The 72,089-nt window shown below is 32.4% G+C and overlaps 3 protein-coding genes across 3 annotated transcripts; 2 read left to right on the top strand and 1 right to left on the bottom strand.

Moving 5' to 3' along the window:
- Positions 1-21,278: 21,278 nt before the first annotated feature.
- Positions 21,279-46,180, bottom strand: LOC124363335 (SWI/SNF-related matrix-associated actin-dependent regulator of chromatin subfamily A-like protein 1). Its single transcript, XM_046818583.1, has 8 exons — positions 45,902-46,180; positions 37,424-38,037; positions 36,220-36,335; positions 33,473-33,585; positions 32,436-32,570; positions 31,148-31,328; positions 30,324-30,345; positions 21,279-21,370 (listed from the first exon to the last, which is right to left on the bottom strand). The coding sequence occupies exons 2-8, from the start codon at positions 38,001-38,003 to the stop codon at positions 21,279-21,281; spliced, it is 1,239 nt and encodes a 412-aa protein (XP_046674539.1). The 5' UTR covers positions 38,004-38,037; positions 45,902-46,180.
- On the top strand, positions 40,064-41,020 carry LOC124363334. The gene has a single exon (XM_046818582.1). The coding sequence runs from the start codon at positions 40,064-40,066 to the stop codon at positions 41,018-41,020; it is 957 nt and encodes a 318-aa protein (XP_046674538.1).
- Positions 46,181-52,398: 6,218 nt separating the features above from the next.
- LOC124361711 lies at positions 52,399-68,322 on the top strand. Its single transcript, XM_046815632.1, has 2 exons — positions 52,399-52,581; positions 66,054-68,322. Exon 2 carries the CDS (start codon positions 66,065-66,067, stop codon positions 67,460-67,462), a length of 1,398 nt encoding a protein of 465 aa, XP_046671588.1. The 5' UTR covers positions 52,399-52,581; positions 66,054-66,064; the 3' UTR covers positions 67,463-68,322.
- The last annotated feature ends 3,767 nt before the right edge of the window (positions 68,323-72,089 follow it).

Below are 72,089 nucleotides of genomic sequence, written 5' to 3'. Positions count from 1 at the left end.
TTGATTAAAATTTTTACGATTTAGAAAATTAAAAAATTCTTAAAACATGTTTAAAATTTTTCCATTTGGATTTAACCAAATATGTAATTTGGTAAAAAAATTAAAAAAATAAATGTGTTTTTTTTTGTTTTCGACGGGGGTTTAAAAGGGGGGGGAAAGCCGTTAGAGAAACCCAAGTTAAAACTTTGGTTATTTAAAGGGCACCCAACAAATTGAAAAAAAATTTTTTTTTAAATATATTTGTACTTTTTTGACCCCCCCTTTTCAGTTTTAAGGGAGGGCCATGAGACAAAAAATGGTTTTAAAAAAAAGGGGAAGGCCCCCCTCTTTTTTTAAAAGAAAATGGTTAAAAAATTGGGAAAAGGGAAAACCTCCTATTTAAAAATTATTGGTTTTTAAACAATGAAATAAAAATTTTAAAAGGAAAATCCTTTTGAGTCCTTATTAAAAAAAGCTGAAGGAAACCCCAATTTTTTTTAAAAAAAAGTTTTTTAAAAAAAAAAAATTTTTTTGGGTTTTTTTAAAAAATTTTTTTTTTCCCCCCTTTTTAAATTTTTTAAAAGGCGGGTGAAACTTTTTTATTTTTTTAAAAATGAAAGATTTTGTGTGTAAAAAATTTAAAATTTTTTTTTTATTTAGCTTGGGATAACAATTCTTTTTTGCCCGGGAAAAACCCCCTTTTTTGAGGTTTAAAAAATATTTTTAAAAAATTAATTTTTTTTAAATGGTTAACTTTTTACCCATTTTTGGTTAAGTTTGGGTTTTTGTTTAAACCCCGGGTTTTTTAAATTGGGGGAAATTTTTTATGGTGTTTTTCCCCAATTTTTTAAAGATTTTTAAATTTTTATTATAGGGGGAATTTCACCCAAAGTCAGATCTGAATTTTTAAAAAGGTTTTTTGGGGATCAACAGGGACTTTTTTTTAATTTTTTTTTTGCTTTTGATTTTTTTTTGGGGTTTTTTTTTTTTTTAAAAATAATTTGGGGTATTTTAATTCTTATGTTTTTTTTTAAAAAAAAATTTTTTAAAAATTCTTTTATGAACGGTTTTTAAAAAAATTAAAATATTTGTGGCAAAAAAAGGGGGAAAAAAAAAACCCCCTTAAAAAAAATTCCCTTTTATTTATTTTCCCCCAAATTTTTTTTTTCCCCAAAAAATCAAAATAAATTTTGTTTTTCAAAACCAATATTATTATTTTAATTTAAAACATAAAAATTTTCCCAGTTTTGAAATGTTAAAAATTTTTTTAATTTTGGTTTTGTATGTTTAAGTTCAAAATAATTGTAATCCTGCTTTCAGTGTCAATTAATTAAAAAAAAAAACTGCCAAAATAAATACCCAAATCACTTTGTCGTACGAACTTTATTTTAAATAAATATAGATTAAAGTGGTACTATTAAATCCAAAAATATATATTTTTAGAGGTATTAAAAACTTTGTGCTTGTGCCGTACTAAATTATAAAAGTAGTCTGTAATCATTTTTTTTGATAACATTAATCTAATTTTTCTCTGACTGTTTAGAAATTTGCACAAGTCTTAAAATAGTGCAAATATTTTTTTGTGTACTCCAAGAAATACATGTGTATATGAAATAAATTTACTGTAATACAGATAGTAAAACAAAATCTAGATAATATTTAATTAATTAATTTTGTTATCAACAATCACTTTCCAAAATAATGAACTTATTTTCATTAATATTTTGAAACAACTTATAGAAAAGCGTGTTAGTTCACATACTAACAAAATTATGTGTAAATGTTTCAATAGCAACTGTGAAATATTTAAAAATCTCAAACAATAATATAGCTTTAGTTTTATATCAAATAAATGATCTCACAAAAACTAGATAAGTAGTAAAATAGTATGATTATTTCATGTTTCAATCCAGTAATAAAATGCTAGCAAACGATGTGTATATATTTTACAGTATCAAATATTTATGTTACTATTTCTTATTTAGTAGAATGTTATTTGGTTAAAAGGAAAATACCTCACAGTTTTAAATAATAATAGTAATAATTTTTACACCAAAGGTTATTTTAATTGCAATACATTGTAGACCCGATATTTGAGTCCGTTCAATCTCTGCTCTTTGTAGGTAACTTTTTATATAACACCTCAGAATTAATCTCAGCTTTTGAATGTTGGAAAAATTTGATGTATAATGATTAAATCTTACTAAATTTATTTGTTTATTTAATATATCAAGTTCAATTTACACATTTGAAATACATTTTCAGCTGAAGATTAATTTACCTTTGTTACTTTTGGAAAAAATACATTTCATTCAGCGCAATATTGCACACAGATTTTTTTAAATTTAATTTGTGTGGATATGTGTCCCACTGGAGAACTGAGTCCTTAACTTTTACGGTTTTTTAAGAGTGTTTGCCTGTACGGTACTCTTACGTCAACTCTCCAGCACAGCTCAGAGAAGACTGTCTGTATGTCTCATTCCATCACCCCCACTTGTTTACAACATGAACCACTCAGAAGCGAAAATGCATTCTATGGGACTTGTTTTTCTATCTTTCTCTGGAGATGACTCAGATCCATAGTCGCATGCTGCCAATGTTTATGACCATGTACACCAATCAGAGTTGAGATTACCTCAAAGAGTTGTTTAGAAGTTTCCAACTCGTGGAACTGCATAGTAGATTCTATTTTTATATGGCTATAAAAACCAATACAATATGTTTATTAGTTTTTGGCCCATTAAAAATGGAAAAAGGTCTGAAAAGAAATCAAATAAATGAAGTGTAAACAATAATAATGTAAGTTTCATTCACCGTACTTACATTTTACCACATCTCCTAGTTTTGATGTCAAAAATATTCTACTAAATATAATTAGTGTTGAAAAATTGTACTTTGTTTGCTTAACAGGATTTACAGTAAAACCTCGTTTATCCAGACTTCAGTTATCTGGATTGTTTTTACTGAGTGAAAAAAGTCCAATTTTATTGAATTTCCAGTATAATTTTGTATTTCTGTTAACATGTGTTCAACGTTCGGAATTATGTGTAAAAACATAATATAAAAACAAAAGTAGGCCTAGGAGAGAGGTTTATAATTGTAAATTTGAAAGATGTAAATAATAATTGGCTTCAGGACCGGCAATAAAAATTGGTGCGATGTTTAGGTCATAGACCCTATATACGAGAGCTATCCGGAAAGTAGATTAAGTTTTGCTCTGTTGCCGTTAGGGGCAGGACTATCGCGGCCATTTTGATGTCAGGGCATTTCTCCAATCAGTGGCTATCCAGCCGTACTAGTGAGAGGTTACTGTTGCTCCTTGTTTTACAATAGCAGTTTAAAATGTGTGACACAATTTAAAATCCGGCAAGTTGTGAGGTGCGGTCGATAATACGGTTTTGTTGGCTAAACGTAATAAACCAATTAAGATTTATCGCTAACTCTGTGAAGTTTATAGGAATGATGTGATTACTGATGGTGGGTACCGTACTGCAAATCGGACTTGAGAATTCCTAGAAGTTTTTAAGTGAGAGGTGTTTCCACATCCGCCGTACAGTCTGGACCTTGCTCCCAGTGACTACCACCTGTTTCCTGCAATGAAGAACTGGCCTGCGAAGCAGCGCTTTAATAACATGGAAACTGCAGGAGGGTGTGACTACCTGGTTGAAGTTTCAGGTGGCAGACGCTGGAATTTCTAAACTAGTTCACCGCTATGAAAAGTGCCTAAATTTGTATGGTGACTGACTATGTTGAAAAATAGTATTTTTAGTGTCTCTTTCAAATGTTATAAAGCAATTTTTTTTCCTTGTATTTTGTTTTTTGTTTATATAAAAATGTAATCTACTTTCTGGATAGCCCTCGTATCATATGACATGTGTATGAGTTTTGTTGGTTGAGGTTTTTTTGAATGTTAGTCTTTTTAGGTTTTGTAGTTAGTACTTATTTTAAATATTAGTACCCAAAGTGGACTAACCTCAACTGAAAAATGACTAAGCAGTTGGTCTGTTAATTTAATGTATGAAGCCTTAATAGGTTTATGTATAAACAAATTTCTCATTGTGTATTATGTTGGCTTCAAACCCATTTAATGAGATGATTTTTCAAACCAGTAATGTTGAGCAATTTTAGACTTTTCCACTAGCCCTTTTTTCATATTTTCTTTATGTTAACCCATTTTCTTTCTTTAATTTTTCTTTTGTAATGTACTATATGTCTTCCCAACTTATGAAGAGGGTTTTCAATCCTCTAAATGTTGTGTTTTACATTTTGTAACATGTAACAATGGCAAAAATGGCAAAAATGTCCAAAATCCTATTATCTGTTATGTATTGTGTTTTTTTTGCATTCCTGATTCATCTGGATTTTTGTTAATCTGCATCATGTGAGATCCTAAATAACTTCGATAAAAAAAGGTTGTATTGTACCTTCATCCTGCAAGAAGCAAGAATAAAAATGGTTTGGCTTTAACTTCTATTGATATTTCCAAAGAGATTTCTTCATTGATGTATAGATAATTAGTAACTATGTCAATCTTAAGTTTCAAAATTAGACTTAGCAATACTTCACGGAACTGTGAGTGACAACATAATAAAATAAAATAGGTTACAATTTGTTATAACATTTATTATTGTGAATCATATATATCCCTTACCCAGCGATTGAATAGATTGTGACAACTAATATATGTAGTACTGTAACAGTAAAAGAAGAATCATGTCTCATTTCTCTCCATGTCTATTTTATTATTTTGGGGATGTCACTGATCATCAGACGTTCTTTGTTTAAAGTTTGGTACTGATGATAGAAGGTTTGAATAGATAATTGGATTTTGGACATTTGCAGTCATTATACTGTGTATTGCTTTGTCTCTTTGAAGGCTAGTTCAGTTTATGTGGTGTATACCTGAATAATTTGGCAGAAAAGTGGTTATTATTAAATTGGTTTTGGTTTATAGTGAATTGAATATTATTTTGTTTTATTCTTTTCTGTTGTACCACTGCTATTCCAAACAAAAATTCTGTCAAAATTTGTGTGAAACAAGAAATTTTAATTGCTAAGTTAAAATGACCACTACACTGCTGCAAAATGTGTAAAATACTCGTATGTTGTTTGAAATATTTATTGTGTGTTTTCTATACATTGAATGATTACTTGCAGTTTCACATAATATTTATGTATTTCCTTTATCTACACTATAAAGAGGTTTTAGTTTATTTATTAGTATTTGTAAATAAAGTGAATAAATGCAGGATTAATAAAAGTAGAAAGTCGGTTTAAAAAGTCAAATGCATAAAATTAACAAGGACGTTCCAGAACATCGAAAATTTGTACAATATTGCCAAAAGATTAAAATAAGATTATTGACGAATATAGTCTAGTAACATTTCTCTATATTTTTAAGTTTTATATTTTTTAGAAAAAACTTTTTTTGTTGAGTACAAACATATTCAACTCATAGCAATCAAGTTACTTTATAAAATATTGTAATTTGGTAGGGTTAAACAGCTTGCATAATATCTAGTGAAGAGCAGGAGATTTTTTTACTTCTATTTACATTTTTTTTCTGCAGTTTACCTTAGAATCATCTCCTACCACTTAACACTCTGGAGGATATTTAGTACATATCGAGTGTTAAAGAAGTTATTTATATTGACTTCCTGTCAAAAGAGTGTAGATTTTTTTTTGGAGGAAATGTAACTTGTGATAACTTATTCTTAAGTTATTTTCATGTAAAATATTTTCCTGACCAGTTTTATATATATATATATATATATATATATATATATATATATATATATATATAAATATCATTGCTCATTTAATAATGTATTTAAAGACTAAATGATAGCAGCTATTCGTCCCAGGATTATCCAAATTTATCTGTTACATCATTGTCTTTGTACAACCTGTACTAATGTACAGTTTGACCTATTTTTACATCATAAGATATCCCAATGTAAGTGTTTTAGACTAAATGTGATTTTAGCATTGCACATATATAATATGAATTGTCGAAGAATTGTCATCTTCTTGACATTTGAGACACATGTTAATCAAATATGCATATAGTCAGCATTCATTCAAAATAAAATACATTTGTTTAAATCAGAGAAAATTTGTAATGCTCAGGACACATATTACTAGCTAATATAGAGAAAAGCTCAGTCATGTATATTTATTGTTAGCAATTCATTTTGAACAATTCAGTGCAGTGATAAAATATTTTTAATAAAAATACTTTTTTAAAGAAAGTTTTTCCTTTGATTCCTGGTTCCAGCTCATATAAACTGGAGAGAATTAGGAGTTGTATGTCTAATAATAGAAGTGGATTTATTGCCGAATTTAACGAACCTGGAGGACGTAGTTTCTGGCATTTCTATTGAAAATTAAGCTGATAGGTTGTAAATCAAACAGTGGTGTATTTAGCAATAGTGGAATGCTATTTTGAAGAGTATTTGTGTCAACTTTGTGGAATTGCTAGCTATGAATCTTCAGCATTAGGGTAAGAATAAAAGACAATGACGCAATACCATTAAATACAGGCTAACATATAAAGAACACAACGCAACATGATCTGAGTATTTTATTCCATTTCAGATATGTATGAAGGTTTTAAGTTGATTTGCTTCCCTTACTATCATGCATTTTAGAGTTTGAACCCCCTGATCATCCCCACCCTACTGGCTACAGTGTTTTCATCAGTTAGTCTCCAACTTTTTCAAAATTTTTGATTCTCTCAGTTCCTGTAATAATGTTTTACTTTGTAGCAGACTATAATATTGTAATTATAAATAATAGATCTCCCACATGTAAATTATCTTTTTTTAAAAAATAAAATATAAAAACAAATTCTTGATCAAATTTACGTATATGTAATTATGTACATATAAGTATGTATAGGTTTTATTACCTAAATATCAAATTATCCAAAATTAATACAAAATAAAATGATACAAATAATTTAAATATCTTAATACTTAATTGGATGAATTGTGTTTTAACGAAAATACTACAATATACACATTTAAGGCTTGGTCTTTTTTGCAATACCTAACCTGATAATACTGATAACAAAATTCATATCCTTAATTGTGGTAAATTTGTTGGTCCTATGCCTTGGCTGTTATGGATTCTTATTAGCCAGCTTAGAGATTGTCATTAATTATAAATGCAATTTAATTACAAAACAATTCAACCAAAAAAATCAATCTAAGTAATAATGTTTTATTAAATTTCTTATTGTATGTTACTCCTAACTAAAACCTAATGACTTTATTCAACGTAACTAATAATAAATACATAATTAGATTCCAATATGAATTTATATTTTGTGAGAAGCCAATGAGGGATTTTATAGTTTGAGGATGATTGAATAATCAAGACAGTATTGAACATGAATGGTGGATTTTGCTAGTTTAGCAAGGACGCCTGAGTAATCAAGACAGTAATAAACACCAAATGGCAGACTTTGCAATTTAGCAAGGATGATTGATCACGACAGTATTGAATACCAATCGGAATTTTAGTAGTCTAGTGAGGGTGATTGAATAATCAAGAAAGTACTAAATCACCACTCTGAAGTATCAATGCTCTCAAGTATTGTTACAATTTCAAAAGACCAAAAACAATAATTAAACAAATGTTTTTCAGTCAGGAAACATTTTAAGAAGTCTTATCTATATAAAACTATTGTTTTATTTATTTTGTGCATGTTCATAGTGTTCTAAAATATGCGCAAACAATGCAAAACAAATAAAACTAGACTTACAAAGGCTAGTTTGTCATACTAATTTCAAACTGACTACTTGAAAAGTTATGTGATTTAAGACGATTTGAATCAATCAAAACTGGTATCGGAATAATGACGTTTTTAAAAATTTGTCAAGATGAGTGTGTTAATTATTAATGAAACAATCCAGAGACTGCCCGTATGAGTTTCCATGTTTATTGGGAGCTCTAGAGCCATGCTTCTGATTATATTTCTCCCATTGTAAACTAGACATAATGTTTTGGTTTGAATTAGAAACGGCAATTAGAATGAATGGCTGATAAAATACAAAATATTTGTTGTTAGAAAGTTTTATTGTTTAGAAATGAATTTACAACTTTAGATAGTAATACATTAAATAACTTAATTTTTACGTCTCTTTCATATTTACAATGGAAAAATACATTTTTCCATTTTAATTCTGTTTGTTAGAATTTAAAATTAAATATGACATAACAACAATCACTTATATATTGTTTATAATTGGTAAAAAAACAATAAATTATTATTGTTAGTAAATAGTATTTAACTTTTAACGCTATTTTGAAAAAATGTTGTCTAAGCTATATTGCAAGTGTAAATTTAATATTAATTTAGACACAGACAACAGTACTTTATTCACAAGATAACTCTCATTGTAAAGTCAGTTTTAGAGCAAATATAACGGTGAGATCTGAAAATCAGTTAATGTCAATGAAAAACATCACATTGAATATAAAAATAACCACAAAGTAATATAGAGTTATAGATTTATTTAACCTAACTTGGCGAATAGGTTAAATAACATGCATTTTTACTTCTTTAATAATTGCTAACAGTTATTTAGGTTGGTATGGAACATAACAATGTATTTTAATCTTGTTAGTCACAGCATGTAATCTAATCTTGAAGCTAGGTATCGTTACAGAACATTGCCAAATCTATTGTCAATGAATGGACGAGCTGGCAATTGTCTCTGTCCTTGTACAACTGAGAAAATGTTTGTTCTAAAAATAAAAAAGAGGGGGTAATAATGTATATAATTTTTCTTTTAGCCCATATAAGTGTTGAAAATTATCAAAAATACATGAGTAATACATTAGCTCTATTTTATTAAATCTCTTGTTAGAACAAATACACTATTTGATTTGATTGAAATTTTAAAGGTATAATTTGTACCTTATAAGAACATCCACTCCACATTCTCAACAGTAGTATTGGCTAAGGCCTACATAAAAATGTGAAGAGAGTTTCATTAATGTGAAATTTTTAACATGTAGAGGTCTAAAATATGTTTTTGTAATTTTGACTGTTCACATGTTCTTGTACTCTTGTAGAACAATGCTAATCGTGAATCCCTGAATAACTGATAAGTTTTCAACTTTAGACAGAAAATTAAGCTTAAATTTAAAAATACGCGTAACAATTATTGTTGATAGAGACAAAATCACAACAACAAAAAAACGTTCATAGTAAAGCACATATAAAAAACATAACACTACAGCGTTGATAATTGTAACCCTTTGAGTACCACAGTGGCAAAAATAGGTTTGTAAGAAACGTTTAACCCTACTCTGTGATAAATGCTACTTAAGACATGTCAGAAATGCGTCACGATAATTAATTGTGTGTAAAACAGTTAAATAAATAGTTGAAAATTAAAAACCACAAGATTGGTAGTAATTGTATAATAAAATGTATCAAACTTATAAAATATGAAAATAATATACAACCAATAAAACAAAAAAAAGAATAAATGTAATCAAGCCATATCATAATGTTAAGACGCACCAAAAGGTTGTTATTTCTAAATTAAACAAAAATCTTACCGCAGAAGCAAATATTTATTATTTTAAATGCAAATAAAATTAATTCTAACAGCTTTTGAAGAAATATGTTAAATATATACTATTTTAAAGTCGTATATATTAATATCAAAATAAGCTGCAGCACCAGTCAACTTCACAACTCAAAAACTAAGAGTCTGTAAAAGAGGAACTGTCATCCATATTTCTCTTGCTTCCAAGCCTGCCTTACTTTGATAATAGATGTCTACAGACAATGTGTTGAAGTAGAACAGGCTAGCCAATAGGCAGCAAGTTTGTTTATGCACAAACTCGCAAGTGCCATCTGATGTTACAACTTTTGTTCCGTGTATAACGTTGAATTATAATGAACCATATTTTTTATTAAACAAAATGTTATAAACCACATTTTATATTTCATATCCCGACATACTTTTTAATTAATGCAACTATACAAAAACAATATGAATGTAAGAGGGTCAATAAATAGTACTTTTTACAAAGAAAAACGTGACAACGGATTGCCACCCTGGTATTTTAGCACAATACTTTAGCAGTGAAAAATTGTTTCTGTGATACTGAAAGGGTTACCTGATTGAAACCAATTGGGAATTAATGCAGGAGGTAAAAAAACTACAAGCATAAATTCTTACAGATTGTATGTAGTTATACGAAACATTATTTCAAACAATCAAAAAGTTGAAGAAATAAAACAAAACTTACCCTACATTCTTGATGTGTAATGTAACATGTCAACAACAAACACTAAGATTTAACATCAGTAAATTGAAATAAGCAAAGAAAAATATTCAACATTATAGAGGATATAAATATAAAAAATACAAACAACATAGTTTTCATAAGATTACTATTAATATTATTATTTTCTAAAAATAAAACTCAAGGCTTTGGCCACTGTGTGTTTAAGTTTTGTTACTTTATCAGAGTCCTTCTCATCTGTTAAATGTTTCTTCTCAGTACTATCCATATTTTTACGATCAGTTGTTTTTATTATCTAGTCTTTCATTTTCATGAGGAGGAACTGTTTGAAGGTTATCAGCAAAACTTGCATTTGTATTCAAATTTGGAGTGTAAACGTCAGAAATTTTTGTTAGTTTTATAATCACGAGACAGCATCACTTCTTCACTGTCAGTTTTTTCTGGACCTTTTCTTGCATTTAAATTATCTCTTGATTCATGAGCATTTTCTTCAATGCATGTCTGCAGATTAGATGTTCGTTCACTTGCAGCTGACTTGAAATCGTGTACTGATTGTGGTGTATCCTCCGTGCCCCGGTCCACTGGCAACTCATTTCTCGAACTTGTCGTCAGATCTGAACCAGGACACGCCTCATCCTACGGAAAGTTATTTAAAATAACAAAAGAATAATAAATTAAAGTTTCAGATCATTTTAATTGAGTTTTCAAACTGAATTTAAACAAATGATACTAATACAAATTTATTATCCAATAGTAAAAAGCCAGTAAACAAGTTCAACTTTTTTAGGATGCAATCTTTATTGCCTTTACAACAATACTGTTGGTAGAAATCTTACAAACACTTAGAACTTTGAATGTTTTATAATAGTTAATAGTATATTATTATAATGTAAAATTAACAAAATAAAGTTTAGTTTCTTGTAACAATATGGCCTACAGAAGTTTTAATTAATTTTTAACAAATTTATAGTGCAAATAAAAAAAATCGATGAATTAATTTAAATTAAAAATTAAATTGAAGTTCAATTTGAATTTTTGAAATAGTCCATAAATTCATCCACATTATAAAACACATTTTTGGTTAAAATTAATTTTAATTTAGAATTAAACAATCCTGAATTTAGTTTATTCTTAATGGTTTCTGGCAAAAAAATTGAAAAGTCATCCCCCAGAATAAGAGGGAAGATTTTCATATATATTTTGATATTCCTAAGAATTTAATATCATTGATTTTCATAATTTCATCATTTAACATTATTGTCGGTCCTATTTCATCTTTAGGGTGACTACAGAAAGTTATACAGTTAGATTTTAATAAGTTTACTTTTAAGCCACTTTCATAAAAAAAATTGTGTACAGGAACTGACATGCCCAAACATCTTTTTCCAAATCAGATTTATTTTTTTTTGAACTGATACACAAAGTAGTATCATCTGCATACTATATTAATTTACTGAATTTGACAGTTGATTCAGAATTATTGATATATTTACAAAATAACAAAGCACCAAGTAATGATCCTTGAGAGACACCACACTTTATATCCAAATAATTAGATAACAACTCTGAGATATCTACTTGTTTTCTATTTTGAGATAAGATTCAAGCCCATCCATGTGGCATTCCTCTTATTCCATAATCAAATAATTTTTGCAACAGTATTTTGTGATCCACACAGTCAAAGGCTTTGAAAGGTCCAGAAATTACCCCAACTGTGATTATTGCTTACTAAGCCATCAAAAAATAGCATCTACAAGTTCTACTATTGTGTCAATAATATAGATACCTTCACGAAATCCAAATTGATTATTTGAGATAATGTTTTCTTTATTAAGATAGCTGTTTAATCTAATCAAAGAAACCTTTTTTATAAGATTTGCTAAATAATATAGCAACAGGTAAATGCACAATGGGTCATAATAACACATACAATAAGGCATCACTAATAATTGTTGTTTCAATACACAACATGGACTCTTGAATTACTTGTGGATGAAATCAAGAATGCAAGTGGAGGACTATTTACTTTCCCGTTACTACACCCTAGGACAGCCGTTGGATATTGTTAATGGATGGGAAAGAGCCCTGGCCTCTGGGGCTGGATATGTTCACAGAATGGACAATATAAAAAAGATACTTCAAGCCCTAAAATAAATATTATAAGTTTTTTTTAAGGATGGTATACATCCAAAACGGTGTGAAAGATAATTCAGCTGTCTTGACAGACGTAACAATGTTTCCGTACACAAGCCGTAAACATAATTAACTGTGTTCTCTTAGCTTCATTTTTTGTAACTAATTTAGATTACTTCTTACACAGTATTTAAATGTCAATTTAATTTAAAATAGTTATAAAAAGGTTAAATAAATTAAAATTAAATATTTAAACTGTTGCTGTATAAAAATAACATGAAAATATTAAAAATATTGTTATATTTTGACAAAATGTGATTTTTCACAACTTTCCTACATAAAAAAGTTAGACAGTGATTTTATACAATATTATGCTATCAGCTCTGTTAGGAATAGATTAAATCCTAAGGTTATAAATAGTGAACACTGACCCTCACAGTATAGCACAAGTGCGTGTGCGTGTGTGTGTGTGTGTGTGATGCCACTGCTGAGATTTTTACAAACAAATACCAAACCAGAGACAAAATTTTAATAGTGGTCTGCCTAATTAGAAATTTAGATTATTTAAAATAAGTTTAAGCTTGCGACCTTCGGTTATTTGCATACCTTGTGTATTTTGATCAGAGACCATATACATTATAATTAGTTTATTTTTTTGTACATATGTGATATAAGTTTATAGAGTTGTTAATAAATGTACTGCAAATCATCATCAAAAATCTATATATAAATGTATTTTGAGAAATTTTGTGTAATTTTTTAGGAATCATACAAATAAAGACTATGAGTAGCAACAGCTCAAGCTATGTATAGTAATGCAGAATTTGATTTTTCAACTGTAAAAAAGTGAATCCTTCAACTGTTAGGATTTCTTGTGTTGCCAGACTTGTTTTTTTAAGCAATAATCAATTTTGCACAGTTTTGTTTTCAAATTTGATATAAAACCATTCATTGATAAATTGATGTATTATAATATGTAAAAAAGCTGTTTGTGTGTACATGTTATAATAATGTAAATTATGAGCATATGAATTGGACAAGTTACAAAATAACAGAAAGCAGCAAAAGCATTGTCAAGTCTCATGTTTAACCATTATAACACAAAACCCATTAAGTGCAACTTTCAAATGAAATGAATAGTCAAATGGAATAAAATGCTGGTAAGCATACTCCATAAATGTTCTATACTGCAATAACAACATTGCAGAAATACAAAAGCACTATTGTTTGATAATTTATGGTCTACATAAAACGTTGTTTCACACCAGGACCATGTAATATTTGCAAATGAGATGAATATTATTCATACACACCAAAACGAAACAACATAGATGATACAAAATACATAATCTGGCTATTAACAGTTACAATATAAAGGGAATATTCTTATTTCACAATCATGTGGTATATTCAACTTTGGTTATTTTACTGTTTTTTACATATACATACAATTCTTTTTCTGGAGGCATAACAGAATTAATTTAATTAGTTAAGGTAAGATTTTTCATTGGGTTATGGTGTCACAATCAGCTAGTAACAAGAAGTATATTTTCCTTATTATATTTGTGCTAATATACAGAATAACATAACTAGCTAAGTTACACCAAGGAATATATAAAAAGTTTAAATAAAATATACATCAAAGGTGGAGCCCCAAAGACACTAAAACAATTCTGTAAAGATTACATATTACATTAAAAAAAAAAAAAAAAAAAAAAAAAAAAAAAAACTATACTCTCTTCAAAATATGCTCCATTAAACTTGATATATTTGTACACTTGGTGATTCTATTGTTTTAAATAACTTTTTATGTTCATCTTCAATAATGGTCAAACAGCTACTATCTTGATTTTTTTCCTGACAATATTGCAAAATCTGAATCCTTTCGTGAAAAAATAAAACATAGATAGGTCAGGTGAGGCAGCTATATTATCTTTTAGCAAAAACTGGCTAACAGAGAGATGGGTCAGAACTTGCCTTAGGACTTTCAAATAAAAAACTTGATGAAAATGCCTGGTGGAATAAACTTTGAATGGATTCCATCTAAATAAAAAAAGCAAATAATGAGTACCACTCTGATGTTTGATTTGACAACATATTTTTGAAAGAGGAACAATTAAATCTTCATTAACTGTTCCTTTGTCTAAGAATCAAAATCATAACCATGACCCATTATCAATAATGATCTTCAAGAGGAAGAGTGGATAATTTTGAAACTGTTATTTTTAAGTACGATGTGCTTTAAGTAGACATTCCTTTTTGTCAACTAGAACTTAAGATACACGTTAGGCTGCAAACCTTTCCATCCCAAAATATCCAGTTAAAATTTACAAAATAGAGCTCCAACTTATTCTATTTATTGTTGACAATATAAGCACAATATCTCAAATTTTCATTGTTTGAACATTTGACGTTCATAATGAGAATTATCATCACTTTTTTAAATCAAAAAGCGGACAAAAACAATCACTACAGACTGACAGAGCAAGCCAGGTCGCTGACACGGGCAGTGCTAAACTGCCAATAAGCTGTGTGATGTAAACATCTACCAGGAGAATTATATAATATGCAAGTCACACCTCTAGTATATATCCTATATGTAGACATATATTTTATAGAGGTTACGGAAAGACATTGACCTCTTCTACAAGCTAGGTGCTTGTGTGTGTGTCTATTCTTAAAGTAAGGGCTGTTTGCTCACATTTAAATATTAGCACTTTTGGACACAGTTTTACTCCTGCAGCACCATCTACTGATTCATTGCGTAGCTATAGCGGCATTTTTTTATTTCAGAAGTCGTCTGCTTGTCCGCGCATGCAAAAAACGTCTGTGACAATTTGTCGATCCCACCAGCTGTGAAGTGTGTTCTGTGGTACGATTCTTGTGTGCAAAAGGATCGTCAGCTGCCGAAATTCATCGAGAGTTATGCCTAGTTTAAGGACCTACAGTTATAAGTGAAGGAAAGATTAAACAATGGTTCCGTGATTTTTACAATGGACCACAGACAACCAAACCATTTGTTTTTCTTTCAAATGTCCATGACATAGAGCGGAGTGGCAGGTCTAGTCTCCTGACTCATGAAGTCGTTTTGCAAGTGGACCAAAACTGTGATCTGCCTTGCTGAACAATTACCTCAACTTTGGTGAACTACTGTCTACAATATTGTCATGGAAAACCTCGGATACCACACATTGTGTGCAAGGTGGGTACTGAAAATGATGACTGACCATCACAAAGAACAAAGAGTTTCTGGACCATTACCAAGAAGATGGAGAGGATTTGTTTTCTTGCATTGTTACAGGGGACAAGACGTGGATATTCTACATAAATCCAGAAACAAAACAGCAATCAATGCAGTGGTGACACTCATCCTCACCAAAACCGAAAACGTTTAAACAAAATCTGTACACAAGTCAGCTAGACACTTTGGAAGTGGGGTGTGGTCTTGGACCTCTGAAGGCAAAAATAGAATAAAGGACATTTTGGAAGTAAAGATACCTTGTAAATTAAATTTTAACAAATAAACTGGACATTTATGAACTAAAAACATGTTGTTTTTTAATAGAGAAATATTGAGAATAAAAATCTAAATTTTGAAACAAAGTGGATAAAGGACACTTTGGTTCTGGGTGCCTCGTATGTAGAACGTTTACATGCTGTACATGCATATCGCCTGTCTCAGCCTAGTTTAGATCAGTTTGGGTGATTAGTTGATTCATAAATGTACATATTACACTATGAATTTACTGTTTATTTTAACTACAAAGTGTTAATTACGTTCGTAATTCTTCAAATGTGTACTATGCTATATTGTACTGTTAAACACATATGATTGATGAACACAGATATCAGTCGTATATATTTGTGCTGTTCTCTAAACCAACTAAATCAAGTGTGCAGAAATCCTGACTTTGTGATTAATTATTTACTTAAAACCTTTCAAAACATTATAACAGAAATATAATTATTGCTACAAAGTCTTGTAGTTTACTAGCTTGCAATGATTTTGTAGCAAATAATTCTATTTTCTGACATTAAAATAAAGTTTCAATGTACTTCTTTGTTTGAAGGTTTATTTTTGACGATGGAAGGATTGTGAAGGAAACAGGATTTTTCCGGACATTTGCCATCGTTCAGTGAATACTGTTTTCTTGTTTCAATGTATTCATGAATAAACACTGTCACTAAAAATATACTTGTTGATTCTACCAATAAAGATTTGTTCACTTGAGACTAATAGCCACATGAATTGCTTCTGAAAAAGGTAAGAATATTACAAGCCTTAATACAATGTAGTGATTGCTAAACAAGTTTCAAAATGCATAATTGAAAAAAGTCAGAAGAAGCTGAGTTGCAAAAGAATTTACCACACAAGCGAGTACAACAAGCTGGGATTATTCCATGAAACAGTAAGTATAATAAGTATAATTGTATGCATATATAACAAAAGGAATGTGCTTCTTTTGCACTTTCAGTGCTCTGAATATTTCTCTCATGAATGAAACATTTTCTCTCAATATACACGTTTTTAATCATTTTATATATAATGTTAAATTAAAGGACAAGTAAAATAAAAATGGACTATAAATACTAATCAATATATTTTACAAGTTATTTTCAATAACAGTAAAAAACCAAACCTATTGTTTTAACTTCGTCTTGGATAACGGAGGCAAAGAACTACTTCGAACAACATCTACATTTCCTTCTTTGATCATCTTCTCCTCCCACTTTTTTAATTCATGATTCCAACTTTCAAAGTCTTGTTTTGTTTCGGTCTCTAATTTGGCTTTAATTTGTGGATTGAGGGTTTTCCATTCTTGTGATACACTTCTTACCCATTCCTAGAGAACAAAAATAACACAATTTCCATATAAAAAATAACCCTTGAAATGTGCAAGACAGAAATTATATTTGCAGCTCAAGTTTCTTACGATTAGTAAAGTCATGGCTTATGTGAATGTAACTGACTATGGCATATGACTAGTTGAGCATTAGGCTGAGAAGAATAGTTTATTTAAGTAAGTAGCTTTAAACTAAGAACTATTTTTGTGCGTTTTACCTTTTAAATTTGTTGTTACTTTTCCATTTTATAATTTCCTGAGAGGAGTGAAGAAAGAAAAACTAAACCTAAGCCGTTACATACAGGAACACATAAATACACATAGGTACACATTACAACACTAAATACTTTTAACAATAATAACCAGAAAAATTAGTAACAAACTCATATAAAAATCTTAACAATCACCAAATATAATAAATTAAAATAATAATAAAATCTAAAAATGTACAGTTATGGTATTACAACCTAAAAAACTCGTAAACATAATAAAATACATTTATTTTAAACTATCTTACTAAACAAATTTATTTTGATAAATAGGTCGATGTGTTTGGTTCATAATAATTTAACTGATTGAAGTTGTAACATATGATTTGTTCTTGCAGGATAATTATGAATTTTATGACTAGGGGAAAAGTTAACATTTTGTTCTTTAACACTTACAAGGTAGCAGAAAGAAACATTCATAATACTAGAAAAGCCTTTTTTAGCCATCTAGATGCTTTTATTGCGCTACTAATACCGTTACCCCATAGAGTAATGTCATAGAGGAAATGAGAATGGAAAAAGCATAGTAAGAGCAGCTATGATGGGAAGGGCTGATTTGATGCAAATGATGACTTTTACTCCAGTTGTAAAATCTGTTGCTGTTTCAGACTTGACTCCTGAAATCTGGAGTCATGTTCGTCTGAAGGGATCCAAAAAATAGTCAGTTACGAAGAACAAAGTAATTCAAACGAACCCCCTCACATAGTTTCGACATCAGAATGATGGTTTCAGATGCTGCACGTAAGAGGAAAGGTGAACTGGAGCTAAATTCAACATTTGCATCATAATAAGAAGTTATACGCATGTCCATAGTTACACTGTGTTTTAATTTTCATAAGAGATAAATTACTCGAGAATACTTAAAAACATTCTATTAGTTCTATATGGTGATCCCAACTCAGTTTCTTATCAACGTAAATTCCTAATAATTTTACTGGTTTAACTACTTTTATAAATGTTGTTAGTTAACGAAAAACACAATTTCGTCATTCACTGCTAAATAGTTTTGTTTCAAACACACGTTCCTATAGCACATTTATTGACATATTAATAGTGCTTGATTTTTGTTCAATAACAAGACTGTCTACCTTCTATTTAAATTTAAAAGCATGGTATCTTCTGCATACAATACCAACAAACAAGGCATACTAAACGCAAAATCATTTATTACAACAACAAAGAGAAAAGTTCAGAGAACAGTCCCTGTGGAACTCCAATGTTATTACTTATAAGCCATGTTATCTTCTAAAGTTTATATCAACCACAACCAGAACTTTTTACTCATAAAAGAATACATACAAATATACTAATACTTAATTTTTTAATATTTTAGGACTAGATTGGTAGTGTGCAGGGCTAGAGCCTTTACTTTAGGGTAAAACCATTCCTACACTCAGTATTAATCGATTTGTTCTAGCGGGCAGTATGTATCTCTCTAACTTTTCTCACTGCAACTAATTAAAATGTGCACTGCAATTAAACATCTTAACACTTGTGAAATGCTTAGACGACGAAAAAAATGATAAGATTTTTTGTTAGGAAAATCTACAAACCGATTGAAATCAATCGTCAACTTTGTGATGTTCCTAGAAATGGAATAATAAGCAAAAGCAGAGTGAAGGCAGTGGTGTATTGATTTTTAAATGGCTGCACAAATATTCACACCTAGGGTCACAGTTGTAGGCCTAGCCTGGTTACTGTGAAGACTTGTTGACGAAAATCAATGAAAAAAATTAGTGAAAATCGCTAGTTCCCAATCACTAAGTTGTCACATTTCCTAAAAATTAGGGGGAAAATGTACAGGTCGTAAAATTTAACAAATGAGATTAATCAGCTCCCAATCCAAAAAGAAGTTTTTATTATTATTTCCTTTTGATGAGTTTATTTCTGGACAACAATTATTTTTCTTGGTACTGTAATAGGACTGCTGGCCTGTTCTCAGTATGACTACCCTTCTACACTTAGGGGCTCTTGAAATAACAATCATCATGGAGATGCAATTTGGATTTTGGTTCATTCACACTTCAGGGACTGGATCTGAGCGTACTCAGACTGACAATCATCCACCACCACTGGGATAAATATGTTTCTAGAATAATTTAAAGTTGCCATGAAGTTTCATCCTAGAACTTGCTTTAATCATACCTATTCTTAGAACCCACAGTAGACCTTATCCTAAAAATTACAGGAATGTACAACAGAAACGGTCAATAATCCTTCATAGTTATTAAATATATATATGTAACTACACCTACCTACTTGCCCACCTGTAAGTATTTTTACAAGTGTATTTTGGCCAAAGAGAGTAACAATATTAGAAAAAACTATCCAAAAAGAAGGATAGGATAAAAAGCAAGAAGGCTTATGTTAAAGCTTAAAAACAATAAATCACTTAATATACTTACTTTGTGTTCAGTATACTTATTTCTCTCACTAACTCTACTTGTTAAATACTTCATAAATGCTGTCATTGGTCTCTTTGGTTTCCCCAGTTCTTTGGATTTCTGTAAGAAAAAAAAAAACTTAAAATGTATTTAATAAACTAAATCAATTTTATGAACAGTTTAACTGAAGACAATGTTATACACAATTAAAGGATTTTCAGTTCAGTTGTAGCTTCAGAAAGTATCAATCAATCAATCAATCAATCAAAATGCTTTATTTACAATTTCATCAAGAAAATGTAATGGCGTCAAAATACAGAATTGTCTTCATGCTTCTTGCTTTAACAAAATTAGTAGGTTTTGTGTCATGGTGAAGAATTCCTCCAATGTGTATAGCGGTCGTTTCCACCAGCCAGTCCTGTAGTTGTCTCTTCAGTTGTTGGGTGTTCAGGTTCTTCAGTGATTCTGGTAGTGCATTATACAGTTTACGTCCGATGTACGACGGCTTCTTGCTGTACTGTGTAGTGTGGTGTAGTGGAAGTATGTAGTCTTTTGCTCGTCTCGTGTTGTAGTGGTGGATATTCTCCCCTCGTCTGTAGTCCTGCTGGTGTGTGTGGGTAACAACAGTGTGGATATAGTGACTTATCACTGTTAGAATTCCTAGTGCTTTGAAAGATTCTCTACAACTCTCTGTTGGTTTTAGATCAGCAAGTGTTCTTATTGCTTTCTTTTGTAGGACTAGGATTCTATTTAGGTTTTGTTTGGTTGTGCCACCCCACACTATCAAACCATACCTAATGTGGGATTCAATCAAGGCGTAGTAGGCTGCTTTCGCTATATCGAGTCCTCCAATCCACTTCATTCTTCTCACAACAAAAACTCCTGATGCCAGCTTCTTGCTCAAATTATTGACATGAGTAGTCCAGGAAAGATCAGAGTCTATGGTAACTCCCAGTAATTTGGCTTCTTTTTCTACCAAGAGATCAGGAATTTTTGGTATCTCGTCCAGTCGCCTACTAAAGTTTATGCAGGTTGTCTTTTTTGGATTTATTACCAGGTCGTTTTGGAGACAGTAGTGAAGTGTTTCTTGCGTTGATGATATTATGTCAGAGTGGAGCTCTTCAGCAGTATTTGTGGTTAGAAGGAGAGTAGTGTCATCGGCATACATTACAGAGTTATAATTTATGGAATTTGGAAAATCATTGGTAAAAAGGACAAACAGAAAAGGGCCCAAAACTGAGCCTTGTGGTACTCCTCTATTTGAGGGTTGAAAGGTGGATTTGAAGGATGTCTTCTTACCATTTGTTGATGTTTGTAATTCTACAAGCTGTTGGCGTCCTTCTAGGTAACTCGCTATCCAGTTCCCCGACCCTCCCCTGACACCTAGAGTTGCCAGTTTAGTTAGAATGAGGTCGTGTCCCCAAGCAGTCGAAAGCCTTGCTATAGTCAACCATAACAGCTGCTACAAGTTTGTTGTCCTCCAGCTGATCTGTGACACATTCAACTAGGCTGACTAATGCACTTAGTGTTGATCTTCCTTTTAAGAAGCCGTGCTGATGTTTTGTTAGCAGCTCTTGGTTTTGCAGATGTTTCAGTCATCCTTTTGATTGCAATTTTTTCTATTATTTTTTGAAAATGTGGATATCAATGAGATTGGCCGATAGTTCTCTAATTTTGTAGTTGTTCCAGTCTTGTGTTTTGGGTAAATCTTCGATAATTTTAGTAATGATGGGAAGTGTCCTTGTTCAAATGATTTATTTATCACAGCAGCAAGGGGGGCAGCGAGTTGTTCAGCACAATGCTTGACAGCCTTGGATGGTACCTCATCCAAACCACATGATAATTTTGATTTGAGAGAGCTAATTATTTCTAAAACTTCTTTTTTCATTGGTTGGAGCAAAGTTGAACACTTCGATGTATTGCCTAATGGGAGGGTTTTGAATTGACTGCGGGACATAATGCAGATCATTTCTGTTTTTTATCAGTGTATTTTCTGCTACTTCTGCAAAAAATTTATTTAGGTTTTCAGCAATCAACGAGGGATTGTTTTCAAATGTACCATTTATTTCCATTTGAAGAGGTGTTACACTTGGATTTTTAGCCTGCTTCTCTGAGTTTATTATGGTCCACAGTGCTTTTGATTTATTGTCGGATTTATTTATGTATTCTGTTGCTGCAGTACGTTTAAGGTTTCTAAGCTTGAGGTCGTAGTCTTTTTTCTTAGTGATCATTTCAGCCTTATCTGCAGCATTGCCAGTTTACTTCATATTTCCGAAAGGCCCTGAGAAAAAATTTCTTTCAATCTCCTGGCTTCTTCATCGTACTTGCCATTTTGCTTAGATCTTTTTTTGGTTCTTGATTTCTTATTTGGGCAAGTTAAGTCCAGATTCAGCCTTACATTCCTGTAAAAGGCATTGTACATTTCTTCAGCATCAGGCTCATTATACACACAGCTCCAGTCTACTTTCATAAGCTCCGTTTTAAGATTTTGAAGATTTTGTTTTACTGAAATTTCTTCTGTGTTCACTCACTGATGTTTGTGGGATTTTACTTTCTAGGTGTAAAAGACATTGTTGGCCTGTGTGATCTGATAAGCCTGTTTGAAAAATATTGAATTTGACAGTTGAATTGGGCATGTTAGTGCATATGCAGTCTATAGATGATTTGCAAGTGTTAGTTATGCGTGTTTCTGGGAGAGGGAGGCGTATTATTCCATGACTTAGCAGCTCTTCTTCAAAATGTTGGTTTTCTGGATTGTCAGTTAGTCTGTCAAAATTAACGTCACCCATTAAAAGTATTGGATTTGTCTCTGCTCGAATATTTTCCAGGATACTAGCTATCATCTCGATTGCTTGTTTACTTTGTCCTCCTGGAGGTCTATAAACTCCCAATATATGTAGTGATTGTTTGTTAATTTTGATCTTTATCAAGGCTGCTTCACACACTAATTCTATGCAGTAGTTGGCAATTATCCGCTGCTTCTCCCTCAATGCCTGATGTTTCCTCCAGATATATCGCAACTCCTCCAAGTTTATGATTGCCTCTGCTGAAAGCTGTAATTAGTTTATATCCATGAATTGATATTGAGCGTAGATTATCTTGATTTAGCCCATGTTCAGTTAATATCAGTACTGTTGGGCGCAACTGGTTTCAGAAAATGATTTAGCCTCTCAACTTTTTTAGACAGTCCCCTTATATTCTGGTGGAAAATTGAGATTTCTGAGGCTGAGTCCTTTTTTTTCAGAGTGGAGTTGATGAAAATCCTGTGGTTTTGTATGTTTTTGTGTCTTTCCTGTTTTGGTTGGCAGTTTTCTAAAAAAGCGTTTTCATTTTTTGAGGCGACTTCCATATTGATGTATATTTGTGGGGGTTGACTTTGGTTAGAAAAGTTTTTACTGATGGGTTTATTTTGGCGTTGCTGGGTTTGAAAATGGTCATTTTCTGAGCATCCCTTGAGGGCTTCAAGTTCTCTAGTTACAAAACTCCTCAAGGGTTTCTCCACTTGGGAGGATTTTAGCACTCAGTGGTGGTTTTTTCTCTCTTCTGATCCCTTCAATTAATCCTTCATTTACAGTAGTCCTTCTCAAGCCTGTTTCTACATTGGCAGGTTCTTCATGCCGAGCTTTGTTTTTGGCTACTTGGAGAGATACACTGAAATGGTTCCTCTCCTTCCCAGTTTGTTTTTTGCTCTTACTTATGTTATGGTTTTTAGAACAAGGAAGACTCTTTGCAGTGGGTGTACTTTGTGTGAGTGCTGGTACATACTTAGTTGATCACAATCACAATCACTCTTTAGTTAATACAATAATAATTACATTACAAGATATGAAACACATTTTTATGTAGAAATCAAAGGTGGTGGGAGTCAGTATGACTTATCTACTTAGTATCTTACAACAAGTACTCGTTCATACAGTTTTTAGGTAAATATTCTATACGTAATCATTAATACTTATTGATGATATATACATATTTCAATTACTATACAGATATATCCATGTTATATACTTATAAACTAATACATAAAATACACACAGGATTTGTTTATACAATAAATAATGACTTTCTTTAAATTTGACTTTCTTAAAATGTGAAAAAAGTCAATTATAAATGAATTATATAAAAAAGTGATATTGAGGTAAATTACAAATTGGAGAAAGAGGTCTTATCACAATTAGTAAAAGGCATTGGGATAAAAATGTAATATTTAAATGCAAATAAAAATACTCATAATAATGTACCATAGTTCTAATTATTTATGCTGAATCGCGGTAGGAAGTAGGCTCTTGTTAACTAGACGCGGTGCGTGGACATTGTTTGTTCAGTTAGACCGGTCAATCAGCTGATCGAGCTACGGTGATACGTTCCGACCCGGCTCGCTGGAGAGAGGGAGGGAGTCAGTCGAGTCTTGGAGTTTCCACGAGAAGGTGTACCGGTCCAGTTAAGATGCTGAAGTTCTTTCTCTAACCCTATAGTTGGGATTTAGAGTAATTATTTTATCGCGTGTAAATTCAATTTCAAGTATTTAATTTCTTTAGTGCGTTTTAGTTTCCGATCTGCCTCCGTAATCTTCAAAGTAGTAAGTCCCGTACCAGCGTATAGTTAATATATTTTATTTTTATAATACTGTAATTAAAATTTCTAAAGTTTCCCACATATTTCAGAGTCTGAAAAATTTAATTCAAATTTTTTTGAAGTATTGGTGAATTAAATTTTTGGTGATAAAGTAAATATCAAGTTTTGTGTTTTATATTAATTTTGAGTATTTTGAGAAGAGAACTTTTTATTTTGTTTTTGTTAATTTAAACCATTTTTGGAGAAGTATACATTTTTAGTTTAATTTAAATTTTAATTCCTTTTTATCAGACCTCTTAATTAGATTTGTTCGATTGAGTGACATTTTGAAGAAAATCGAATCACAAGTTTGTAAACTTTGTTAACCTTTTTGGTGAACTTAAATTTCGGAATAAATCAAGTATTTCCGAAAAGTTGTTTTAATTTATAAAGTATTAGCTCCATACAAATTCAATATATGTACTATAATAACGGTACAATAATATGGTTCACTTATATATTAAGGAATTGAAGTGAAGCTAATAGATGACAAGGACATTGTTTAAGGTAATTTTATATAATATATTATTAAAAATGAACGATACACGATTTCTGAAATGTCACTTGTCTATAAAAACGGTGTTCATTTGATAAAATCCTGGGTTTAAAATTGTATTATGTAGTTGTTACTTTGTTTTTAAAAATATGGTAATTTTTATAATGGGTAAAATTTAAGTGTTTTTATGATTGTGTTTAGTTATATGGACAGATTAATGAAACTGAGCCACAAACTATGGAAGATTCTGTGTACCATTTTTGTACACCATTGTAGTTGGGTTTTTAATATCCTAAAAAATTATTAATATATCTTTTTGGCTACGTTAACCCTAGAACTGGCGGTCATTTCATCCTGTAGTGTCGGGCTGTTTTGGAGCTTCGCGCAAAGTTTTTTTATAAAAAAATTATTAAAAATATAAAATAAAAGCAATATATAAATAAGAGTATATATTTTTGTGTTCAGAATTAAACGTAGAATTGCACTATATTGTAAAATTAACCATCAAAAATTTTCTAATAAAACACTTTTTTTAATCAAATATAAAATTTACGAAAAATATTTCTTAAATTTGGGGGGGACCATACCTAGCAAATGAAGTTATAAGTGTGAGAAATATTTATAAGTGAGATAGCCATTCTGTGTCAAATTTTATCTAGTTTCCAGAAAAGCATAAACATTATACACATTTATGAAAGCATCATAAAGCTATGGAACAAAAAGCAGCGATGCGTATAAATTCTGAAAATCGGGTGTACACGTAAGACTTTGGTAAAACAAGTTTTTCAAATACATTTATCTATGAATACATGTTATTTTGCATATTTTATTACTTAGAATAAAATAGAATATACAGTAGTAATGAAATAATTACCATAAATTATTTTTTGAAAAGTAAAAAAGGTTAAATTTTTGCCATTATTCAAAAATTTTGCGAAAAAATTTTCATTCAGCAAAATATGAAAATAGTTTCTAAAGCTTGTACTATATCAAAATTTATAAATTTATGGTTTATAAGTAATAGGAAATATTATGTAGTTAGAAAAACTATAAAATATAACTAAAGATATTAAAAAAATAGAGAATAACCCAAACAATTATTATATATAACCAAAGAAATTACAGGAAATATATATTTTTATTGTGAAAAACTATCTATTTACCAAAAATAAATAGTTACTTCAGAGCTAAAAGAGTGCTATAAATAACGTTTAGTAAAGTGAAAACAATATTCAAACTATGTGAAATGAATTTTTAGCCAAGTCATTTTGCCATAGCCTACACAAAGCCGGTAATTTCTCAAACATATTTCAGTAAATAGAAATTGATTTATTCTAAAATATATATGTTTTACACTACTACGACATCAAACAACACACTACACCCATTAAATATGACACTAAAACACGCGTAAAACTATTAAAACTTACAAATATCCACAGCTCGGCACGAAAGTGATACAGAAACGGCAGCGGCAATATGGCGGTCACAACAAACGGCGTCGCGTTTTCTTTTACGTTTCAAAATAACAAAGCTTGCTACGTCATAACCATAATACAAAGAGGAATAAAACTCATCTGTTCCTTAGCATTTTTCTTCCCGAATCCAATGGTGCATGAAATTATATCGATACGTTACCGGAGTATATTATAAAAAGTAATTATAGGAGGGAATGTTTTGATCGACAAAAATTTTGACGGTTAACACCACAAAAGCGGCATTAACCGAACATAATTATGTCGATTAACAGTTCTAGGGTTAAAGTTACCAAGGTGCTAACCAAATACACCAGCTCCCACCACCTCTTAAAGTTCATTTTTAGTCTTTAGTCATTACATGTTGACTTTTATATTTAACAACATATAAAACTAACAAACCAGGAACATTTTGAATTAGGCTCTGGATCAGCAGTTAGTACAAACACTTAAAATAAATTCAAGAAAAATGAATCTAAACAAGTTCTCAACCAGGACTGGAACATCTGTTTCAGACTTGTGGAGGTAATATTATAGAAAAAACCGGTGAGCTTTAATAAAGCTGAGGATTAACACTTCAGTAAGTTTACTATAAAACTTACAGCATGTCCAACAAAGTGGCTTGAAGAAGTTTTCCTGACTTCCATAAAAAAAAAAATAATGTTCTATATACTATTACCAATAAAATAAACGGCTTTTTAAAAGCTATTTGCATTTATAAATAATGTAGGTGTCAAAAATGGTCACAAATATTGATCCAAATACAGTAGTATTGATTTTCAAACTGAATCTTTCTTGAAAATTCTGTAGATTCGAGATTTGTAATTGTTGTAATTATTGTTTATTTATGAACTGTTTTAATCATGTGTTATTTGTTTGATTTCATTTGATATATGAGTTTGTATATTCCTGCAATAAAGAGAGTTTTTATATTCTATTCTATTTGTCTTCAACGCATCAATAGTTTCTTAACCAAAATTTTGTGTGACAAAAGTCATAATCCCATTATATTGTTGGTTGGGGTTTTCTTTAACTCTCATTAAAATCTGTAACTTTTTCTAGGGCTTTTGTGACCATAGACAACCATACAAGTTAATGATATTTTTTTTTTAGATTAGTAATTATAATTAGTAAAGTTTACGAAAGAATAACAAAATTAATAACTTCTTACTATAGAATAACATTACCTGTTTTGGTTTTTCTTTGTTCCTTTAAATCCAAACTGTGAAGCTCTGCTCTTTTAATTTTTTCTTTGTCTTCTGGTGACAATTTGCTTTCATATTCAGTTTTTAATTTATTGTAATTTATAATTTCTTCTTTGTACTGTTGAGTTAATTGATCTCTAAGCTTTGAATCAACGTTTGCCCATCTTTCTGATCCTATTTTGACCAATTCTAAAAAATACAAATAAAATAAAATAACACTCAAGTTAAGATTCCATATTGACTCCTTGCAATGCTGTTTTATTAATAAAACACACAAAGGACAGTTGTTGTTTAAACCAATCTATTGTTAACTGAATAATTATCTTTTTGGGGAAAAATTCTTGGTTTTACAACGGTATTCATACAAATATGGTTTTCATGAAATGATATTTTCATAAACATAATGTATTGTATAATCATAATTAAACAATTTTCAAAGTTTATTTTTTTAAATACAGTGAGCTAAAAACTTTTTTTCTTTCTCAATCCACTCTAGGAGACCATGTTTTACAAAATCGGGTAAAAGACAATTAAAAATTGAAAAAATTACAAATTGATAAAAATGGTATTTAGTTTTAGAAAGGTATAGTTTGCTGTGTTTATTTTATTCTTTGATTTTGATATTGATAAATCTCAAATTGCAGCATATTTATGCAAATTTTATACTGTTTTGTAATACATGGAATAATAATTTTGTTTATTCTCCCTTACTTCAGATCAATCTAAATAACAATTTATAACAATTACAAATGTGCATAAAATAATTCTAATTTTTAATATATAAAATAAATAGAACATGCTAAAGTCCTCACATATACAACTGACCTGCGTGAATAAAACTAAATTATTTCAAAAATAATTTGCTTCAATAATTAATACCAAATCTGAAGACTGTTCTAACACCTTTCTACTCTCTCCCACAAAATAGTACTGCAAATGAACATAATTTGTTCCCAAAGAGAAAGTAAACAAACTACTAACACATCAACGAAGCAAAAATGTATTCGACAACTTTTCCTCCATGATATGACCATCAAAGACTATTAAAACCATTTTTTAGTTTGACTATTAAAAATTATTGAAGTTGACATATGGATCAATAGTTTGATTCGCCCACTACCTAAAGCCACCATTGCAATATAATTGTTTATCATACATGACAACAACAAATTTTGATGGATTGTTTTTCTAATTTCAAAAAACAGTTAAAAGTTGTCTCATTTGTTGTTTTGAGGTTTGATAATTAATTAATTATCAAAGTATACATTTTTCATAAAAGGTTTTTAAATTTAAATTTCTCTCTGCATCACATTTTTAATTTTTCTTATGATAATAAATTGATGTCATAATTAGAATGCATTAGTCAGGTGTCCATTTTATTATCCATTGAATTTGTCTCATCAAAAAGTTAACAGGATTGGAAAATTGTAATTAAACTTCAAGAGAAGGATGGTGACTTAAAAGTCTCTCTATAAAATCTACTTCTTCAAAGACTTCTTCTATTGAGACTGTTGTAAAAATAAAGTTTGTAAAACAGTTTTGTAAAATTAGCATACGTTGAAATAATTATTGTAATAAATTAACCATACGTAATAATAATTTTCATACCTGTGATTTTCTTTTCGGGATACTCTTTATTAAGCGTTGGCCTAATTTGTGCCATAAACATTAAAAATTGGAGACATTGGTTTTTTTTGGTTTGGGTGGCACATTAAGCTTGTCATAAAAACTTTGTTTGTGGGCATGCAGCACATGTTTGTTGAGCACACAGTGGCAACAACCTGGAAAAGAAAACATGTGAATGAATCTATAACGTATTATTTGCTATGAAATTACTCTTGCTTTAATTCAATCAGTCATGCAATATTGACTTTTCCACTTGCTTAAAATTCTATTTAGTTGTAATTTAACTTTTTTAGCAAGGGGTAGGCTCAAAATAGTTTTGATTGCCCCATAACATTGATTTGTTAACAGCAACAAAAATGGCCCTCTTTGAATCCCATATTCATTATGGAATAATCCTCTGGGGAAGCTCTTTAGTTGATAATCTCAAAAGATTCTCGTTACACAAAACCGCTGTGCATTTCCTGGCAGCCTTAAACCTCGAGTCAGCTGTTGAGAGGACTTTAAGACACTTGGCATTCTCACAGTGATTATTTATCTATATCACTGAAGTCATCACTCATGCTGTTTCACAAGGTAACTTGCCTAGAATGATGACTATTAATGATCGTTACAACACAAGATGGCAATGACTTCTTACTGATACACAAAACTACACATTTCTCCAGAAAACCTTCCTATATTAGTGCAAGACTATTCACCATGCTTCCCATAAGGCTTTAAAAATTACGATTCCAAGACCTAAAAAAGACAACACTTATTTGGCTCAAAGATAAACCAATTTATACCATTGTAGAGTTCCAGACTGCAACAAACACTTACCTTTAAATAAATTTACAAGTGTTTTGAAGAAAACAAATTTTAATTTTTGATATCGTTATCAAAATTGTGTAAACTTCATATCACAACCATATTGTAATTATCTGATGGGGGGGGGTGGGGGGGGGGGGGGGTGGGGGGGGGGGGGGGTGGGGGGGGGGGGGGGTGGGGGGGGGGGGGGGTGGGGGGGGGGGGGGGTGGGGGGGGGGCTTTTAATACAGTGACTTTCATCCTGTCCAGAGAACATTATATCAACACATATGTTTTGAAGTCAAGAAATTTATTTTCAGAACAAAAATCTCAAAAATAACACTTCAAGTAATTTTAGTTAGATACATAATCAGATTTTCAAATTTCTATCCTCTTTAAAAACACATTTACAGGGTGGCCCACTTAAAATCTCTTTTCAAATTCCTGGTTTTCCCAGCCGAAACTTTCGATTCTCTAGTCCATTTTGAAACCAAATTAACTACTGTGATACTCTATTTAATCCTAACGCAGAGTGAAGGGTTTGTTACCAGCTGTATTTGCAAGAAATGTCACGAATCTGCGGTGGTCTAGCAAAATTTTGTCACTAGCAATCTACGAGAAATTTGGTGATGATTCATCCCTACCACCTATTTTAAGCTCTTTAGTTTTTATCTGTGTCTTTCAATACGTCGACATAACATCATGTATACCTAATAACATTCCTTTCTGTAATGTTTGGAAACTACTACATGTATCCAATTTGTAAAAATAAATAGAATAAACAATCAACAACACAGCTCTACCATGGAGCTGACTACAGTCCAGCATTGCGGTCAGAGGTCTGCGATACACAAACTTTAGTTAGAAGACGATTTATTTCTTGATTTCTTTTTTTTTTTTTTAACGGAAAAACTATTTTTGAGATTTTTCCAGTTCTAAAGGAAGATTTACGGCTTATTCCCGGTATCCCCGTTTCTTTAAATCCCCATCTTATTCTCGGTTTTTCCACTCAGGTGGCCACCCTGATTAACACAGTTAATTAGTCAGATTAATATGCTATTTACCAAAATGATAACTCCAAAACCCATTTTCTTTATTACGTCTCTCTTTTTTGATAGGAGATCATATGATAGAATAAGAACTTGTGCTCCATCCACATTATCTTTTCCTGATGTCATCACGAAAATGCGATGCAAAGGCACTGAGTTCGGCAGCCGTACTCTTATTTCTTCTTCCCACTGAAACCTTACAAAGGACTATCACATTATGGAATCTAAGAGTGATCCACTAACAAAAAAACATGCTGTTACATGGAGTTCTAATTCATTGCAGTAGTTGCTTTTTATCTAAAATCTTCACTTTATAAACACTATTTATTAAACTTTCCGAATATATTGTAACATTTAAACTACTTTTCATTTATACGATTATCAACAAGTTAAAAATGAAAATTTATAAATTTCTATACTTTCAAAATCCAAGTAAATAAATGAACTAAAATTTATTTCGTCTGTAAATTCTAAAATATATGTTGTATTTATTTGAAATTTAACAGTATAATATTTAACTGTATATATTTTAACAGTATTTAATAATATATTAATATTATAATTAATAACGTATTAATATTATAATTAATAATATATTAATATTATAATTATTAATTATATATTAATATTATAACTAATAATATATCACTATTATAATTCATAATATATTAATATTGGTAATTCTAAGCAATATATGGGTCAACCTCGATTTTTCTCATATTACAATATAATGTTCCAATAGTCAATTAGAAAAGGAAATGACTAGAATTTCTTGCCGGAAAGCAGTTATAGGGAGCAGGCAACCGCCAGACGGTCATATATTGCTTAGAGTTACCTATTAGTGATCAGGGACACTGACGTGATTTGGCCTTCAAATTTGGAACTACTCGAGTTAATTTTTTTTCTAAAAGAGCAAGCAGCGCGAAGGAATGAACCTTTTCCTATTCATTAATATTTATGTGCAAAATTTTGTATATTTAGCTTCACTAGTTCTAGAGATATTAATTTGTTTATACAAAATACAAAATGGCGGCTAGTGGCTAATATACACATTTTTCAAACTATGTTTATAGGACTTTTTTGTTTGTAATGATGAGTACCATCGGCCAAAGAAGTTTGTGAACACCCTGTATATTTGCAAAGCACCTGTAAAGAATGTTACCGTAACCGTAGACATATCTACAACTGTCTGCTACAAACACAGTCTTTACCAGATATATCCGCCTTCATCAAAACGAATGAATACATTCCTAATATCCAATCAAGTAAAAGGTACTAACTTAAAGACCTGATTCAAAATTACCTCATAGAGGAAGGGCAAACGATCAACAAAGGCCAGTCGGAGCGATAATAATCTGCAATTCCAAGGGCTTGGATACTTTTCCCTAAGCCCATGTCATCAGCAATTAAACACCTTCCACCTCTAGACACACCAAACCTGAAAATTTTAGAAAATCCAATAAAAATATTGCTATAAAACCGTTTTTTCATTACAAATATAATTTTGATTATTAAAGTTTTTTGCAATACAGAAATTTATCTGGTTGCATTAATGATACATTATGAATAAGAACCATTTTTAGAGAAACTATTTGTGTGCACAAAATCTTTTAAAATCAACACTACTTAAGATGACACTGATACAGAGATATGTGTGATTACTTGTATAGTTCCCTCACACAATTCCCCCCTCCCCCATCGATTCACCTAGCAAAATATCTTATTATAGACCCATATCAGTATTGAGCAATATTTCAAAAATATTAGAAGGCAATATATTATAGGATAACAACATTTTTTTTAAATCAACAAATTAAAATATAATAAGTAGTATGGTTTTAGGAAAAATAAAAGCACTGAATTAGCTCTTACATCCTTTGTCAATAGTGTTTCAAGGGCTTTGGATGAGTCAAGGTCTACAGCAGGTATTTTTTGCAACTTATCCGAGGCCTTTGACTGTGTAAATCATAACTGCTCTTGTCTAAACTATCTCACATTGGAATTAAAGGAAAAGCATTAAACTTAGAATCATATTTGAAAAACAGAGAACTATCATGAATGACAGTTTTTCCCACTTAAAATTACGTCTAATTGGGAAAACACAGATTATGGTGTCGCATAGGGTTCAATTTTAGGTCCAATTCTTTTTCTAGTCTACATCAATAATTTACCAATTGACCTAACAACCCAGTACCAATATTTCTAGACTGTTAGATGTTAAATTGTAGAATGCATACTTCAACGGAATTTCCAATTCACACTATTAGGATTTCACTGAATGATTTTCTCTCAAAATTACACAAATGTAACACATCTATCTAATATAACTAAGATGCATACTTTATTCCTTCCATCTGGAATGGGTATATGGTGTTGAGTAAGTTTTCATCCACCCTGGATATGTCCACCTTATTGATGTCTTGTTGGAAGTTTTTGGCCTTAGTTATAAAAGTCTGTAACAAGACACTCTGATAGACCATATATAAAAGAACAAGGCTACAGTATAATAAGCGGCCACCGTCACAATCAAATTATCAATACACATGATTATCTCAAGATACACATGAAGCTATTGGATTTATTAAACCAGGTGGGAGATCTGAAGAAATCCTTGATTTACACAACATTGATGGAGAAAACCTGTGAAAAGATGATTACTTCGTATAATATGTGGTACAAATGATGCCAAAAATAAACCAGAGGCAGGGTTAAATCCACTAAATAAAACTTTAGAAAGAGTTCATAGTAACCAACACGCAAAACCACAAAACCACACATTTGTACTAGTTGATTTACCAGAGGTACGATCTAGTGGACTGGTCATGTGTAAATAAAACAGTTAATGAAACGAATGTGAAGTTAAAAGCTCTAAGTGAACATTTCTTAAATGTAACACTCGTGTAAGCTGGTCAAGCAGAAAGAAAACAACATGGAATGCATTTGAACAGTTATAGGAAGAAATGGCTTAGTAAACAGATATGTATCACAGTAAAGAACTACAAAGAGAACAACAATTCATAAGGGATTTCTTTAATATATATCATCTGAATATTCAATCGGTTAGGAATGAATTGGACTCTTTAAACATTTGATTAAATGACTATGATTTCAATATTCTCACATTGAATGAACATTGTCTGAAGGCACAAGAACATGAACTGTACATTCCATTAGGTTTTAACTTAACCAGTAGTTACTGTAGACAGCTCCTCTGGTAGGGGGTGGCTTTTGTGTCTTTATTAAAAAGAATATTGAATTTCACACCATAAGTACAAAAGAGTTTTGTGTAGATAAAGTTTTTGAAATTGCAGCAATTTACCTGCAAAATTTGAATGTTGTTGTTGCAACGATATATTGTACTGCAGATACGGACTTTAATATATTTATAGGTTGTTTTGAGAATTTTATAAAATTTCTAAATAAAACTTATCAAAAAATCATGTTATGTAATATCAGGTGATTATAATGTAAATACATTGAAATATCCCAATCTTAATAACAACTTTTCAGATCTATTAACATCATTTAACTTATACTATCTGTATAATGAACCCCCAAGGTTAGGTGTTGCTTAGACAATATTATTACTTGTCTGTAGAGTCACTGACCCTCATTTATCCGATCATGCTGCTCTACATGCTGTTTGTTATAACTTAGGTATTTCAAGAGATTTTAATGTCTATTTTGAAACAGTATTATCTTTAAATAAACAAAAACTTATATTGAAATATATTGAAACTTTTAGAGAAAAACTTGTCTGTGCTTAGTCCACTTTAAACTCACTTCAAATAAATGGTTGAAAGTAGGAGAATTTTATTCCATTGTTGATTTTTTCAACTATGATATTAGTAAATTAAGTTTTTAATTTGTGTATTCATTTAATTTGTGTGTGTTGTGTTTAAATTATATTATGTTGTGTTTGTATGATTATAAAATCAAATATTTTTATTTAAACAACTGCAGCTTATACTATTTTATTCAACACGAATGTAAAAGATTCAACACTAGTTTTTAAGAAAGAATAATAGGATCTCGAACATTTTCAATCGTTGTATGTTATAAAAAGTAACATATAACAATGGCAAATCTTCAATTTATACCATTCTTTCAAATAATCCTTCATCAACAAACTTTAAACAAAGAAATTGTTAAGAACCATATTTTAAGACTCACAATTAATTGTCACATAACATTTACATAACTGTTCCGGAACATCTGTAACTAACAATTAATTGTCACATAACATTTACATAACTGTTCCGGAACATCTGTAACTAACAATTAATTGTCACATAACATTTACATAACTGTTCCGGAACATCTGTAACTAACAATTAATTGTCACATAACATTTACATAACTGTTCCGGAACATCTGTAACTAACAATTAGTGTGCAAAAAATTAATTCAACCCAATACATTTAAATATCTATTTATTAGTAGGGTTTCTGGAAGGAGATTTTGTATCTCTATCTCAGTTTATCGTGTAGGCCTAATGACAAAATGAACTCAAGTTTAAAGTTTTCTGGGATTTTTAATCCAGTCAGACCTGAACACATTGACTGTGACAGACACCTTGGTCTCATTCAGTACAGAGCAACAGTGAAGGTCTTAATGGAGCATTCACATATAGGTCACAAACTTATTGGATGGCTATAAGAACTTATTTTAATTAGACTTCTAATGGTGCCTCAATTGATAAACTACATTCCAAGTCAGTTATTGTATGTATACATATGGGTAATAATAAACAGCTTACACAATAATTATTCATTTTGCAGTAAAGTAGCTGTTAACTCCAAAGATACCCAGTAGAAATTATTATTATTTAGTTTATAACTCCTCTTGCTCCATGGAACTATATCCTACAGTTTGTATAGATTTTTGTTACACCCTGTATAGTTTTAAGAATATAAGTAACATCACTCTAACCATTGAACTAGAAATAAAAATAACTTGGTAACAAAAGAATATTATTTCCAATACAACTAGTTCTTAGTGTACACACTAGATATTATAGTATGGTACACTAAAATACTTACTAATCATACTTACTACCTAATTATTTTGATAAGAAATTATTTTACCTCCACTACACATTTTGGTAAATCTCCAATAACAACATGAGGTTTCAAAATACCCACTGACTTTTTGAGATTAGAATATTCTGACACAGGAAACGTCCACAATCTTGTTTTTGAATCTGAAAAAAAGCACCCTTAAAATGTACTATGCATTATGTTGCACTGTCGTAAAACTTTCCTGAAAACTTGCAGTTTATCTTAAACATAATATTATGTTTGAAACTAAAAATAAATAAATCTGAATTTTTTTAAATATGACAAGCTTTTAACTTGAATTTAAGAGTACTAAACTTTAGATATCCAATAAAATCCTACTCCTTAGAATAATGTTGGGGCTGGAGATTTTACAGTAATACTCTTAATTGAGTTGGGCTTAGTTTTATGATCTTGTTTTATAATCTAATATTCTTCTACAGCCCGGCAAGAATAATTTAGACTAAAACTGAAATTGCTGATATTTTTGCTGATAAATAAATAAGTCATTAATAAATATTACATAAACAATACCAATGAGAATAGTAGAGCTGTTTGAGGTTTTTATTCAAAATACATATTGGGGAATGATCCAATGCAAACAATACGCAGCATAAGCTACTAATTTTATGGAAATGTTCAAAGTAAGCTTCCATTTGTAACAAAAATTTTGATGTAGAAAAATGTTATGAAAATATTTTTTTCTACTAAGCAGAATCGAGAATGGTGTAATCTTAGTGAAAAGAGCATTATAACTGCAGAAAATTAAACATCTATCTCTCTCTACCCGAGGTACAATAATTATTTAAAACCATACTACTCAGTTTTTTTTACTATTTTTTGAAACATTAGCTTAAAATTTAGCTAAGGAATGACTTAAAAGTTTCAACAAAATATATGTTTCTTAATTTCTAAACGGACTGGCTTTTCTTTATTTGAAGGTTATTTTTGACGTGCTTTGTACCAAATTTAATCAAAATCTTAGGTGGAGTTTAATTGTTAACAAAAATGAGTTGATTTGATATGGAATGACAATAATTGACTAAGCCTGTAGTTTAGATTTGCAATAATAATCAATCCCTTTATGGTTCAACTAAAGCTTATCAATAATGTCTATGGGTGCAGAGACAAAATAAAAGGCTCCATCAATTAAAAATATTAAAAATCATCCCATATTAGAGGCGGTTAAACATTTTTTTCTAATATCCAATAACATAGTGATATACAATCTTACCATATTCTTTTCCTTTTATTGATCGAAACAAATCAATTGTTGGTTGATGAAATGCTATATCAACTGTGAACCGTTCTTTAGATATCAATCTACAAACTCCACAAATTGGATTGATCGGTTTTGATTGTACATAGATTGAGTTAACATCAATTTTCAGTGAGCTTTGAGCACTGCTTGAGTTTTTAACAGAATTGTTTGACTTAGAATAATTTACATCCAGAGGTGGATAGTTGGTATTCACGTTACTAGGAGAATTTGGAATTTTTTGGTGTGTTGAGGAAGCATGTAGAGGATGTTTCATCAAAGGAGAATTACACTTATTGGTAATAGATAAAGAATCAGATACATTGGAGACATTTCTATTAAAAGGCTTGTTAGTTGAAGTGCCAGGCACTGTGGCACTGATCCTTGGTGTTATCTGAAGGCTACTTGAAGAACCAGCTAAACTTCCACCAGCTGCTGAACTCTGTACAGGCGACTGAGACGTGTGTGCAGCAAGTCTTGCTGCTCTTTTTTCAAGAGCAAGTTTTCGATTCAGCTCAATTCTAGCCTTCTGTTCTGGAGTTAAATTTTGTTCCATGTTTATGTCTGTAGGATCTTATTCAGTGTCCAATCTGTAACAAATATCTTTATCCATAAGTAAACAATCAATCAAACAAAATAATCAATTCTTGAGAATAGTCTAAAGCGTTAAGTTTATTCTATTCTCTGTTTTGATTAAACATGCATTCAAAACCACCATCTAGAACCTTACCCTAATCAAATCAAAGTGTAATGCCAAACATCTATAAATCAGTACTAGTTGCATCACACATAATATTAAAACTAATTTTAGGCTTTATATATTCCATATATCAGTCTACACCTAAACAAACAGATTATTAACACACAGGACTCTAAGGGACAATTGTACAGTAAATAAACTTAGCCACAGAGAAAGCAAACCACAGAAGTAACACTCTCGTTACACCAGGTTGGTGACACGACATCTGGCTGCTGGCTAACTTCCATATAGTTGTATAGGTGCGTGTGTGACCCATACTGTAGTTAGAATTCGATAATGTTCAGATAATAATTAATGTCTAAATAAGCTTTAAAAGTTATATTGAAGGTAAACCCACTGCAGATTAGTGACAGAATATCTCATCACGCAGTAGCTGGTCCTAATGGCCAGTGATAAGTCCAGGGCAGAAATGTGATCTGCTTTTAATTTCACCTCCTAACAGTTCTAAATCTTTCTAGTAGACTGTGTGAGCATCATTTCTAGTCTACTGAATGTTTCGTCTTTCTTTAGTTTTCCCAAACACTTTTGTAAATAATCTATAAACCGCAATTGTATTAAAAATGAAAAATCATCTGAATTTACTCTACACTGTGTAGTGCAACCGATGTAATGTTTTTCTCAGCTGCTTTTACAACAGCAATGGGTTTTCTTGAAATCCATAGAGGAATGTTCAGTTACTCCCAGGATCTAGTGTTTAGCCAATTTTCCAAGATCTGATTTTTTTTTATTTTACAAGTACATCCCCATGTCTAATAATAAATATGCAACGTAAACTTTACTTGCGAGTTCCTCCCTTTAGGAGAGTGCCATCACCCCCTACAATAGAAATCGATCATCAGACGTATTAGTTTTGGTGGGGGTAAAAAAAAGGAGAGTATCATAAAGGTTAAAATTATGAAAGGATAACTTAATTATTCCTCAAATCAGTATCAGTAGCCAAAAACAGCCAGACTAGCCAATCGAAATTTCAACATTATTAACATATTCTGCTCGTCCTCCTGAACAAAAATATATGTGGTTTTTGGGGGTATAATCATAGATCACATCTATGTTTTTTAATAATGTAAATGTAAATTTTAATTTGTCTTATTGTGTACTGTGCTTATTGTTATCTATGATTTTCACTGATATCTGCTCCCGATAGCTTATCTGAGTGTTCAGTGGTCAAAACAGCTCTGTAGAGCGTCAACCAATGTTCCGTGCAGTACAGGCCGTGTCACCGTGCTCAGCGCCTCATTTGAGCACGCACACTACTGTCCTTCCCCGCACTAGAAGTCACGGTACAGTCTCACTGGAAAGCGACCACTCCAGCTAGGCTCACAACGCTCATTATGGCTTTCTTGCTCCTGTTTGCGGTCAACACCCTGTGTTTGTGTTGTGAATGTTGTGATACTTGTGGAAGTTTTGGAGCTGCTGGCATGGCAACACTGACTGTATTTAAGTCGAAGCTGGATGGCAAAGTTCTGAAAAGTCAGACACATGAAGTTATTTCTAATGTGATGGATTTTATGAGTAGAGAGGGTAAAGAGGGAACATTTGTTATTGACCCTAAGAAAGTGAGAGAAAGAGTGGCAACAGCTGTCAGTGTTTCGCGACAAACTCTAACCCGTATAAGCGCCGAAAAAAGAAAATTAGCTGAAACAACGACTTCCTTTGAAACTCCAAACAAAGTGAGAAAGGTGCCAAAAAAGGTGACTGGACTCGATGATTTTGATCTTGGTGTTATAAGACGGACAATCAACAATTTTTATTTGATCGAGAAATGTCTACCAACACTGAAGAAAATTTGTTCAAAACTCGAATGTGAAATACATTTTACCGGGTCTATCTCGAGTTTGAGAAGAATTGTTAGGAAAATGGGCTACAGATGGAAAAAGACCAAATCAAACAAACATATTCTCATGGAAACCCAGGATGTTGCTTACAAACGATTTGTATATTTGAGAAAAATTCAAGAATACCGGAAGGAGAAACGCCCCATAGTTTTTACGGACGAATCTTACATCGATTCAGCTCACGTTTCCGGAAAAGGTTGGTCCGATGACTCAAATGCAGGAGTGGCGGCCCCATTGTCCAAAGGCGAGCGACTTATTTTTCTACACGCAGGAGGAGAAATGGGCTTCGTGAAAAACTGTTTGACAATGTGGAGAGCCAACATAAAAACAGGAGATTATCACGACAATGTGAACGGCAAGATGTATTTTAAATGGCTGACGGAAAAATTAATTCCAAATTTACCTCCTCGGACTGTTGTGGTTATTGACAATCCATCTTATCACAATGTCCAAGTAGATAAGTGCCCAACTTCGAAGAACACAAAATCAGAAATGCAAGATTGGCTGATACAGAAGAATATTGCATTCTCATCGTCATCGCCGAAGGTGGAGCTCTATGAGTTGATTAGGCAACACAAACTGGCGCACATTCGCTATCAAATTGACGAGATTATGAGAGAACATGGACACGACATCCTTAGGCTCCCTCCATATCATCCCGAACTCAATGCCATAGAGCTAATCTGGGCTGATGTAAAAAACTGGGTTGCAGCTCACAATGTGACTTTCAACATACATGATGTTGAGCGCCTTGTGAACCAGAAGTTTGAAACCATAACTGAAATGGACTGGAAAAAAATATGTGAAAATGTGAAGAAAATGGAAGAGAAGTTCATAGGAGTTCAAAGTCAACTAGAAGATACCATTGAATCTTTTGTTATCGATCTTGGTGCAGAGTCCAGTGAAGAGGACAACAGTGACTTTTCTGAAGATGACATTGAAGACGGGAATTTGTCAGGGATCGAAGAGTTGATTTAAATGTTTATTTCCAATCTACACCCATTATTGTTTATGGACAACGAGGAGGACAATATATCACTTTGGAATCTTTAATCCCACAATGTTGTAATTATTGTATATAATAAATATTGTTTTGTGAGTATTTAAAATATGTAAATAACTTTTAATGCGGCCTCCGGCAGTCTCAAGCCTGCAATCGAGTATTGAAAATCTGAACGCAGAGAGAAAGTTATTTGTAACCATCAGAGGGAAATACCTTATCACAATAATTATGTCATGGATTTAAAGAAATATTATTTAAACATTTCTATGAAATCAATTTAAAGAAATATTTTGGTTCATACTGTTTAGTATAAATGTGTTTCCTCCATTGATAAAATAACGAAGATATTTTAATTTGTTGTGGAAGACACGAGGGCCAGAGGGACCTGCTAGAGTTGACTGTACCGAGTAAAACTAGGGGAGGTGGAGTGGGAGCATTGGCGTTGTCTCTCAGGCCACCCTCTCCTACGCGCCGAGCACGGTGACACTACCTGTATCCTTCACTGCCTCTTAGATAACATTGGCGTCCATTACTTGCATTACTTTAATAGCTTCAATTAGTTTTGAAAGTTATTTACGTTTTTTTATTGTGGATTACGTGAACAGTTAAAATATTAGGAAATTAATTTGTTCCTTTTTCATTGGTCACCGTGTTTTTCCACAGTTTTGTAAATATTATTCCACGCAAGGAAAGTAGTTCTACTTTTAATGTTTTATAACTAAGTTATTTGACCATTGCACCCCTCTAATTTTATATTATTTTGTTCAAGAGAACTATAGTACTAGGTTGATAACGTGAAATTTGTATTTTGCACCTCCAGCCGTTAAGTTTACAATTAGGCCTACCCCTCAAATCATATTTTGACATTTAAAAACAAATGTCACACGTGCAGCCTAAATAAATGTTACAGTATCAGCTAACCATATAGGCTACAGACTGATTGACCAGGAGGACTTTCAGTCTATCTAATTGCCTGATGGTGATACAACTATTTTAAACTGATTGCTATCAGACCGTTTCCTCCCTTGCCAGAATCAACAATGTAACCGTTTGTTGGGTTCCTGGTCATAAGGGGATTTCTGGGAACGAAAGAGCTGATGCCCTGGCCAACCAGGGCTCAGCAACAATTATGACGGGCCCTCAACCATTCTGCGGTGTTCCAAGGTGTGAATCCTCTAGGGTTGTCTCGAAATGGATTCGCGCGGAGCATGGGAGAAGGTGGAGGTTGCATCCGGGTTTGAGAGTGAGTAGAATGGTATTACAGTCACCTTCCTCCAAGGTGGCCTCGGACCTTCTCTCATTAAACAGATCAATGTCTTCCAAGGTCATTGGTCTCATTACGGGGCATGGTCACCTGAAGAAGCATCTACACAGAGTTGGTATCCTTCAGGAGGATCCGCTCTGTGGAAGGTGTAATGAGCAGGAGGAGACTGCTGAGCACCTGCTCTTTGATTGCCCAGCAATAGCAAGAGAGCGGTATGCCATCTTTGGTAGCTTGAACAGGGGTGGCGAGTTTTCCCAGGAGGACTTGATAGGTTGTTTTCGGCGGTTTGTTGAACTGCTGAAGTTGTAGACTGGTAGTCCTCATGGTGTTTTCGGGGTGCGCAAAAGGCCCTTGAGGCTTAAGTGCATGGCAGTAGGCCGCCCCAAGGAAAAAAAAAAAAAAAAAAAAAAAACTTGTGTCTGTGGTGGTCAATTTTAAGTAAGAAAATCTAAGTTAAAAAGGTAATTGTGAAAGTAACGGCCCGAGTGGCAAAATACGAGTTTCGCGTTATTAACTTATTGGAATCATCCTACTGAACAAAACAATATAAGGTTTGACAGGGTGGAAATGAGAAATAACGAAGTTGTAGAACATAAAAAATGGAATAACTGTTTATAGAGCCAAATGTCACAGTGTACACAGTGTAGTGGGTACGGCGGTTATCGCAAGATAACCTGATCAAGCAACGTTGAGCGTGGCTGCTGCTTGGATAGGTGACCGCTGAGCGATCCTGTCCTTGCAAGCCTGCCTGCCCGGTCATTGGTGGTGGTTCGGAAGTCACCTATAAGCCGTTGGTCCCCAGGTTAAGCGTAAGAGAGGGCTTCTTAGCCCTAACTTCGCCTGGTAAAATAAGACATTCTTTACTTTTTTTTTATTTCCCTGTTGTACATCCGCATCAGGCCTCATGTGACCTTTTGTAACAATGATTCAACCTCGTGATAACATCATCGGATGCGGCACCATTTTTGGAAACGTAAATGAAAAATAATACTGAAACAAGTAGAATTGTGACCCAAATGAACAATGTTTTTCTTAATTGCGAGCTACAAATTAACTAGTTGTTATCGGGTTGAGACGAGTGCCTCCGGTCAAAGGTGCTGCCGTAACCCGCTCTGATGTCATTGAAAGAAAAACACCCCTCGAGATAGTACCTATCAGTAAAATATCAAATTCTAGAGGGGCTGATCAAAAATAAAAATTGAAATGTAATGCAAAGAAATTTATGTAAAGTTTAAAAACGTAATAAATCATGAAAGACCCTCATATTAATATATAAATGGACATTAATAGAAAACACTTATCATTAGTGTGTTAGCGAATAGAGCTGAGTGGCAGCAACAAAAAAGTGGTGGAGCCTGGTATGTGGGAGGGGGTATTTGGCCTTGAAAAGGAATTCTGCCAGGAACCCGACAAAATGATGACCTTGGACACCATAATGAGGGATGTTCACCCTGACTTCTCATCAGTATTGTTCAAAGGTGTTTGTATGTGCTCTGTTATCAGGGTCAACAAAATTAATGGAATGATTGACGGAGAAATGCCTGAATCCCTCGTCACCAAGACAGTTGTAGGCCTTCCAACAGACACTAACAATTGTCGTACCTGGCAGAACCCATTCTTTAATAACGTCAAGCAGGGTGCCCCTGTCATGTTCAACAGGAACAAGGAAGGAATCTCTGCTCTGCCTTTCGATTCTTCCAAAAACCCACTGTCCCTGAATTCTTATGTCGCGATTGTATTTTCTCCTTTCAAATTTGGCCTCATCAATTTCAACGACCGCCAATTTTCTTTAACGTTGTTGAGATGTGATGGAAATACACTTTGCGGCAGAAACAATACCAGTCTATCACAGAATGTCCAGAAATGCCAAATTAAAACGAAATATAGCATACTCTCTGTGGCTTCAAATGCAATAACGTAGTCACCAAAACCAAAATATGTCTCTATGTCATTCTTTCAAAAAAGGAACCTGCCCGGGCCAATTTTAAAACCAATGTTTAATACTCTTTTTTTGGTACTTTTACAAATTTTTCTGTAACAACGATACAACAAAGTCTCCCAGTTTAAAAGAATATGTGACCGCACGACAAACAAATACACTTATTATTAAAATTCCATGTTCTATTAAAAAGAAAAGGTACTTTGGTATTATACCGACCACACACAGACATGAATCGTTATTTGACATTTTGCTTCTATTGATTACTAGATTAGCGTAGAACAATATTTCGTCAATATAAAACAGGAATTGTTTTATCGCAAACCCCTCCCCATCCTCAGACAGAGGTCAAAGTCGAGCGGTCTAGTAAATAACGTGATTGCAGAGTCTCGCCGCCCGTGCAGATGGTGCGTCGCTTTGTTGTACTTCCGTGTTTTACCTCTACATTTCTCCGAACACAAAAATTCAACAAAAACAAACATTACCAAACTAAAACTAAACTCTTTATTGAAAGAACACTCAAAACTTGTTTTTATTCTTGATCACATTCCGCCACCCAAAATGCGAGTGCCTCCGGCCCGAGGGTGCTGCTGATGCCCGCGCTGATGTCAACGAAATAAAAACATCCCTCGAGATAGTACCTATCAGTAAAATATCAAATTCTAGAGGGGCTGATCAGAAATATAAATTGAATTGTAATGGAAAGGCAATTATGTACCGTGCAAATCATGTGATGCCGCGCGGCCTGCCGTAATCAGGATTCTCAAGAAAGGTAAGATAACAGCGACAACAATACATCACAATACCTGGAAATGCTTGTAAGTTTGTAATTTTGTAATTAAAGAGTTGTTTTTTTCGTTCTATCATGTTTGTTTCTATAAATTTATATTTTTGTGTTCTTCATACTGGTGTGGTCGGTATAATCCCAAAGTACCAAAGAAAATAATCTCGTGTCAGTCAAAACGTAAACTCCTAACATGCCCGACAAAACACTTCGACACACACAATTCACTATGATTCGTCAAACTATTGGATAGTTGATCCATGATTGATAGCACTCACTTGATCTGAATTACAGTACATGATAACTTGTGAAGCACTGACCACAGACCCGGAGGGCTCAGATAACAGATATGCTATCAGTCCCGCCACAGATAACATTGAAGTAAACAGATATCCAAACAGCACACAAACAGAACATAAAAGTATTAGAAACTTAACTGTTTACGAATATACCCCCTATAACCATATATATTTTTGTTCATGAGGATAAGCAGAATACGTTGATAACGTTATATTCGTGATTCGCTAGGTCGGCCTTTAACTTCATAGATAACAAAAAATATAATCCCTCACCAAAATAAGCAAGGCTGATGATCAATTTATAAGGAGAATGCCCTCCATTTCTTTTAATTTCAAGAAAATTCAGGTTATGTAATTACACAACACAAATTGTTAACACAAACAAACACTTAGTGGATTCACACCAGATTAAGTGCCAAGTTTTGCATTCACTAATTTATACACTTCAATGACTAATAACTAGCCTATATGATTACCAATCACACTGTGATTTCTTTATTATCTAGCTAAAACCTGTTAAGGACAATTACTATTCTTTTTAACTCTGTTACACAATACATAATTTATTACCTTAGTATAATGTTTGATTCCATGATTCTACTGGCAAACAAATCTATTTAGCAATAAAATATAGTAATACTTTGTTACAATAATTCAGCTCTACTCTTGCATGAAAATACATATATATATAAAAGTAAAAATAAGAAATACTAAACAGCTTGAGTGGATATTCTTATTATAATAATTAAATAACCATCAATTGCTACAAAATTAAATTTATGTCCTTCTGACTTCAAACGGTTGATTGTTTATAACCTAACTTTCTCAAACCACCTGTTGTTGTTTATACACTTTACTGGTTTCTTCAGTTTACTTATAAAAGAGGATTTGGTAGCGTCATGAAGCCCCAAGGTACATTGGCACAGCAGTTGTTTCTATAGAAATATTGTTGGATGTGGTAGAAGTTGTGTGACACTTAATACATCATGCAACATAATGAATAGATCTGATTTTTGTTTGAACATATATAAATTGTTAAAGTGCACATATAACAAGCGTATAGCAAAGATGCTTTATCAATTTAGTGTTAGCCAAAGACGGAAGAGTGTAAGGATGGATGGGTGCTATGGGGAGCAGGAAATTAGGATAGAATATTTCTTCTTGTCTGGGACTCGTCAGAGCCACGATCTGAAAAAAAAAGAAACAGTAGCAGTCGTGGGACTACCGATAGAAGTGAAAACGGAACTATTAAGTTGAGAGTAATTAACAATACGTTATAGTAGCAGTACATCTGTAATTGTAAAAGTGACGCGTTTTTAATTTTCCAATTTTAAAATCCACGAAAAAATATTATCAAATAACTAGAAATCTATTTTACCACGCTAGTAAGATAAATCTTATACCGTAATAATACTCATTTCATGATGAAGAGGTTAAATATTAAAAACATAATTAAAATGAATAATGCTAAATTTTAAATACAAATATTCGTACAAATATTAAAAATGTTAAAAAATATATTCGTTGTTTTCATTATTCATTTATCTGTATAAAAATATGTTGTAATTGCTGAATATTAATAGTTAGTTAAACCACAGACAATGGATACGTTTCTATATAGAAACGTATCCATTGTCTGTGGTTAAACATAGAATACAAGTGAGTAAACACCGAGTGAACAACAGTGAGTTGAACACCGTTGTAAATAATACAGTTATTGCTACGGATAAAGTATATAATTGCAATAACAATTAAACCCACAATATTTTTAAAACTAATAAATTAGTTAAATTAACTTGGTTCTTTCGTAAAGGTATTTTTATTGCACAATAAACTAATTTATTGAGTTAATACGGTATCAGTGAGCCAATGCGCCAACTACAGTTCCGGCAGAAACGTTCACTCATCACTTCATACGCTACTACAGGCTAAACTAAACTTCCAATAAAAAAATGATAAATTACAAAAAAAAATATTCATCTATTTTCACACAACTTTCTCGCTGACAAATTTTGTCTGACCAAAAAATAAAAAAAATCCTCGCTTACTACTTTTTTCTTGTCATTGTAAACGCTATGTAAAATGTAAACAATAATCAAAATTATTTCGAAATTTTTTTTAATATTTAAAAATGTAACCAATAGATTGCCAATATTAAGAGCTTTAATTTGACGCATCTTACAGAATTGTACGACATTGGCTTCACTTTTAAATCGCGAGAGGAAGCCGTAAAGGTCACTGATTTTCGCAGTCTGTTTTCATACTCCGCCGGGACAGTTTTAACACAGCGAGACTGACTTTTTCATGCAGGTTAGTAGTCCGCGGCCAAGTCTACGGTTAAAAAACACAGCGAGACTGACTTTTTCATGCAGGTTAGTATCATTAGCATGTCGGTGACGCGAACCGAGGATTTTACCCTCTACCAAAACGCTCAACGCGCCTAAAGAAGTTTTCACTTCAAAAACCATCAGTGACACATATATGTTTTCTAATTATTTCAAATATTGTGCCTATATGGTCCTAATTATAATAAATGTCACAGTCCTGTAATTTAAGAACACTTATATCTCGATTAACTGTCTTTAAAGTTATTTGAAAGCAATTATTTCTAAAATACTTGTATTGTAGACATAGCATAATCAAATCTACTATTGTTTTTTATACTTGTTGGGTACAATCTAAACAAATTGTAATAAAATAAAGTTTTAATTTTAGTATCGTCCAGATTACTTATAGATGCAGTCCTTTCATATTGCCCTTCATTACATGAACTAATTCTTAATTGTTAACTATATCTGGTCTCTTTACCGTAATACCGTGCTCGTGGGTGCCATTCCTCTTGAATTTTTATACCATCGTGCTTTAGGAGACTGCAAAAAGTACTGTTAATTTTTCTAGTACAGTTTTGTTTACAAAATGGTGCAATATCTTCCATTGGGATTTGTTAATCTGAAACATTATCTCCATTGCAGCTGTCTCTGTTACTAATTTATTGACTTTCTCGTTACCTTAAAATATATAGTCAGCCGGGGTCCACTGGAAAACATCTTTGTCATAATGCTCTAAATATATCAACGCTTAGGCCAGTTAGGTGTTTGCTATACTGCAGATTTTCGATGATAATAATAATAAATGTTTATTGTCACAAACGTTTCATGATAATATAGCACAGCTATAAAACAGATGACAATGTAAGATATAACCTACACTACTCTTGTTTGACTAAATCCAAACAACCAAACAAACAATACAATAAAACAGAGTATTAATTAACTTATCATAGGAAAGCAATACGCCAACTTGTAAACCTACTTAAAAACACAAAAATCAACATTAACAAATAGTAATACAGTGTTTAATATTTAAAAAATGTTATTTAAAATTCACTTACATTATAATGATTTTTTTCAAGTAACAACTCCTTAATGTTATCTTGGAATGCAATTCCTAAGTATAGAAATTCCTTAAACCTTAAAGGTAATTTATTGAAAAATTTATTCCCCATGTAGGGTGGTGTCTTTTCCACCACTTTCAGATGATGTTTGGGATATTGAATATTAGTTTTATACCTAGTATTATGACTGTGTTTATGGTTTTCATTAAAAAGGTTGTCGTAATTAGACTGCACTGTTAATAACGCTTTGAAAATTATTAGGCTTTGTACAGTTACAATTTTATGTTCATTAAAGATGATTACAAGAAGCCTTCCAAGATGCAAATGTCATTCTTTTTACAAATTTCTTCTGAGTTTTAAAAATTGTATTTATATCTGTTGAAAATTCCCAGAACTCAATTCCGTACTGAAGGATTGAATAAAAATAAGCATAATATATGATTAAACGTGTTTTTAAATCTATTGCATGTCTCAAAATAAGCATTTGAAAGCATGCTGAGTTTAACCTTCTTAAAATAGTTTCAATGCACTTAGTCCAATTCAAATGCAAATCCAGTTCTAGCCCCAAAAATTTGGTGTTTTTACTAATAGAAAATCTCTGATGTTCAAATTCTAAATCACTAAAATGATGATTTCTTAATTGAGGAGTACAAAATGTTACCAATTTAGTTTTGTCTTGGTTTAGTTTTGAGTCCATTTGCTTCAAATCATTCCTTTAATTCAGTTATGGTTTAACTGATTTTAACTTTCAATTCGTCGTTATTCTTAGATCTAACAAGTGCAGTCGTATCATCTGCATAAAGTGTTAGACTGTTTGATATGTTTGCAGGGAGATCATTTATGTACAAAAGAAACAAAAGAGGTCCCATAATTGCACCTTGTGGAACCCTAACTTTTAATTGCTCCTACTGTGATTTAGATTTAATATATTTTCTACGGATGACTGTCCTTTGATATCGATATGATAGATAAGAATTGATCCAAGATATTGCATTCTTAGAAAATGTATAAGGATTCATTTTTTTTAATGAGTATATCATGATTAACGCAGTTAAACGCCTTGCACAGGTCACAAAACACACCCACTGCGCTCTGGAATCCATCCAAGGCCCATGACACTTTGTCAATAAATTTAGATAATGCAGTGATTGTACTCATCCCTTTTCTGAAGCCAAATTGTTCAGAAGCTAAAATATTAATTTTTTCTAACAATGCGCATATTAATGATTTAAAGCTGATTTTTCAAAAATTTTACATAACGATGGCAGACTGAAACCAGTTTATAACTATCAGGATTTACTCTCTCTCCCTTTTTATGAAGAGGTTTGACTTCTGTGAACTTTAAATAATTTGGAAAAGAGGCATTTTCAAAAGATTGGTTTATAATAATAGCTAAAGGTTTTGTTATAAAACCTGAAACTTTTTTCATCACATTTAATGGAACTCCATCCCGACCTGCGGATTTTTTATTTTGTAAAGATTTAATTACTTTGAGTACATCATTGTCAGTATTTTTTTTTTTCAAAACCAAACTTTGAATACTCGTGGTTTACATTTAAGCCTTCCACAAGTTTCAGAACCTTATGAGCACAAGGATACAGTCCGATTTCATTAGAAATATCTATGAATTTGTTATTTTAAAAAATTGCAATGTCTAGACTGTTATTTAAACATTTATCAGCTACCACTATATCATAAAATTCTGCTTCAACATTTTTACAACCCAGTTCAGATTTTACAATATTCCATGCCGCCTTACTTTTATCATCTGAATTGGCTATGGATTTATTGTTTGTAAGTTTTTTTGCTACATTGCAGATCTTTTTACAATTTCTTTTGTATTCTTTTACATAGTTTATAAAATGTTCATCATTGGAGTGCGAACCAGCCTACTTAACTCTTTTTTTATACTAGATACTTTAATGCCCTTTGTTATCCATGATATGTTTCTTTGATAATTTTTGTTACTATACAATTTTAAGGGAAATGCTTCTTCAAATGCATTTATGAAATAACCAAAGAAATTTAAATTGTTTGCTTCAAAATTCTTTTCAGTAGACACATCCCATTTGATTTCTTTAATAATTCTAATAAAATTATTAATATTTTTATTCGAGAATAAACTTTTTTATTTTTCAATCCACCCTATTGTTTATTCACAGTTGTCATCAGAAAAAATTATGAAAAGTGCTCTGTGGTCTGAGAGACCAAGTTCTAAATTCATTAACGGAGTTGCAGTCTGGGACTTAAATTTTAATGTCAAGATACTATCAATACAAGTCTGTGATTTTTTTTGTATGTCTCGTAGGCATAGAAACATTAGTTTGAAAACCGTATTGTCCTAATGAGGAAAGAAATTCCAATTTGTGTTGAGTTTTGCAACAGTAAGCCATGATGTCTACATTAAAAACTGAAGCTATGTAAATATTTTTAGTGTTTCGTTTTTTCCAAGCTTTTTAACATCTCCTCGAATTTGGTTAGAAACAATTTAAAATTTGCTGCGCTTTGAGTTTTATAAATAGAGACAACAAGTATATTTAAAGTCAAAACTTCAACACAAGAGATTTCAAAAACTAAATCCTCGCTAAAAGTACACAGATCATCTCTCACTCTGTATTCCAGATTGTCTTTCACCAAATTGCAAGAACCACCATGGATTATACCTTCTCTACAGTAAAAACTAGCAAGATTATAGTTTGGGATATTGTTTAACAGGTGGACATTTTCATTCTTTAACCAATGCTCATTTAAGCAGATTTATTGATATATTTGAGTTTTTCAAAATTATCACCAATTCATTTTCTTCTATTAATACCCCTTGAATGTTCAAATGCATAAGCCACATAAATTGATCCTTATATATTACATTATTACAGATTGGCCAGTGATTTATGTTTTTACTTAAAAGATCATCTAAAGAATTAAAATGATGATAATTACTACATACAACACAATAGTTTCTAATCTTAACTGGGATTCACATATCTGTCTTTGGAAAGGTTTTTTGGACTGGAAGAAGGTGTACTGATAAGTGTGTCAGAGCTGAGTATGGGAGGAGTTATCGGGGATGGAAAACCAGATAGGGATGGTGTGCTATAAGTTTGAGACAATGCAGGAGAGTGTAGGGGAGTTGTGTTGTTTCCACAGATTTCTATAACATCCAGCCCAGATAAATCCGGCGGTGATGAGAGGACGGTAGGGGCAGATTCACGTTTTCTTAGTGGCTGGCCAGCAGTCCTCGAAGTTTTCAAGAAACTCTGAATGAGGAAGTGTTCTTTATTTTGTTTAATATTAGGTTTTTCACCTTTATAGAAATGTTATCCTTACTTTTTTATTAAAATGTAGGCCGTGATATGAATAATAATGACGAGGAAGCAGGTGTAAAGGGGAGTACGTTTATGTCATTTGTTCTTACAATTTTCTCAATTTCACTGTTGAAACTGCTTATTCTTGTGTTTGATATATAGTAATGTCGATTATTTTAATATCTGACAAAATCACAGCACAAAAATACAAAATATTGTTATTCAAAAGTATTAAATTTATTAATAATTGCATATACATGTAGTTCTGCATATATATGTAGTTCTGCTATCAAGGTGGAACACACCGAGCTTAATTTGAACACACGAAACCAACTGTGGGATCAAGAAGGCTGCAGCAGTCTCTTGTCTCTTGACAGTTTTTGTAGCGTTAATGTGAACAAAGTTGTAATTTATATAGGTTATGGTAGTGTGTTGTGTGTAGTGTGTTGCGTTTAGGTATTAAACCCGGATTAGTACTTCACTTCCCTTCTTTACATTCGTATCATCCATCTTACATGAAGCCAATTTTCCCAATAATTCTCTAGATTCGGGTATGTTGTAATCAGTGTTTACATTTCAATGTTGAGATTACTACATTTACATTTCTAATTTAGTTTATACCCTATATTGATTGTAATTTCTATACCAGTATTCAAGATAGTAGTAATGAGGTAAAATACAGTTAATAAAGTTAATAAGGCTTGGAAACAAAACAGATTTTCAGTACCAAGACATCCCTGTCAGTGATATAATGAAGTTGCTTCATCTTAGACCTTTGGAACAATGGATTGATCTGGCTGATTTGTTCTTAGTTTCTACATTAACTTGTCAATGGATTCATGAATTATCCAGCTCTATTAGCCAAAACTGACCAGAATTCCAGGGTCCACCAGATCACTGAACTATTTGTGAACAACAATCACTTGAAAGCTGGACCCATCACTAGATTACATAGAGGCAGAGTACAATAAGCGGACATGGTTTTTATATAATTTATTACAATAATCACTACTTTATATATTGAACAACAAAACTATCAATCGATATCAAGGTGTCTAAGATACTAAATTAAAGTCACATGTTTCAAAGTAGTACAAATAGTTTAACCCTTATAACGTCAGTATATCTTTTCACGACTTCCAGCAAACGGCACAATATTAAAAAAAAAAAAAAAATTAAATGTGTAAAGTTCATTTTTATTTTTACTTTCTATAATTATAGTAAGTATAAAAAAGTAAAAATTTTAAAATTATAAAGTCACTGTACTCAGGATTGTCAATGTTACGAGACATGTTATTTATCACTAATAATGAACACGGTACTTTGGAATTATACCGACCACACCCAGACATGAATCGTTATTTGACATTTTGCTTCTACTGATTACTAGTAGAACAATATTTCGTCAATATAAAACAAGAATTGTCTTATCGCAAACCCCTCCCCATCCTCAGACAGAGGTCAAAGTCGAGCGGTCTAGTAGATAACGTGATTGCAGAGTCTCGCCGCCCGTTCAGCTGGTGCGTCGCTTTGTTGTACTTCTGTGTTTTACCTCTACATTTCTCCAAACACAAAAATTCAATAAAAACAAACATGATCAAACTAAAACTAAACTCTTTATTGAAAAAACACTCAAAACTTGTTTTTATTCTTGATCATACTCCACCACCCAAAATGCTAGTGCCATGCCTTCTCGCTGATGTCAACGAAAGAAAAACATCCCTCGAGATAGTACCTATCAGTAAAATATCAAATTCTAGAGGATCTGATCAGAAATATAAATTGAATTGTAGTGGAAAGGCAATTATGTACCGCGCAAATCATGTGATGCCGCGTGGCCTGTCGTAATCGGGATTCTCGAGAAAGATAAGATAACTGCGACAACAATACCGATCACAATGCCTGGAAATGCTTGTAATTTTGTAATTAAAGAGTTTTTTTTCGTTCTATCATGTTTGTTTAGCTATAAATTTATATTTTTGTGTTCTTCATACTGGTGTGGTCGGTATAATCCCAAAGTACTTGAACACTAAATAGGTGACACTAAACACTAAAATGACACTAAAAACGCTAAATTAATACTAAAACTAAGATACCAATACTTTTAACAAATAAATAAAAACCATATAAACAGAAAACACGACGAAGGAAACCGACTCAGCGATGGTTAGACACGCACTACCTGAAGCCAAACTGCAAACAAAAGCGCGCGCGCTGTACGGCGTCTGTGCCGTGTGGCGGGGAGAGTGTCTAGACACCGCGTCTATTGTTTCAAACAATGTAACGCGACAGCTATATTTTGACGCTTGACATGGGTCAATAATCCACACACATGGTTGACGCATACCGTTAGTGACATTGATCGGATTTAAAAGGAACTTAAATTTGCTATAGACGCAGTTTTGTGTCGATGCGCCGTACCGCGTCTTTGCCGTTTGGAGATAGTTTGTCTATGCGCCATACGGTGTCTGTGACGTTATAAGGGTTAAACAACTAGATAAGTTTAATGTCATAAATAATAAAGGAAAATGGAATTTAAATCATAAAGAAACATAACCAGAGACAAATATTAATGGTGCTTGTAGTATTAGTTCTAATTTTTTGTCCAAGACAAATCAGTTAAAAAAGCAGGTGTAAAAGTTAAGAATATTTCTCCCAACTTAAAACAATCTGAGTGCCATATAAGATTCTTATATTTAAATGTGCAAGGTTTGAATAACAAAATACAAGTCCTGGACAGTTTTATCAATGACAGTAATGATAAAAGTAATGAAATTTCATTTATTTGCTTATCTGAACATTGGCTCAAGGAAGGCTTGACTAATGCAGCATGCCCACAAAATTTCTATTGTGCAGCAGATTTCTGCAGGAAAGATACTATTAGAGGTGGAACCTCTGTTCTCATTAACAAAAAAATTAACTCCGAAAAAATTGATGTGTCTAGTTTTTGTTCAGAACTAAACTTTGAAGCATCTGTGGCGGTTGTGGATAGTCTTAAAGTTATAGCAGTTTCAATTTATCACTCCCCTGCAGGAGTATCTTACTTTATAATAAAAAAGTATTGTGCGCACAAATCTTTTTTCAAGTCTTTTTTTCAGTCATAATTAATAAAATGGAATTTTTTTCCAAACTAAAGAAACAAAATTTCTCTGAGACCAAGATGAAAAAAAATAATAATGAATGGTATACAAAGGAACTGGCGCAAATGAAAGAGAGGCTTTTGTACCTGCACAAATTAGTAAAAAATTCTGCCTGTGATAGGCTTCACACACACTACGCTGATCTGAAAGGAATTTATAAAAAGTCCATAGAGGATGCAAAATTGGCACATAATGCAGCGAAAATAGAAAATAGTAAAAACAAATGTAAGACTGTTTGGAACTTAATAAAAGAAAATACAAATAACTTTCCGTCTCAACCAGACATAAATATCACCCCAGATCAGTTCAACAACTTTTTTATTAGTTCAGTTAAGCAAATAAAGGATAGTATTGAAAGGCCTAATATTGATAGTATGAGCTTTATTATAAATCACCATATTGAAAGAAAAGATTTTACTTTTACAGAAGTCTCAACTGAAGATGTCACTAAAGCTGTCAAAAGACTTAAAAACTCAGAAAGCAAAGATATTTTTAATTTGTCTAATAATTTGTTTAAGAAAATTTGTCATACATTTTTGAAGCCTTTAACTGTATGTATTAATAAATGTTTGAATGAAGGGGTTTTCCCTCAGGAATTGAAACTGTCAAGATTGTGTCCAATTTTTAAGAAAGGGCCTAGAGATCTACCTGAAAGCTATCGCCCTATATCAATTGTACCGGTACTGTAAAAAATTATAGAAATCTTAGTACATGATCAACTTGTTGCCTATCTAGAAAATAATAACTATCTTAATTCATCACAGTTTGGCTTTAGGAGAAATAAATGTACCATTGATGTTGTTGACACATTAATTAGAGAAGTCCTTGATGTTTTTGAGGATGGATCCTTTGCTCAAGTCACTCTCTGTGACTTGAGCAAGGCATTTGACTGCGTTGAACACAATCAGTAGCGTAGCCAGAAATTTCGTTCGGGGGGGGGGGGGGTCCGAAACCGGGGGATCCGGGGGACGTTTTCTGTGTTATTTGCCAATGAGTTCACTGGTAAGGTAAATACCAAAAATATGGAGCTTTAGTAACTACGCCTTATAGAAAGTGGAAAGATGTAATAGGCAAATTCAACTCTCACAGCAACTCTAGTACCACAAATTTTCTTGTATAGCTACAGAAACTTTACGAAGTTCGATTCTGGCCGAGTAGAAGGCACCAAAGTGATGTTAGATTCACTGGATAAGAAAGAAAAAGAACAAAACAGAGCTTCTCTCAAGCGTATAATTGACACAACTGACTATATTCTGTGGAGAAAATGAAATACCCCTTCGGGGACATTGGGCCACTGACGGCCGAAATCCCTTTAGAAAAGGAGGGCAATTTTCGAGTGTTGCTCGGGTACAGATCAAACTAACGGTCGGAAAATGCACAGGAAAAACTCTACTGATTAGAAGTTCGGCTACTTTGGATTTCACTGATTGAGGTATTTATGAATGAGTTATAATGACAATTTTTTGTATCATTACACTGTAGACGAATATATAATTATCGGAAAAAAATAAAAAAAATCACTTTCGGTCGGAAATAAAATACACCTGAAAAACTCTAATGATTAAATGTGGTCTTTTCGACTGAGTTAGGACGACGATTTTTATTATCATTAAACTGTACTCGACTACCAATATAATTATAGAGAAAAAAAATCACTTTCGGTTGGTAAATACCGAAGAAAAACTCTCTACAGATTCAAGTTTTGGCGATTTTGGATTTCACTGGTTGAGGTAAAGTGGTACTTATAATTATGTTAGGGCATTGATTTTAGGTATTAATTCAACGCCGACTAATAAACATATAATTATCGAGAAAAAAAAACAAAAATAATCACTTCCGATCGGAATATACTAAGGAGAATGAAATAATACCTCAGTTAGTGAAATCCAAAATAGTCGGAACTTCTTATCAGTAGAGTTGTTCCGGTGTATTATCCGACCGGAAGTGATTTTTTCAATTTTTCTTCGATAATTATATAGGTATTAGTCGGCGTTCAATTGATACCTAAAATCAATGTTCTAACATAATTCTAAGTACCACTTTTATCTCAAAGACTCAACCAGTGGAATCCAAAATCTGAATCAGTAGAGCTTTTCCTCGGTATTTTCCGACCGGAAGTAATTTTATTGTTTTGTTTCTTGATAATTATATATTATGTATTAGTATTAGTCTACGTTGAATTAATACCTAAAATAAACGTCCTAACATAATTTATACCTGTAAGTACCACTTTTACCTCAACCACTCAACCAGTGAAATCCTAAATCGTCAAAACTTGAATCTGTAGAGAGCTTTTCTTCGGTATTTACATACCGGAAGTGATTTTTTCTCAATAATTATATAGGTACATAGTACAGTTTAATGATAACAAAAATCATCGTCCTGACTCAGTCGAAAAGACCACATTTACCTCAATCATTGAAGTCCAAATTAGTTGAAGTTCTAATCAGTAGAGTTTTTCAAGTGTATTTTCCGACCGAAAGTGATTTTTTATGTTTTTTTTCGATAATTATATACACGTCTACAGTTTAATGACACCTGAAATCAACGTCGTAACTTAATTCTATGCAGTCAATTTACATCCTCAAGACGAATTTGAACGAAGTGGTCGCTAATTTAAACTGTTCGCCGTGTTACGGTTCAGGTTACTTTGCGACGTCACGTGACCGCGCCCTATAGAAATACCGTGATTACACTACACTATCCGAAAGGCTGAGCCCAAAAGTATCGTTTGATACTTTATGATTTAAACGAAAGGACAATTATATTTTTAACAACGGTCACTTTAATCAATTAAATCAATCAATTTAGGCCTAATGTTTGTGGACAAGAGTAATGACAACTCTCCTTTTTTCTCTTGCTCCATGCTTTATTTTTTAATATGTCTTAAAATTTCGGGGGGGGTCCGGACCCCCTGGACGCCACTGAACATAATGAACTAATATTGAAACTTAACTATTATGACATTACTGGTATTTCTGCTAAGTTTTTTCAAGAATACTTAAAAAATCGGAGGCAAAAAGTTCTTATTAATGGAAGCTGGTCCAATGAGTTAGTGGTTGAGAGTGGAGTGCCCCAGGGTTCAGTCTTGGGCCCCCTTTTATTCCTACTACACATAAATGATCTTCCTACTGCTGTTAAGGCCAAATCTCTGTTATATGCAGATGACACAACCTTTTTAAATAGTCATACAGACTTTACAGCATTAAAAGACCTTGTGAATGAAACAGTCGAAGAAGCTTCATTGTGGTTCAGGTCAAATGGCTTTTTATTAAATGAGTTAAAAACCCAAAATATTTTATTCACCTTAAGACGAACTCCTCAATATGATATAATAAATGATTTCTCTTCTTGTGTAAAATTTCTAGGTATTTTTATTGATAAAAATTTAACATGGAATCCTCATATTGAATATATTTCCAAGAGATTATCCCGTGTAATTTTTTTACTAAGACGAATAATGAAATATGTGCCTGAAAGCTATATAAAATGTGCTTACTATGCATTTTTTCAATCTATAATAAGGTACGGTTTAGTAATATGGGGTAATAGCACTAAAATCAATGAAATTCTTATCTTACAAAAAAAGGCAGTTAGGGTAATAGCACAAGCACAACCACTGGACCATTGCAAACCACTTTTCATAAAACTAGAATTGCAAACTGTTATTAACCTATATATATTTGACTCAGTATTATACATTATGAAATATATTCAATCTCAAACTTTTAGCAGAGATCTACATAGCCATAATACCAGAAATAAAAATAATATTGTAATGCATCATTGTAGGCTAAGCAAAACCCAACAAAGTCATATTTTAATTTCCCAAAAGATTTACAACAAATTAATAGGTCTAGTTAATAAGTATTCTGTAAATATTTTTAAAACTAAGCTATATAACTGGTTAATACAGAACCCATTTTATGAACTTTCAGAGTTTTTTAGTATTAATGCTATATATTTCTAGATTGTCCAATTGCATATTCCAATTTGTTAATCTAGTGGTTAAAGCTTTCATCTGTATACTGGAATTATGTTTTATTTAACATCAAACCTAAAATATATGTACAGTATTTTTATATACGAGGGTCGTCCAGAAAGTAAAAGAACGATTGCGCATCACGGGCGGCGCAGTTCACCCACCACCGCGGTAGATAGCTTGTTCGTTAGCCACACCTTCTGCCTCAGTGTGAGCTGAGTAGCGGTACCGTGAGGTCACGTTTGCGTCTCCTGTGAGAGTTTAAAATGGCGGCGTTAATTGAAAATCCCGCCAAGTGTGAACTGCGTAGTGTGATACGGTTTCTGAATGCACAGAATGTTCGACCTATTGAAATTTATAGGCAAATTAAGGCAGTTTACGGTGACAAAGCTCCAGTCAATGGAATGGCATCACTCGAATTCACCAACAAAAAACAGGAAAGAAAAACCAAATTTGAACACCAGGAAATTGATGGCAACAGTTTTTTGGGACCGAAAAGGCCTAATCCATGTGGAGTTCATGCCGAGAGGCGAAACAATCAACTCAGAGGCCTACATCGAGACCTTGCATCGGCTTCGCCGCGCTATTCAGAACAAACGACGCGGAATGCTGTCGTCGAAAGTGGTGCTGATCCACGACAATGCTCGGCCTCATTGCAGTGCACGAACCAAAGCAGAACTCAATTCTTTCAAATGGCAAATCTTCGGACACCCTCCGTATAGTCCAGATCTGGCTCCGAGTGACTATCACTTGTTTCCAAAGTTGAAAGTGTTTTTAGGCGGAAAAAAAACTTTTTGGGTGACGAAGACCTCAAAGAAGGAGTAAAAACGTGGCTTCATTCCTTGGCGGCAGAACAGTATAACGTCGGTATAGAAAAACTGGTGCCACGCTACAACAAGTGCCTTGACAGTTCCGGCGATTTTGTAGAAAAATAGAGTAAGTTTATAAGTATTTATAAATAAATTTTCATGCTCTTATCTTTTGTTTTTATTGACTTATAACAAAACGTTCTTTACTTTCTGGACGACCCTCGTATTAGAGTAATATCTCTTTTGACTATGCACTTAGGTGTATTTATGACTTTGTCAATGCATTTTGTAAAATGACAATAAACATTATTCTATTCTATTCTATTCTAACAACAAAACTATTTTGAAACCGAGATAGACACAGTAAATCATCTTTCAGTGTTATTTTATAATTTTCTAAAGTTAACCTTTTTTATTTAAAAGAAGCCACTTATAAGTTAGAACACATTATGTTTAGAATATCAAAATGTGTATACAGTTGGTGCAGATGATTTAGTTATTGTCCAAATTATTTATTATTGGTTGATTATATTGATTGGTATAATATTGAAATATTGTTTGATATTTTCTATATAAAAAAAAACCGGGTCCGCTTATCGTACCCTATCCAAGTATTGTATTAGAACATTGTTTTGTCCTTAGCTCCTTGCAGTTCTGCCTCAGCAAGTTTATGTTGAAGTTGTTCGACTCTTTGTAAATAACTTTCTTCATCTTTTAAAAGATCTTCAATTTTGGCTTCCATGTTGATTGCTTGGGCAATTAATTTGTTTTTTCCTTTTTCAGGATTTTATTTTCTTCTAATAATGCTGAACCTACTTTGGCTGCCATAATTAGGCTATCTTCATGGGTTCTTGAATCAGTTTCAAGAAGCAAGCAATTTTATTAGAGGAGTATGAAATAAAAATTAAAGAACAAGAAAACATTATATTAACTCTAAAGAATAGCCTACTCATGAGTCAAAGGAGCCTAATTGGAGAATAACTCTAAAAAAATACAGAGGTTCAAACTGAACCATTTTCAACTTCCCATGCAGCAAACACACCCTTAGTTATTGAAGAAAAACTACAAAGCATTAGAACAGAAAATCATCAATAAGAAGAAGAATCCACCAAGTTTCTTGGGATGCACCTTGATCGAGGGCTGACATGGGACGTTCACATTGAGAGTGTCTGTTCAAAGGTTGCTTCTGGCATTTATGTCTTACGCAATTTGGCAAAATTCTGTTCATTGGATATTCTGAAGACAGCTTACTTTGGCCTAATACATCCACATTTAGCTTATGGTCTAAGATTGTGGGGTGGCTGTTCTAGATACAAATTTAATAGAGTGTTTAGAATGCAAAAGAAAGCTGTCAGAATCATTTACAAATTAAATCAGAGAGAGTCGTGTAAATTAGCCTTCGGGGAGCTTGGATTACTCACTTTGCCTAGCCTCTACATTCTCGACGTCGTGCTATACTGCCGATTCAAGTGCGTCTCACTTCGGGGGTAGCGACGTACACCAATACGGAACTAGAGGCCGGGACAACTTTCGTATGGCACAGCACAGAACTACTGTTTTTGAACGCTTGCCATCTCAGGTTGGTGTGAGGCTAATCAATAGGCTCCCTGAAGAGATCAAACGCGTCAATAACCACAAACAATTTAAATCTCGATTAAAACACTTCTTAGTGTCCAAAGCATTTTACTCAGTTGACGAGTTTGCGATGGGTCGCTGGGATAGTCTTCACTAACATTCAAAAAAAAAAAAAAATTACAACTCCCCTTCTGATATCCAAGAAAATTTGGCCACTATCGAGAAAACGGCGGCAGGTGGCACATACCCAAAAAGTAATTTTTATTTTAAATTTACTCGAATATTTTTTTACTCAGAATTAAAATTAATTGTGTTAGTTATTAGATTAGGACTTTTATTTCTATATGACGCTTGCAATACAATTATTGTTAATTGTTTCCTGCAATAAAGAGTATTATTATTATTATTATTATTATTATTATTAATCTAAAGGCAGAAATTCATACTATAAATAAAGCAAAGTCAATGAAAATCACCAAAGGCAACCAAAAAACCGACTTAAGTGAAGAAAAAACAGCAAATCAGGACAGATGGACAATTTTTAGGACTTCGCCTGAGGAAAGAAAGCAAGCAAAAATGTACAATCCCAAGATATTCATAAATTCCAAACCAAAAAAACACTGAATTTTCAAGGCTTTCAAAACTCTTTATTAGTCAACAAATTATGCTCAAGAAAGTTCAAGTTCCTGAATAGAATTACTTAATGAGTTATTTTCGTTTTGAATTTGGAGGATTGGTAAAACTGACTCCGAACTCCAGGATTCACAGAATTGATTCCCTTCAGGGAGCTCTTGAACATATACCCCGCTAGTTTCATTACATGTGTGAGACGTATCCTGGTTAAATACAGACTCAGCTTCTTTAATGGCTGCGTTAAAGTTAGCGTTTTTTAAATTCTCAACTTTAAATTGTCCGTATAATTCTTATTTTCTTTATATAGACAGATGTTACATTTGTTAACTAGGGCTGTCTCTTTCCGACCAAAAAAGACCACCTTGTACTTAGTTGAATTTTTAGTCTTCTCAACACCGCTAATTTTTGCAGACCAATGTGAATACCCACGCACTTTCGCAAAGACCAAGTCTCCAATGGAAAAGTTATCTTTGGTGTCCATCAGTGATTGTGCCATAATATGCAGTTTCGATGGTCCATAATTATATTTTTATTTATTTTAGGTTAGTTAGGTTTGTAAAAATTATTTAAAATAAAACTTTTTTAAACTGTGTTTAATATTTTAACGTGATTTGGCATACTCCACGTGGTCAATGATTTATAAAATTCAAAATTGAAAACTGTTTTTTATGACGAGTTGTGGCAGGCTCCTCGTGGTTAATGGTTTAAAAAATCAAAATTAATTCTTTTTAAGAGCCAGATTGTTTAAAACAACCAAAGCAAGAAGCAAGGCTGTTGATTCCTGACGGCTGTGTGCACAATTGAGCTGTTGTCTGTAGGTCAGGTGGCTCTGGAATATGACTCTGTCAGCACAGTTACCAGTTGTCACCATATGGTTTGAATTTATTCAGTGATTTTAATGAAGTCTTCTTGGTTACAGAAATATAAACTTTTGAATATACTTTTTGTGTGGATAAGCTTGTTATTATGATTTAGTAGTTAATCTTTAAGTTCTTTAAATGCTTGAGATTAGTTTACAAGTCTTAAGTTCCTTGAGTTACAGGTTGTTTCTTATTATGATCTTAGTTTTTTGAGTAGAATAGTTTTTTTTTTAAGTTTTATGGTGAAATTGACTTACAATAGCTCCAGGTAAATTTTTGCACAGGTGAGTAAATATTTGTTGTTGAAATACACTTAAATACACAACTGGGAGCCACTTCACTTTGACTGTAAGTGTACATTTCATCTGTAATGTAATTATAGGTAATGATTTGCAAGCACCATTGCTATCCGAAGAGATTGATTTTGAATTGAAGCACCATTGCTATCCGAAGAGATTGATTTTGAATTGAATCTAACTTTTGTAGGATGTCGTAATAAATGATATATAGATAGCAAGCATAGTTCAGGTTGGGCCTTGTAAGACATTTATAGAGTAATAGGTTAAAATCTGGGTGAATGCATTTTCTGCCAAAAATTACAGCCTTAATATTATAATATTAAAATCTCGTCAATGTTGCGCCAAGTATAGTTATTGTCAAAAATTACAACTAAGTTAGAAATCTAATACTGTCTTACTTCAGACATCAGACTTACTTTTTTTATGTGTACAAAACATGACTGAATTACAATCTAAATCCAGTTTATCAAGAAATATTTGTAATTGTTGCATTACAGTTTTCATTTGTTTTTAGGCTATTTCTATGAACTTAGAAGTACAGTATAATACAATGTTGTCATCATATTGCAATGTTTTAACTTCTTTAGGGATATATTTTTCTAAATCAGAGATATATATTGCAAAAAGGAAGTAACTTATAACACTGCCCAGAGACAAATCTATTTCATATTTTGTTTACAGGACTGATTTGAATATTTAAGCCCTACAACATTACGGGTGTAACTTTGAGCACGATAACTACCGTAGTTCTTAATTGATTCAGACTAAACATGGTACAGAGACTTTATTTACACATAGCTCGGTTGAATTTGATAGCCAGTCTTAACCAATAAAACATTTCAACATGGCAGTCATTCGCATTTAGGCAAAATACATATCTTGTATATTTTATAACATAAATCAAAATTAACACTTTCCTCAAAATTGTCAATTTCAAATAACATTTATTCACACTAATTTTTGGTTAATCTTAAGATTTCAGGATGGTGGCCGTTTAAATCTATAGAGTATACAATCGAACCGTTGTAAGTAAATGTATGTACAAACATAATTTCAAATTAATTGTAACACAAGTCCATGTTTTTACAAAAAAATTTTATGCTTATAATAAGTGTTGTCTTGTATGATTTCAAGATTATGTACTCTGAGTGTGAAATCTACCTTTCTCTTGACAGCTGGAAGTAATATTTATGTTGAAAGAAATGTAAAAGAAAAAAATGTTAATTTAATTACCATCCTGTTTTTATTTTACACATTGATTGATTTTCAAAATCCTCTATCTCTACTACGCCTAACCAAATGTTTGTTTTTCTCTGGTTTCATATTAAAATCCTGATTTTTTTTTTAAATGTCCGCTGTTTTTTTCAACAAACTTTTTGTCAACCTATTAGACCATTCTATAACTTTGTTCACACTTTGTCAGCTCTTATGTCTCATTGTTATCAATGCCCTCAGTAATCCTTAACTATTAAAATTCATACTTCATTTGTCATATTTTACAATGAATTATATATTTGCTTCCAATGTTGCAGATTTATTTTAAATGTTAATCGGTTTATATGTTCTTTCCTTGAACAACCACTTTCCCCTTTACATCTACTAAACATCTTTAAGATTTAAGCAAAACGCCTTGCATAGCTAGTAGAGTCTCTTCCTAAATTATTTTATCAGGAGCAGGCTGTACAGGACTGCCATCTTGGTTTTAGTCCCTTAAGAACACGTTAAGACTCAAACTTTTTTGACCTTATTTCAGTCGCGGAGTTATCTCCATTCAAGGCTATTATTAATACGCATCCAAACACTTTTTAGTTTATATATTTTAATGGTTACTAAAATATCTCAAACTTTCTAGTATTTCATTGTTTCAATATTCCAAAAATATATACCATATAAGAAAAACTAAAAAGCGTTTGGTTGACGAGACGCAATATTGACGAGATTTTAATATTATAATATTAAGGCTGTAATTTTTGGCAGAAAATGCATTCACCCAGATTTTAACCTATTACTCTATAAATGTCTTACAAGGCCCAACCTGAACTATGCTTGCTATCTATATATCATTTATTACAACATCCTACAAAAGTTAGATTCAATTCAAAATCAATCTCTTCGGATAGCAATGGTGCTTCAATTCAAAATCAATCTCTTCGGATAGGAATGGTGCTTGCAAATCATTACCTATAATTACATTACAGATGAAATGTACACTTACAGTCAAAGTGAAGTGGCTCCCAGTTGTGTATTTAAGTGTATTTCAACAACAAATATTTACTCACCTGTGCAAAAGTTAACCTGGAGCTATTGTAAGTCAATTTCACCATAAAACTTTAAAAAAAAAACTATTCTGTATTTTTCTAAGACCAGTTACTTTATTGTGTTTCTTTTTAAAGATAGTTAAAACATACTTAATATACGAGACATTTGTGTGTGCGCTATTTCTATATTTTTAATTTCTCTCGCAAATTATCTCAGATGTCCTGAAATAGTATTTGTATTTTCTAAACATACAGTTTGATCATCTACAGTACGTTAAAAATATTTTTTGCTGTAAAATGTGTAAAATTTTGAAAAAAAAAACTATATTCTTTAAAGTTGATGTTGAGAAGTAAGTTATTAGTGCCACATAGCGTCTAAAAATCGATTGTTGCTAGATTAATTTAAACGTTGTTTGAGTACCTGTGTTTAGTATACCAATATTTAGTAATGTGTTGATTGATTTCAGGTATAGAAAATATGGACACTCTGCCCATGGAAGTGGTGGAGGTTATAGCCCTGCATTTGACAGCAAGGGATTTGGCAGCATGCTGTTCAACTAACCATGCCTGGCGTGACATGTTTGGTCAAGACATTATATGGAAACATCACTGCAACAGAGCAGTGGCAGAGTGCCTTGCTACTGCTGAGAGCAGAGTGGAGCCCAAGTTTGTGTTACCAGAAAACAAGGATGTAGCAAACTCCCTGAGTCCTCTGGGGAAGTGGAGACTCGCTTATTTGAGGGAACAGTTGCTGTGGAGTCACTGGATAAATGGAAAAAAACTAATGGAAACTCTTGCTATAAATGACCCACACAAACAGAAGCTAATACCTTCAGAAGACGGACTGTGTGAGTTTGTCACAAATGACTACTTGATTACATCGTGTGAGAAACAAGTGATGTTGTGGAACATCAGCAGCAGTCCTGTTTACGTGAGTGATCCCTTTCGTCTGTTGTTACCTGGACGTGTGACATTTTATTCATCAATCGATAACAACAAGATTGTCATTGTCCAGAAAACTGTTGTCCAGATTTATCATTATGGATCTCCTATGAAGCCAAATTGGACTCTTGAACAAAGTTTTTTGTTTGACAGAGCAACACCTGTTCAGTTCAGTGAAACACAAGAAATGGAAACTTTTCCTCTCACTTTTAGTTGCCTTGTGATAGAGAATTATTTTGTAGGCATCTTGTCTTCAGGAGAAATACATGTGTGGAATCTCCAATCCGGTACAAAGCTGAAGAAAGTTTTGTGTCCTGGTATAAATAATGATAAAATCATTAAAGTTGTAAATTCAAGGAATCCAAAAAAGGACTTTGTAATCACAGTTCGCAGAAATAACATGTATCACTTCTATGTGTTCAGTCTGGCCAGTTTGGAATTCTACCCCTTCAACACTAGTCATGACCTCCAGAGATTTCCTTCTTGTGTCATACAAAATGGATTATTGGCTACATGTCTTAAAAACTCTTTCAAAGTGTTTGACTACCACAGCTCCCAGCTCATTTTGGTAGTCCCATCCGACTACTCAGTAGGATTGTTAACAATAGATGATTACTTTCTTCTCATAACAAGGAGCACCATACATGTATTCCACACCATCACTAGAGCTTTTGAATCAGTACTTATGCCATTATTAAATCCGCTCGAAAGTATACATAGCTTTAATGATATTGCATGTAGTAAATTTTTGATAACAGGTCATTACAGTGGAGAAATTGGGTGGGAAATTGATCTAAAATCAATTCCCATTAAAATTACCCATCTCCGGAAATTGGTCTACCAATTTTATTTCAACTGTGCTATTAACAAAGCATGTACAAAGCTAGCAGAAATTGTGTGGGATGAACATGTGAATATTATAAGTCTGTGGTAACTTTAGTCAATAGAACTGCAAGTGTCAGTATGGAAATGAACTAATTTTTTTCACTATTATCAACCAATATTGGTTAACTAATAATTGAATGTTTTCATGTCAATATAATTATAATTATTTTTTAATATCACCGAATAATGTTTAGATCAGGGGTTATATGAAATATTATATAAAAATAATAAATTTGTAGTTATGTTATCTAGATAATTTCAAATTTAAAATAATTATATACTTTTTCAATTTTTAAGGATACTGTTACTTCATCAACCAAAGCATAAACCAGTCTTAGACAGGTTGGTTCTCCCAGAAAAATCTATTAAAAACATGGAGTTTTGCAGAGGACACACTGGGTCCCCTTCTATTCCTACAAGGAATGGCTTCTTACCACATTGATTTTATCTAAGTTATATTATTAACCCGAATAGATACGGCACACACCCCTGTACATACTCACTAAGAGTTGAGATTAGCAATGTATCTTTGGTGGTGCCTTTGAAGAACAACATGATGTTGGTCAGCCAGTGCTATTGTATAAAGTACTTTGTGATTAATTGCTAAACATGTTTAAAGGTTTATATGATGTTCATGTGGGAAACTTATGGTCACGTCTTCTATTTATTATTGTTTAAATTTAGTTATTAATTGTTAAATTGAACATTGTTATCTATTATTGCCATGTTGTTATAGCTGTATCAAATTGTTATTTGTTAATATTTAAAACTACTATTGTTATTCTCACTTTATTGTTGTTACATAGAGCTAATATTTAATATTGTTATTTTATTATTGCTTTGGTGTTAGTCATATGTATGTATAACACCAAATTAATTAATACATATATTATATATATATATATATATATATATATATATATATATATACTTAATCCCATTACCTGTATATATATATATATATATATATATATATATATATATATATATATATATATATGAAGGGTGCAGGAGAAAAACCAACTTAGTCCAAAAAAATCGATTTACAGATTATGATGCCATTCGATAGTCTGTGGTCCATATTTTAACATGCCAAAAGCTGCAGGAGAATAACTAACTGAGTTACAAGATACAGCCATTTAAAATGTTGTACCGCAGGGGAAAAACTAACTCAGTCCATCTGGTTCAGGGGAAAAAGCAACTGAGTCCACAGTCAGCTGACCTTAGCGCATGCGCAAACAATCCATACTCTGTGGTTCAGCTGTAGCTGTAGCAGACTAAACAACACACTCCTTATTGTCTCTGTTGTGTTAGTTTGTACTGTTGAAGTGAAGTTTTAGGTTATTAGTGTTTATTTGGTGTGCGTATTTGAATTAGCGTTGGTGAATATTGTGTTTAGTGCCCAATCACTTGAAAATGATTGACGGTGAGCTGCAAAGTGAAAGTGATGATGAAGCCACTAGGGTAAGTGAAGTAAAAACTACGAAAAAACGAAAAATAACTGGGAGAGTTAGGGATGTCGCCAAAAAGCTACGGGCTTGCTCATATGAAACGGGTGAAGATTGCCGTTGTAAACGATACGAATGTTTTCAACAAGTTACACCAGAAGAGAGAAATTCCTTAATTAAACAATTCAATGACATAGGGCGTGAAGGAGGTACCAATGCTCAAAACAGCTACTTGGGTGGACTAATTGCGTTGCATCCTGTTTCTCGGAGGAGACCTCGGCTAGACGAAAACCAAGCTAGAATGAACGAAGGTTCTTTTTCATACAAAGTTAGAGTTGTGAGAGATGAGTCTGCCGTTGAGATCCCTGTTTGTTTTAAGGCCTTTCAGTCTCTTTTTGGTGTTAAACCTTTTAGGCTACACAGAATCAAGCAGTCAATAATGACCACTGGTAAATCTCCCGTAGATAACAGAGGAAAACATTTAATCGACCTCGTAAAGTCCCAGAGGCTACACGCGAAGCTATGATGAGCTTTTTTTGTTCTTTAAAAGGTAGACGGGCTCATTACAGCCTTCATGACAGTACCAAAGTGTACTTACCTGAAAATTTAAATGTCAAGGAGCTTCTGTCAATGTTTTTTTAAATAAGAACCCAGGCATGGAAAATTTCCTACGAGACATTTCGACACACCTTTGTCACTGAGTTCAATATCGGGTTTGGGATACCCAAGAACTGACACATGTTGTTTTTGTGACGAAAATAATGCAAAGGTTTCAGGAATTGAAGAAAGATTGCTGCAGTGTCAGTTGAAGAAAAAGAATCCCTACTTGAAGAAAAGAAAAAACTGGAGGAAGAGCAAAAAACTGCATATTACTAAGGCAGATTGGTTTTACAAGTTGAAACGTAAAGCCAAAAAATCAGCAAAACTACGCAATGAAGTGGAGGCTATTGCGATTGATTTCGGGAAGAATCTACCGACCCCCAACATCTCCACTAGTGAAGTTTATTTTAGACGACAGTTGACATTTTACATCTTCAATGTACACATCTTGTCCACTGGGGAATCCATCATGTACACCTATGACGAGACTGTTGTAAGAAGGGATCTGATGATGTTGCCTCTTTTTTTGTACGATTTTGTCCAAAATTACCTGTCAATGGAAGTGAAAACCCTCTACATCTTTGCTGATTCATTGCGGAGGTCAAAATAAGAACCACACTGTAATGAAGATGTTGCACTACCTCACAACTGAAGAGAAACGGTTTGACAAAGTTTATAGTGACCTTTCCCAGTAAGAGGACACTCTTATATGGAAAATGACAAAAATATGGGATTAATCCCTAAAACAGCAAAAGCTGAAACACCTGACGGTTGGAGATCTGTGTTGGAGAACGCTCGAGTAAAAACCATCACCCTTCACAGTGGTTTCTTGCCAACAGAAAATGTTCAAAAAATGGGGAGAGTTTTTGGCATCCAAAGACTACAAAAATAAGTTTCTCTTGCCGTCAGACGGTAAAACAACTTAGATTTTTCCCAAGATAAATGTCTCAGCTTAGAATATCGGAACGGATACAATGGGGCCTTTTTCACATCATCCATAAAGAAGAATGATAGAGAGAAAGAAAGAGAAGAAAAACAAAGAAAAAGAAGAACTTGCCTAGGCCTGAGGCATATGGCTGAGCCCTGAACAATCCTACAATGCACCCTTAGCACTGTCAAAGGAAAAGTGCAACGACCTAAAAGTCCTTCTAAAGTTTTGCGAAGAAGAAGGTTCAAAGGAATATTACATGAACCTTTTTGTGGGAAATGAAACAGCGATTGAGGTTCCAGCCGTTGATGTTAGCCGCTCATGAGACTGCAGAAGCTAACTTTTAAAGGTACGTTTTGAAATCTAATATCTTATTCAACTGTTTTTACTATTTTTTTCCAATAACTTTCCGTTAGCAGTGATTAATGAAATTAATTATGTTCCTAAAACATTCTAACACAAAATTATTTGTGAAAAATAAACAAACCTAAGATACTTTGTCTTTGCAAATATTGAATTATTCACAATTTTCTTTTTGTTAGTATTTACAGTTGTGAGGATTAAAACTATATCCTATTAGTTGGATATTATTTGGTTTTTTCATTGTGTTTTAGGAAGAAACCTCAAGTGAAAAATGTAACCTAAAGTGGAGGTAAACCAAAATGTGTGTGGAGCTAACTAAAAGAAAGACGTTGGACCATATCCAATGAAAATGACAGACTTTCACAGTTTTCAAATATTTACATATATCTAAGTTTTGTTTTGTCCTTTTTTCAATCAAATGTGATAATAAACCAGAAGTTAAAAAATATTGACTAGTTTGTTTCATTATTTACAGGGGAAAACCCAATTGAGTCCATCGTGTGCAGGGGAAAAAAACCAACTAAGTCCATGGCGTTGTTACCGGGACAATTTTTTTAAAAATAAACTAATTGTTGCAATGAGCTAATTTTTTTATATTTTATAAAAAAACAGTTATACTAAACCTAGATCCAGTTTTTAAGGTCAAAAAGTTATGTTCTTTTTTTACAGGACCGTTTGAAACTTTGTTTTTTGCTCTCCTGAAAAATTTTAGTTTTGTGACTAAGTTGGTTTTTCTCCTGCACCCTTCATATGTGTGTGTGTGTGTATATATAATTTATGAATATACCTCTTTTACAACATTGATGTACAATAAATAATCAAAGACTTCTTAGGAGAATAAGGATTATTTCTTCATCCATGTTTAGAATTAATTGCATTATCAATAGACCTATTACTGAATTTATTTTAAGGTCTATGTTATTGAAGTTTTTTTCTATTTTCAGGTAGCTTGCTCTAATTTTAGGTAGGTTTAATTTTGCCAGAAACAGTCAAATCGTGCTTGATTGCACTTTTTGCAACCATTGCCATATGAATATTGTCATAAGATAAGGTAAATCCAGCAATGGCAATAACTAATGCAAGTGCAAGTTCAAACTTCTCTTGTTTCATGTTTATAGAAAGCTGTTCAAAATCCAGTGTATTCCAAGAAAGACTGTATTCATTTGCAGTGCTTTCTATAAAATTCTATTGTTTTAAAATTCAATTGTGAACATCTCATACATGAATTTGTCCAAAACATACAAAAAATACATATTGTGTAATCTTTGATATATTTTTATACTAGCACATCTTTGCTTGTAAGTAGAACACAAACTGTTCTCATCTTCGCCATATGA

This window comes from Homalodisca vitripennis, chromosome 5 (genome assembly GCF_021130785.1).
Source record: "Homalodisca vitripennis isolate AUS2020 chromosome 5, UT_GWSS_2.1, whole genome shotgun sequence".
NCBI lineage: Eukaryota > Metazoa > Arthropoda > Insecta > Hemiptera > Cicadellidae > Homalodisca > Homalodisca vitripennis.
Note: the sequence above shows the minus strand (reverse complement) of the source record. Positions and strands in the feature narration are given on the sequence as shown.

Coding starts and splice junctions, on each gene's coding strand:
- LOC124363335 (XM_046818583.1), bottom strand. CDS start 38,003: ATGGAACAAAATTTAACTCCAGAACAGAAGGCTAGAATTGAGCTGAAT. Junction 36,336..37,423: donor AATAAAAGGAAAAGAATATG/GTAAGATTGTAT, acceptor GCTTTTTTTCAG/ATTCAAAAACAAGATTGTGG. Junction 31,329..32,435: donor GTTTGCCCTTCCTCTATGAG/GTAATTTTGAAT, acceptor GTCCTTTGTAAG/GTTTCAGTGGGAAGAAGAAA.
- LOC124363334 (XM_046818582.1), top strand. CDS start 40,064: ATGGGCTACAGATGGAAAAAGACCAAATCAAACAAACATATTCTCATG.
- LOC124361711 (XM_046815632.1), top strand. CDS start 66,065: ATGGACACTCTGCCCATGGAAGTGGTGGAGGTTATAGCCCTGCATTTG.